General features: G+C 42.3%; 1 long non-coding RNA gene across 1 annotated transcript; it reads right to left on the reverse strand.

Moving 5' to 3' along the window:
- Positions 1-1071: 1071 nt before the first annotated feature.
- LOC142458951 (uncharacterized) lies at positions 1072-43304 on the reverse strand. Its single transcript, XR_012786430.1, has 3 exons — positions 42717-43304; positions 4226-7930; positions 1072-1737 (listed from the first exon to the last, which is right to left on the reverse strand). It is a non-coding gene; the product is annotated as an uncharacterized LOC142458951 (long non-coding RNA).
- Between the last annotated feature and the right edge of the window lie 28785 nt (positions 43305-72089).

A 72089-nucleotide genomic window follows, 5' to 3' on the forward strand; every position in this document is an offset into this window, starting at 1 on the left:
TAAAATATTCATATAGGAATAAAAATATCATCTCCATTATAGTGAAATGAAAAGCTTCACTTTGGTTTTGAGACATGCGTTGATGGGGTGGGAAATCCATTGTGGGGGATGCTCCGTGGTTTTTCCATTTTCTGCTTTTTTTTAAATTGAGTATAGCTAGAAGGGAATGCGCTCAGCACACACACCTGTCGTCTAGTTACTACATATGTAATAATAAACATTAGCATGCTACAAATTAAAACTTTCTGGCCAGGTTTCTATATTTTAATTTTGCTAAAATTTCAATCATTTCAAAAGTAAATCTTTTAAGGGTGAAGATAGGGGTCATGGTATTGGAAAGTATTTTAAATTTTATTTTTATTATTATAAGAGTTTTATTGACATCATACACAACCCAATATATCTATTCACATACAATTCTGTTGTTCAATCCCATTGCATCGAGGAATACAGGCATCAATGCTACCAGTTCCCCATTACCTCAGAAAGTATTTTTAAAGCATGTACAGGGCTATAGGTGCTATAGGTCAGAACAGACTTGATGGCAGTTAACATAAGACTTCTACTTGTATAGCTTCTTATCATTTCAAAGCAATTTCCTATTCCTGATCTGATTGGAATATTATAAGCCAATAAGATATAAAGCACATAGGGGTTCATTAGTGCTTGACCTATAGGCCAATTTCTAGGGTTTAAAGTGGCATAAGAAAACCACAACCTTTTCACAACACACAGTAAGTAAAATATCACATTTCTTCTCTTTTATCAAGAATTAATTAGCAAATAGGTGGTTATGGATGGGTAGATGAGAAAAAGTTATCAGGACTTCTCTCTCTCTCTCTCTCTCTATATATATATATATATATGTGTGTGTGTGTTTTAAATTATTTTATTGGGGGCTCATATAGTTCTTATCACAATCCATCCATCCATCCATTGTATGTCAAGCACATTTGTACATTTGCTACCCTTATCATTCTCAAAACATTGGCCTTCTACTTGAGGCCCTGGTATCAGCTCTTCATTATTACCCCTCCCTCCCAGCTCTCCTCTCCCTCATGTACCCTTGATAGTTTTGTTCTATATTTTTATAGCGCGCACACACACACACGCACACACACTCCTTACTTTATCTAATGTAGGACAACAAATCACTACCTGATAAATCCAGTATGCCATTATGTTTGTAAGAAAACAATATTTCAGACCATGAAATACATAAAAACTAAAAAATGTAAGATGTTTTGGTTAAAAGTTTATTTTTTTAAGTGTACTGATTTCTTGGCAAACTATTTCATTTATAGCGGAGTTTATACTTGAATAGTTAATAGTTTTATCTAGGGCCCAGAAGCTCTGTTTGTAGCATTCTTAGTTGCCGAGCTTCCTTTACTTAAGTCTAACTTCAATTGAGAAGAGGGAAGTTGTGGTTGCTCTATAATCTGTTGTCAATTTGAGGCTTAAGAGTGAAGGGGTGGAGTTTAGCCTGTCGATCAGGTCGCAGCTTGATGAACTTCATTTGGAGGCACTAAGGAGATAAATAGCTTGCTGGAGGTGGGGCACACACTCACTCCCTGAGAGACATTCCAGGTGAAGAGACTGATGGAGCTGCACTGATATAGGGAGCTGTCGGAGCCATGTGGAGACCCCTGCCAGCGCTGAGATGTTTCCACTGCCACTGTGTCCACGACTTTCCATTCACTGGCCTGTGATATGTGTCACTGAATGTGTTGCATGACCCTGCAGAGGAATTCATAGATTGGTGTCAGAAATACGGGCTAATATTGGACTTATGAACTTGATCTGACCTGGGATGGGATGTTTTCTCAATATTCAAATGCGCTAGTACATAAAGCTCTTTCTTGTACACATATGAGTGTCTATGAATTTATTTCTCTAGTCTACCCATAGTAACACAGAAGTCTAAAAAGCTTACGCTATTTAAATTAGCTATCAAATAAGTGGTTTGGTTTGACTAGGATGTTTATATTTTCTCTGATTTAAACTTAAGAGTAGTCATACAAAGCAATACAACATTGACGATATGAAAATAGAATGTACTACAAGGACCAGTGTTCCTGCTGTGTGTAGATCCCTTTCCAAAGGACTGCAGGTTTGGTTTACACAGCTGTACTTTGCTTGCTTCTCTTTTCTTTCCAATAGATCATATGGTCCCTCCTACTGCTTCCTGTAATTTACAAATAAAGAAACTGATGAAATGTCGTCTGAAGTCATCTACAGAGCTAAAATGACAGGTCTGGGACCTGAGCCCAGATCTTTTGTATGTCATGCTGAAGTTCTTTCTACTGCACTGCCTCACTGCCTCACTCATAAGAGTTCTCAATTACTTAAAAAAAAAAAATCTGGAGGCGGGGGCCGGGGAGGAGGAAAACTGAGGAGCTGATGCCAGGGGCTTACGTGGGGGAGCAAATATTTTGCGAATGATGAGGGTAACAAATGTGGTTTATACAATTGATTTATGTAAGGAGTGTGATAAGAGTTGGATGAGCCCCCAGTAAAATGATAAAAAGAAAAAGACAACAGAGAGTACACTGGAAAATCACATGTCTACCAAATGGCTTTAATCCAGCATACATAAAGAACTCTCCAAATTTAAGGGAAAAAATCCACAAGTCTAAATTTAAGAAATATATCAATTAAGATGTAATCCTTCAGTTTACAGAAAGATTTACCACCATAGGAGTCATATAAATCTTGAAAATTCCCCTTCTGTGTAATTGGATCTAGCCTCAAGCAATTCATGTATCATTTACAAGTTGACTGAAATCCTACAGACAGATGAATATTTAGAGGTACAGGATCTGGGTCAATATCAAGTCAATCAGGAAAAAATAAAGCATTTGGAAATTATAACACGAACTAGTGAAGAAAAGAAGGCTGAAGTTAAAAAGCACTCCGCAGCAGCCGATGACAGCCCTGGCAGAGGGCTCTGCTCCTGAGAGTCGCTCTATGGGCTGTTTATGTGGGAAACCTCAGAGCCTAGTGCACAGTTACAAAACACAGCTCCAGTTTTCCAACAGCACAGATGCAGTGGGAAGGCAGGCTGGTTTCAAAGTCATGTCCAAGTTCCATATTGGAAACTGTGACTTTAGCCAAATAGATGGTCACATTGCATCAAAATCAATTGATGTGTTTGTAAAAACAAAAATTCCCAAGTCTCAATCAAGACCTATTAAATCAGAATATCCAGGGGGGTGAAGAATTTGCATTTTCTGCAAAGATGCCTCTTAGTTGAACCAGAGGTATACACACACGATAGATATGTGGATCGATTTTGGGCTTGACCTTATTCCTAACCCCAACCTAAGAACAATTAGTTCTTATGACCTAGCCCTGCTTGATACTCGTCCTCATGAAGAGATGCGTGAGGATAAAGGTGCTATAGAAAATGTGAAGAAATGACGCCTGGCTATCAGAAAGATTAGCGTCCAGGTCTTTAAGGCTTGTTTTCAAAGCAGCAGCCATCTAAGTGAGAAGTCAACTAAGCTCACATGGAAGAAGCACACCAACCTGCGTGATTCGAGGACTGAATAATATAACCCAAATTCAGAGGAGGGACTTGTTTCAGAGCTTATCTTGTGAATACCTGGTTTGCAGAAGGTTATGGATGAGCGGGGAAGCTCAAAAGCCATGTGCACGGTTCCACACAGAGTAAGTCTCTGGTGAATCCCCTGACTAGGTTAAAATGTATTGTTTTTTAATTTGATCTCCCTTTTAACCCATTTAAAAGTTGTTTCAATTAAAAAAACCAAGTGTGGTCAGGCCTCCGGTGAATCCCTTGTGACCATCGACCAGGTATGTGGCCAGCCTGGCTACCACACAGAGTGCACTGGAAAGTGGATTAAAGCAGATGTACTTAGGTTACAATTTAACACCGTACCCAAGAAAGAAAGTGTTCTAAATTTGATTGTAATAATGATTGCATAATTCGTCTCAATATGAGTGAACTATTGAATTGGGTATGTGGACTCTGTGCCAATAAAACCGTTAAAAAGGAAACATTTTTAACCGTCTCCAGGTGATGGAAAATGCACACTTCCGTTGGAAAACCTTTCGAGAAGTTCCTGGGTATTTTAGAACAACAATCTCTTAGTTTCTCACTTTGATGTTTTTATATCCCAAGTCTCCAGCCCCCCGTCCGCCCCGCCCCCCTATCAACAGGGCCGGCTCAGGTATAAATGTAGCAATGACAGGAAAGCACACTCACATGGGAGTGAGGGATGGTCATGGGAAGCTCAGTATTCATGCCCACGCTTAGAATTCAACCCCTGCGATGATGGTGAGGCCGAGAACACAGTGGATAACCGATAAATGATGTCGGTGGGAGTGCATGACACTCTGCAAAAGGAGAAAGAAGCCCCAATAAACCCATGAAGTGCATTTTCAAAAATTAATTATAGTAGTAAAAAATCTGTAACAAATAGTTCTTTCTTTGAAAAAATACTTTTATTGGGGGCTTACATCTCTTATAACAATCCATACACTCTTCCAGTGTGTCAAGCACATTTTCACATATACTGCCATCATCATTTTCAAAGCATTCTCTTCCCACTTGAGCCCCTGATATCAGCTCCCCATTTCTTCCCTCTCCTTCCCCCCTCACAAACCCTTTACAAGTTATAGATTATTTTTTCCATATCTTACATCGTCCTCCGTTGCCCCTCACCCACTTTTCTGTTATTTGCCCCGCTGGGAGGGCGTTCTAGTTGATCCTTGTGATCCATTCCCCCTTTCTCCCCCCACCCTCCCCTAATCCTCCTGGTATCTCTATTGTCCTTCTTGGCCCTGAGGGGTTTATCTATCCTGGATTCCCTGTGTTATGGGCTCTTAGCAGCAGTTCTTTCAATCAGCTGCATGTCCAGGCCTAATCATTCTGCAGTAAATTATTTATATGGGCATGATAAGAGAGCCAGGTCATATAGAGCCCGATTTTTCAGCTATTAAGTGGGCTCTTGACATCTTCACGGGCATTTATCAACTCAGAGAAGGGTCCTGGAAAGGCTACTACTCTGATATGGGCCAATGCATTTATGAATTTAAAGAACAAAACAAGGAAAATATACAAACCACTAAGTTTTAACAAGCAATAATGCAGGCACTTCAAATAAGAGATTAGTATAGTCTTCGAGGCATGAAGTGAAAGATATGATTGACACTTTCTGGGTGTTTAATAAATTATGACAGTACTGAATAGGATCATTATTTTATTTCTTAAAACAGCATCACAATTACAAAGACATTTAGTTTACTAAAAGCAGATATTTTCCATACACATTTCAATATGTAAAAACATGAACATCGAATCACATTTATTAAACATTCTTACTCTGTAGAGCGAGTCTGTGAGAGCTGTTTTTTTAAAAAACTTCTACAGACAACGAGTAACTCTAGAAATAAAGGCGGGTGCAGCGGTGTGAAGTAACCTGGGCAGGAGAACAGATCTCTGACAATCAGTTATTTGGATTTCACATGTCTGCTGTGTCTAAACACAGAATACTACATGTGCTAAAATTCTGCCATAGTAATTCCACGCACTTCCCTTGAGACTAATTATTTCTAATTAGAGAAAAATGGACTTTCTTTTCTTGGTAGTAAAATAATTAATGCTGATTGAATAGCTACCATTATGTGCATGTGTTAGGAATTTCACAAGCACTAACTTTTTAGAGATGAGCTAAGGATCATCTGGCTAAAATGCCTAGTTCTTTTGTTTTTGACTCAGGGACTCTGTGAGGTCAGCATCATTGTTCTCATTTTACAACGGAGAAAACCCTGGCTTGGAAGTTCAATGCCTTGATCAAGGACACCTAGGCAGGAAATGGCCTGGATTTAAATGAAGGGTTATTGTGTTTTATTTTGAAACTCATTGCTGACTTCCGTGAATCTGTGGACCCAGTGAAACATCCACTGTGACTGCTTTAAGAAGTTGGGTTGCACGCTTCCCAATCTGTGTATTTCTTTGCTGTTACCCGTGATTTGGGGGTTGACAAAAGCTATTTGTAATAGGGAAAATACACTTATTTTAGACTCTTCGTGCATGATAAACCAGCACCTCACAGACATTTGGACCCTTGCACCCCCATTGGACTGAGTAGAAGTACCCCTTTCCATTGTAATCTTTCTGGAAGCAGCACTCCCGCTGAGTGACTGGCGGATTGTTACAGTTGACACCTCATAGTTAACAGCCCAGCATGTAACCCACCAAACCACCATGGGTCCTTTGTAGGATAAAAGTCAGGGTAATGATTGTACAACTCTTCTTGATACGATAGAACTATTGAATTGTGTGATATGTGGATGAAGTGTCAATAAAATGTTAACTAAAAAAGCTGCCCTTTCCTCTGAATATACGATTTCTAATCAGTTTTAGAACATCTTTCCCCCTCATGGTTAAGTCGCATTTTAAATGAATTGTGTAATCACCATCAGTTCTAGTGCACCCTCCCCAAAGGCAAGTGTTTTAGTGCTCGTTATAGAAACCCATGTGCAGTGACCGCTGCACCCAACCTAGTGCTCGGTGGCAGCAGCACCGGTGTCCTCACCAACTGGTCCTGGGACATGACGTGGGCCCTGGTGCAGGATGAGTGGCCTTCTAAGCCTGGCTTTCCAACCTCTTGGTGATTTTGAGAGGTGCTCAATATTTATTTTTTTATTAACCTGATCATCTTTTGAAAATTTGCTCATATGAGAATAGCCCAAACCCCTATCATTTGACTATTATGTACATTAATTATGTACACCTTGAGATGCTAAATACTAAATAAAGTGCACGGTGAGTGGAATGGTGGGTCTGACGGCTAAGGTTATGTGCTAACTTGGCTGTGTCATAATTCTCAGAGTTTGACAGTTATGCAATGATGCAATTTGGTAGTTTTGCAATGATGTGCTCATCCTCCATTGTTGGATCCGATGTCGTTATCCTACATAATGTTGATTTATGTGTAATGATTTGGTCTTTGGAACTTAAATGTTGGTGAAAAGTGGGGGGATTGTGATGAGATATTAAGGGGTTTAAAAGTTAACGGATAATTCCATTATCTTTTAATTCTCGTTTTCACAACTTTGTGAAACCCCTTCATATTACAACAGATACTGCTCCAGTAATTGCTACATGAGTAATTCAGTGATGTTGGATAGAGACAAACTGTGTACTTGTTATCACTATATTTTTCTATGTTAATAAACAAAAAATCCAATGCTCTCAAAGCAAAAAAAAGTCAGGGTAAATTAAAACAACAAAAAGTATTGAGGTCCTACTATATGACAACATTGGGGATACAGTGGAAAAACAAGACAAACAGGGGTTCCTTGCTTGCCCTCCAGGAGCTGGAATTCAGTGAGGAAGACAAAACCCTAAAGTGAGCAAACATGTTTCAAGTAATGGCAATTGTTTTGATTAAAGAAAAAAAAGCAGGACAGAGTATGGTACAGACAGCTGGGGGAACATGGCATCCTAGTCCATGGAATGGTCAACGGAGACTTCTCCCAGGAAGTGATATCCTTGCCGAGACCCAAGGAACAAAAAGCCAAGAACTAGCAGGACACTGTGCTCCAGGCAGAAGGAATAGCAAATGGAAAAGCTACGAGACAAGGCAGGAACGGTGTGGCCGAGGAAGATTCAGATAGAGGCCAGTGTGGGCTGGCACGTAGGGAGTGACTCGGAGTGTGGGAGGACAGGAAGTCAGAGAGGTGAGCCAGGCACACGTGAGAAAGGGCACATATCCGTAGCCACACATGGGGGATGGCATGCAGGGGCCACGGCTGCTGTCAGACAAGAAAGATGGCAATATGTTGGCATAGCAGGTTCTCAGGTCAACAGCTATGCCAGCATCTTGCCTCCTCTCCAGTTCCAAGGTACAGGGGCAGTGCCACGCCTCTCCGGAGTTTACAGTTCCCAAATCTTCCCTTCTACCTGTGGGAGGGAAAACACACTCATTAGCTGAGAAGACAAGCCAGTCTCTGAACATTACAACAGTCCTCGCAGACCACCCACATTGTTGAAGCCTTAAGCCCAGGGAGGTTGTGGCGACTTCCTTTTCTCCTTGGACTTGGAAAATGTTTTCTGTTTGTGAAATGACGGGGAACTTCTGACAAAAATCCTAAGTCGATAAAGACTCAGGTTGATGAGAGTTAAGTATAGGTGGCTGTAACCGCATGTACAGCCCACAGCACATCCCAATGAGGCTTGGTGCAATTTTAGTTCATTCTAACAACTCTACTTATTCTATTTCTGCCACTCAGATAGATGTGCTTAAAAAACAACACGCAGTCACCCTGCTGCTGTGTGTGCTCTGAAAAGCAATGCTCTGTCGAGCCAACTATTCCAGTTAGAAGTTTATTCTATGCATGCACTAAGTTACATGTTCAAGGATGTCCACTGCAGTGTTTTAATCCCAAAAGCACTGGAAACAACCCAAGGGCCTAACAATTTAACACGAGCTAAATAAATCATAGCAGTCTTCCATAGCCCTATGTGGTCTTTACAGAACATCAAGGCCAAAGAATAAGGACACTGTGTATATACAAAAGAGCATGTACACACACGTACACACACATAGTATGGAGCAAATATACATTTTTCTCGAAGGAAACAAGTGATTTAGTCTTTCAAAGAATGATTTATTATAAAAATGTGGGAAGGTAGAATTAGAAATTATTTTTATTTTGTTCTTCCTATATTTTGTTACAAACTAATAAGCATGACTTACCAAACACAAATGGGCATAAGGCAGTGGTTCTCAACCTGTGAGGCATGACCCCTTTGGGTGTCGAGCAACCCTTTCCCGGGGGTCGCCTATCATTGCACCAGCCCCATCATATACACCCTGTACAAATACAGATGTATGTGACAGGGTTGGCACCATAATGTACTTAGGAGACCAGGCACACATATGGAGAACATCTACTGTGTTGAAAGCAGCTACTCTGCTGTGGAAGATGATCTTCGGTGTGCTCTTGCAAAGACTTCCCCGAGAATTTCTGATCTGGTGAGAAAGAAGCTAGCTCAACCTTCGCACTGATGTTGGCTTTTTACACAGACTGTCGCAAAATGTAGCGATGCAATTTACTGTTGTTATATTAAGACTGTTACCCATGGCACACCATCCTTCAAGCCAAAATTTCATTTATTTGTCATTAGAAATAAATATTTCACAATATATAATTATACATCATTTTGGGGATTAATTACTGTGCTTTAATTATATTCAATTTGTAACAATGAAAATACATCCTGTATATCAGATATTTACATGACGATTTACAATAGTAGCAAAATTAGAGTTATGAAATAGCAACGAAAATAATTTTCTGGTTGGGGGGTCACTACAACAGAAGGAACTGTATGAAAGGGTCCCAGCATTAGGACGTTTGAGAACCACTGGCATAAGGTCTATCTCTAAAGATGTAACATTTAATTACATAATGCTAGCAAAGTACAAGGGTTCTGATGGTAGAGTGGTTAAGCACTGGGCTCTGCTATTCAAAAATAGGCAGTTTGAACCCAGCAGCTGCTCCATTGGAAAAAGATGAGGCAGTCCACTTTCTTAAAGATTTCAGTCTTGGAAACTATGAGGCAGTTTTAATCTGAGTAAAATGGAATCAGAATAGGCATGAGGGCAACAGGCTTTGTGTGTGTGATGGTGGTGGGTTACTTAGCAAAGAACTAATAAGATAGAAGCACACTCACTTAAAAGTGAGTCTAATAACAATAATGTTTGCCAGCAATAATGGCCCAGAACTGCCTGAGTCTAGGTACACACAGGCATTCATTTACACCCGTGCAGTCTGTGCAGCATTTCTGTGCAGACCTTCTGCTGAAGGTCTGAGAGTTCTGTTGTACATGAGCCTGTAATACCTTATCTTAGGGATAAATCACTTGTTAAGGGCTGTTAAATAGCTCCCTAAAATACCTGGTATTCCTAGAATCTAGAAGCATCCTTGGCTTTTGAAGACCAACCTGTCACTATAATCTAACAATGTCAGAGTATTTGGGAATTTTCGGTTCATTGAGTACAGAACACTGGACCAAGAGCAATAGCAAATGCAATACAGACTAGGTGACAAAATATAAGCAACAACCCCCTTCTCCCCAAATGAAAAAAGCTCTGCTGGGTGGAGCTTTCATACGAAGCATTTTCCCCACAGAAGAGCATCCAGCAACTCGCTCTGAGTCAGTGCACTGAGTGGCATCACCTGGGAAGGCTCTCTCTGGTCACAGTGAGTTTTTTTTTTTCGTAAAAGCAGCTTCGTTCTAACCTCATTTTCTGTGATGACAATTTAAGAGAACAGCATGCGTCTGTGAAATTTTGTTTCCTGCTTGGGAAAAGTGCAGCAGAAACTGTTGTGATGTTGAACACAACTTACAAGACAGCACCATGGGAAAAACTCAAGCGTCTGAGTGGTTTTCTTGTTTCCCAAAAAGTGAAATGTAGCTTAATGACAAGCCTCATTCTGGACATTCCTCAACTTCCCTAACAGACACAGATGTCATCTTGTACTGCATTTAGAGTTTGCGTCACCAGGTCAGACTGTTAATCAAGCTTTCTCTTTAGAGGTTCTGAAAAGATTGCATAACAGTGTGTGACACAAAAGGCCTGATTATTGGCAGATGGGAACTGGTTTTGCCGCCATGACAATGCACCTGCTCACACAGCCATCTCAGTGCACCAGTTTTTGCCAAAAAATTGCATGCCTCTCTTGCCCCACACACCTTACTCACCTGACCTCCCTTACTGTGACATCTTTTTGCTTCTGTGAATGAAGAAGGACATGAAAGGGCAGCAATCTAATGATGTAGAAGAGGTGAAGAAGAAAACAAGGGATTTGGGGGGGTACCCTTTGTGTATCACTGAGCCAAGAAGAATTAATGGAATCAAACTTCTCTTAAAAGTTCAGTCTGTGTTCTTTTGTCCCTGATATATAATATGCATAATCAACAGGCAGGTTGCATCATTTTATAAGGAACAGACTACATATTTTAAAACAATAGTTTCCGATAACCTACCCATATGTATTTTGCTCACTCAAAAGATGAGTGACAGCTAGGAATTTATTATCTTATTTACCGCTGAGGCGGCAGACAGCTGAGAAGTCAGGGGGCGTGATTCCCTAGCAGTTTCAGTGGCAGGGAAATTATATGCTAACAGAACTCCTAGTCTTCCTTCCTGGTCCTCTTCCTCACACATGTAGAAAAGGGAAGCAGTTGGCTTGCTTTTGAACTGATCACATCATGCCTTACCTTAGATTAGGGAGCCCCGAGAAATGCCACTTCACATCTATTGAAGCAGCTGCTATTGAAACCACTTCTTTTTGTTTTGTTTTTACATTTCCAAAATTTTATTTTAATTGATTTGTTAGGGGCTCATGCAACTCATATCACAATCCATATATACATCAATTGTGTAAAGCACATCTGTACATTAATTTACCTCATCATTCTCAAAACACTTGCTCTCCACTTAAGCCCCTGGCATCGGGTCCTCTTTTTTCCCCTCCCTCCCTGCTACCCCCTCCCTTATGAGTCCTTGATAATTTATAAATTATTATTTTGTCATATCTTGGCCTATCCGACGTCTCCCTTCACCCCCTTTTCTCTTGTCCGTCCCCCAGGGAGGAGGTCACATGTAGATCCTTGTAATCAGTTCCCTCTTTCCAACCCACTCTCCCTCCTTCCATCCTCCCAGTATCGCCACTCACACCCCTGGTCCTGAAGGGATCATCCACCCTGGATTCCCTGTGTGAAACCACTTCTTAACCTCTCACATGCATCCAGTGCATCATGGCATCCAACAAATGTCTGGTCAAACGCAGCCCCTTCACCACACACACCGCAAGCAAGTATTTTTTGCAGTGATCCCACCTAGCCATGCTACAATGCATCTGCTGCACGGGAATGAGAACTGTGCAGCAACTGCAGCGGCAGAAACGATTATGGATCCCCGCGTAGCCTTTAGCAGCTAAGGCTAAACCTTTAAAAATACTATTAAATACAATGCCCCAGGGGGAAATTGTGGCATGTTTATATTTTTATGCAAAAGAAAAACTTTAAAATATCTATGTGTATACATGTCTGTACATGCATACATGCATGCATACACACACATTTAAACTTTAGTAGTGTAATTAATTATATTTCAAAGTCTAGGCTTTCTCAAATTATTTTAACTAATTTAACATTCCTTAACTAAATAATCTGATTTCATTTTATTTTACACATAAATGATATAAACACTTGCTTACCCCTTATCTATTAGCTCATTATCAGACATTCTATGTTTACAACAATATAAAATACCTACTCTCTGACTACTTTGTGCATTACTGATGTGCATCCAGCAGTAGTGAACATCCAAGTGTGAGGCAAGAGTATCACTGGCCATGATGCTTAAGCCAATGGGTCTACTCAGTTAGACCATGATTCAACAGTATAACATGGCAGCTAAGTAATGACACCATTTGGCAGTTATGTAATGATGTAGTCATTTCTTATTTTGTGATCTGATATGGCATTTCTCCATTTTCACATAATGCTAATTTTCATTTAACGGACTGAAACCTAACCAAATTGATAAGGACTGGGGACATGCTAGGCAGCACATCTAGGATGTTTCAGTCATGTGGCGGGTGAGAAAGAGTTAATCCAGCCATTTTATATACTTCTATCCATGGGTATAAAAGTGGAAAACAATTCAAACACAACATCAACAAGAAGGATGTACCACATTCAATACATCTTTCTAGAGTGCAATCTAACTTCATTTATTTTTTAAAAATGCCCAAGGGTTGGGGACTGATTACGTATAAAGAACTGGAGTGTCTTACTTTTCAAGTATTATGGAAAAAGTTGTGGTCCAATCAAGAACCTATCTGTGTTTGTGGGGTCGGGGGGGGGGGGGAGCACTCACTGAATGCATTGGCATTGCTTTGACAGGAAGTGCTCACAGCTGATCCCTAACTGATAGAAGCCAGATGTGTGTCTGCCCTACATGTGGGGGCTTGGAAGGAAGCCAAAGGATCTACATATACAGCCATACAAATGTACATATATCATATAAAGCGGCATCGACAAAGGCAATGTTAGAGCTTTAGAAAGGCCCTGAATCTATGGAGAATCCATGCATTAATATCATTTATCACATACACTTTCATTCTCCATATAGATCCAAAAGTACTCCAATGAAAGAAAAAATAATTTCAAGTTATTTTTGCTCGTTCGGGAAGCCATAGCATCACTGAGGAGGAAAATTAGAGAGTAAGCACAGACATTTTAAAAGTAAAAAACGGAACAAAAATAAGCTTAGAGAAACCCAGAATTCACAGTGTTTAGGCTTTTCCCAAATGTCTTTATAACTATATATGCATAGATATAGATGGGGGTGGAAATACAATAACAAGTTTACATAATTCTGTCGATGGAAGCAAAGCAGCATAGACAGACTCTACTAGCTTTTCCATGAAGGATGATAAAGTACAGCAGACTATATCAGGCACCCTGACTGCAAGCACTAAAGCAGAGCTACAGGGAGAAAGGTCAGGATATCATTCCCTGTCCTTCCCACTCGGCCCTCCTTGTCTGGTGGAAGTCCTCATCCTCGCCCTTGGCTTCCAACGATCCCCTGGTACATGTCAGGCATGGTTGGCCTCAGGGTCCCATTTCCCAAAATTTCCACGTGGACCAGGTGATTCGTGCTACAAATCGTGATGGAGCAGAAGTCCTCTGCATCCGTCGGGTTGCCAGGAGTTGGCAAAGACTTGATAGTAACAACAACCAGTTCTACACGCCTCTCCTCCATATTTATGTCCTAAGAATGAGTGAAAGGAAATCTGTCCTCTCAGTTTATAGCAATGCAAGACAAACAGCAAATAGTTAAGAGGCTTAATTCTCCAAGGACACTTGGATATTTTTAGCAGGTAAATATTAAGCAGAATTGGATTTTTTTAATTAGTGAAAAATCATGGAAGATACATTTTATTAGAGGGATCTTTATCTTACAACCTTTGGCCTACAATCGACCACGAGTAACCCATTCTCTACTCCTCCAAATTCACACCAGCCCAATGAAAATGAAAAAGAATGGGGGAAAAGACCATCATTTAAATTAAACTGTATGTCCCTGGCATTTCCAGGTCCTTTGGATGTCCACTCCCCCACTGCCTACATGTCAACCTCAGAAAAATGGCTGCAGTGAGGATTATCATGTTCCTAGATGATCAATCTGAGGTAAAAGAGTTAAATATTATTTATAAATTAGCAGTCCAAGGTCACCAATATACTTATGATCCTGCTGGTTTAACATGTGTTTGCTGAGCACCTACTGTATGCCTGGCACTATGTCAGAGAGGGCTCCCTGAGTGGGATTTGGGGAAAAATCTTGGCAATCAGTATCTGAAAACTCGGGTCCTGGAAACCCTATGGTCCCTTGCCACACACAGGGATGACCAGGAGTCGGAATCGACTCCACTGAAATGGAAAGAAACACTGAAGATCAGGCATCTGCTTATAGTGGATTCCACAAGTGGGGGATGTGGAAAGTGGCAACGCCTTCACATGTAGGCTGTTACTTAATTGGGGAACTTCCATGATCAAGTATTGAGGAGCAAGGCTGTTACTTTGAGGACTAAGGGGCACTTGCCTCAAGCCATGGTATGGGTAAGGTGCACCTGCTTGGTACTTTAACTTGGGCCCACGTTTCCCTAGCCATAAAATGAGGATTGTTGTGATGGTTACATGACTTGATATTTGTAACCCATTTTGAACAACCTTTGGTGCATAATAAATAATATTCAGCTATTAGTATTATTAGAGCCCCAGCGGGCTAGGGGGTTATGAGTCGGGCTGCTAATTGCAAGATCAGTAGTTCGAAACCACCAATGGCTTTGAGGGGGAAAAATGAACGATTCAACTAACGTGAGTTTTGAGCTTGGATTAACATTAGAACAACAAGTGGGCCACATTTGCTCAAGCTACCAAGTCCACCGCGGGCACAACCGAGTCACAGCTAAGTCCATTCTCACACTGTGCTGGTAAATTACAGGGTCTCACGGAGGACTTCAGCAGGAATAGATAAACTTTGACCAAGCACCATTCTGCTACGCTGTGGGCTCCTGGAAGATACAGAGTAGGCCTCACTTGTCTCTGTATTCCCTAGGACACAACTTGACGAAGGCCCTTCCCTAGAAAGGCCCGTCAGTATTTGCTGAATGAGAGAATATTAAGAATTTGGGTTATTTTACTAAGATAAATAGGAAACCATCAAAGGGCTGTAACAAGGAGAGATATGATAGAAGATCTGTGTTTGGACAAAATCACGCTGGCTGTTCTTCGGGGATAAATGCGCAGGATGGGTCAGAGCAGCTGCACAGAGGCCGCGAGGCACTGCTGAGATGCTGAGAACTTGGACTAGAAGGAAAAAAGCTCAGCTACTCAAGATGCTGAGTAAACTGCGAGAGAAGCTGGATTATATGAAGAAGGATGTGGCATCAGGATAGGAGGAAGGCGTATGAACAGCCTACGATACGCAGATGACACAACCTTGCTTGCTGAAAACGCGGAGGACTTGGGAGCACTTGCTGACGAAGATTAAGGATCGCAGGCTTCAACACAGATTACAACTCAATGTAAAGAACACCCAAATCCTCCTAACTGGACCAACAGGTAACGTCCTGATAAACGGAGAAAAAAAATGGAAGCTGTCAAGGATTTCGTCCTGCTTGGATCCACAGCAAATGCTCATGGAAGCAGCTGTTCAGATTTCAAAAGACACATTTCATTGGATGAATCTGCTGCATAAGACCTCCTTAAAGTGTTGAAAAGCAAGGGGGTTACTTTGAGGGCTACGGTGCCCCTGACTGAAGCCGTGGTTCTTTCATCACCTCATGGATAGACCCTGACTAAAGAAGAATCGATGCATTCTAATTATGGTGCTGTTGAAGAACACTGACAATATCACAGACTGCCAAAAGAATAAACAATCTGTTTTGGGAAAAGTTCAGCCAGAATGCTCCTTAGAGGCAAGGACAGAGAGACTTCATCTCATGTACTTTGGACATGTTGTCAGGAGGGACCTGACCCTGGGGAAGGACATCATGCAAGGTAAAGTGGAGGGACAGCACAGAAAAGGAGGAAGACCCCTGATGAGATGGATGGACACAGTGGCTGCAACAAGGGGCTCAAACATAAGAACAATTGTGAGGATGGCCCAGGACCAAGCGATGTTTCAGTCTGTTGTACATGAGTAGGAACTGCAGCAATGGAACCCAGCGGGTCCAGATGCTTGGGAGGTGGGACAATAAAAGCTTGCTCTGGCTTGGGACGAAGGAAATAGATAAACCAAGACGAATTCCTATGTTCTGATCTGTGCCCCTGGACATACAGTGGTAACTTTTCCTGAGATAAGGAATTCTGGAAGAGCACAAACATTTTAAAAATGTGGACTCACGATTGAAAAGGTCGCGAGTTAATCCTGTTGGAACGCCTCCATCTGAAACTTGAACTAGAAGAATCTGTGGTATCAATTTACTTGGACATTGACACTCCTTAAATCACATCCTTTCATGCGGGCAACGCGCATCTGCCTTCTGTGCAGTGAGCTGAAGGAAGGCTGTGTCAGAGCTTTGTTAGGGGCTCACTGTGAAGACGCCTGGAATTATCATAAGCCTTTAAGGGACATTGAGTTTAAGGAGCAAAGAATATACAGGCCACATTTTAAATCAAAAGGAGGATTAACTTAGGTCATTGTGTGCCAAACGCTTTACATCTATTCTAATCCCAGTTCTAAAAGCTGTTTGGGAAAATCCCATCCATTTTACAGGTGAGTAAAGTGATTCACCAAATAGGTGGGTTTGGTTTTCAGTCCAGTGCTTGCTCACCAAGCTCCTCGTTCACCATCACACTACTAGTAAATTTAGTATGTCTTCCCCACCAATGTGAATCTCTTCTGGAGGCTAGACTTACCTCTTCACCATGCACTTAATCATGCCAGACACAACCTGATTCCCAACCCCTTATACACACCTACACACCTTACAAGAGACACTTGAATGTCTATTGAGGACTTTGTACATGTCTGGAAAGGATACAACAAAGGACAATGTCTTGGTGGCTGTTAGGTGCCTTTGGCAGGGCTGACCCCGTGAGTACGCATGCGCCCTCTACTCATCACACCGTCTTCCCATGCCTGAAATATTCCCCGGAGTGGTCATTCTGCTTCAAGATTACAAATGGACTCAACCGAAAAGATGATTTTAAGCTTAAAAAAAGTTATTGCATTGACTCACTATAAAACTATAGATGGATATCTTCCTATTTTTCAGTAAGTCACAGAACACTAACCATTAAAAGATAAAAAGTGAGACAGTTTTATTATCAAGTGAACCAACAACCACCACAGCCAGACAAAAAGGACACAGGGCAAAGGTATTTCTGAAGTCATCCAAAAGTCAAGGGGCCTCCAAATATTTCCATCACCCCTAAGCGGAATCCTAGGGGTAACCTTACAAAGTCCTCTAAATCTATAGCACCTCCTAACATGCCCATGCCACCTAACAAACCAGAATTCCCCTTTAAGACTGGTCAAGTTCTCTCTCCATTCCCATCAGACCCCTTGATGTACCTCCCTCTTTTCCGCTGTGCATCTTTCTAATAACCTCTGCATTCCTGTGGACATGGGCCACGTCTACTCATACAATTTATTCCCAGATCCTCCAGTAAGCATGCACTTGCTCCATAAAGGAACCACTGGCAGGCAGCAAGATCTCTGGATTCAGCAGTGTGTGTGTGTGTGTGTGTGTGTGTGTGTGTGTTCTCTAAATCAAGCGACAGCCAAGTAACATGCCAATCCAGGGACCTAAAGTTAGGCAACAACAGCCCTACCAATGGAGTTAAGCAGCTGAGCACCAACCAAGCTTTCTCCTGTTTCCTGGTATTAAGTCTGAAAGCTCCTTGGGGATTTGTTTTAGGGAGTGTAAAAAAGCGAGGGAGGATCTTTGCCATTCTTGTTGAATGAAATGTACCACTGGGTTGGTACATGCTTATCCCAACAAAGAAAAAGGTTATGTTAACGGAAGTTTGTTTTAATTATTGCTACATTTTTCCCTTGCTGAAGACACTGAGGTAAACTGGGTCCGATCTTGTCTGGGTCTGTCAAAGCTTCTATTCTAGTGAAATCCAACGAATGATGACAAGACAGCTTACAGATCCAAAGACTAGTGGGACTCAAAGCAGAGCTGAGCTGTGGAGGAAGAGCCTGACTGGCGGAAGGAAGGGGCCTGACCACATTAAGGAACCGCAAGAGAAGGTCTTAGAACAGACTAATACCTGAGGGCAAGGGTAGAACGTGGAGGGCCTGCAGGAGGGGTCTCTGCTGATAAGGTCCACCACAGCTGTCTTTGGTTTCTATTCTGTGCAGGCACCATCTCATTAATCTTCTCTCTCTCGCATATATACATACACATATATACATACACACATATGCAGATATATCTCACTTATGCTATATATACAATATACATGCACGTTAGTTCCAATACCCTCAAAAGCCCTGTATATATTCTAATTTCCTGTTTATTCTCTTTATAGAAAAAGTATAGAATTGCTGTTCATCAGTCATATCTTTGAATAAATATTCATGAAAATTCTGCTTTGCTTAAAGCCGAGACGGCACCACGTCTTCCTGTTGTACCTTCCTCAGTTGTGTTGCCCTTTCATTACATTACATGTCTCTTTGAGGTCCTGACTGTCTAGGGCTAAAGTGACTAAATGTTAGAATTTCCCCCAAGGAACCCTCAATGTTAAGACACACTAAACAAGAAAGGGGCAAATGTGTGCGTTTTTAGACATTTCTGTTAAACAACGTGAAGTATTTGGGAAATAAATTTTAAGGGCGCAAATCATGTTCTCCCCCGGTAAATTACCTGGAAGCATCTTCAGCACGAGGCAGAACAAAGGAAACAAAGAGACCAATGGAAAACCTGGAAAAGCAAAGATGCAGTCCCAGCTGCAGCAAAGAGAAGGCAAGTCCAGTCATGAGATTTGGTAGAAACGTTGAAGGAGCGTCTCTCTGGGCCTCAGTAGCATACACAGATGACCATCACTAGCCTTTTATTGCTCACATTTCTATCACTATTTGGTACTCTGAACTAACCACAGGAAAGGGTGCTAACTCCAGATGGCGAGGAAGCCGCTGTGGCCTCGGGGTTCCCCCCATAGGCCTAGGAATGGCATGCCAAATCTGTTTATTGCTTCCTACAGGGAAGAGCCATGCACATACTCTTAATTCAGTTTATGTTTCTACTAATATTGTGAAACAATGTCATTTACTGAAAGCCGTATGCCTCGGTGAGCGATGGCATCTCTGAACTGCAGGAAACACAAAATCCAAGTGACATCCACTCCCCAATGACAACCATTAATGGCTTCAACGAACACACGGCAGTCTGAGAAAATAAGCATGTAGCCCTTTTAAGAAAGGCACACAGAATCTTTTCCTGAGTAGTTTATAGTTCGTTTTCTAGCTAGTATTGGACTTTCAGCCAGGAGAAATATTTTTAAAGGAATAGAGAATATTTTATTAGGTAGTTTCAACTTTGGTTCTATCATGTGTGATATCCAGGAGAGAATGCATATGCTTTCATTTATGATATTATAAAGTATCTACTATATAGCAATGACAAGGATTTAAAAGGACCGGAAATAAAATGTCAGGATGGAGTATCTTAGGAGAGGCAGATATATGGTACGGCATTTAACAAATCGAATGGGATGGTCCACACAGAACGAAGAAGGTAGATGTTTCATAAAAATATCAGTAATTACAAACAATTGTTTAACCATTTAAAACATTAGTAAACAAATTAGGAAAAGGTCTGTCTCTTCCTAAAGTATTAACTCACATGCCAAAATCCAACCAAACCCACAACCACTGAGCCGATTCCAACGCATAGAGACCCTGTTGTCTAGGGTTTCCAAGGGTGTAATTCTCTACAGGTGGTCATAGTCTCCTTTTTCTGCCTTGGACCAGCCGGTGAGTTTGAACAGCTGACCTTATGATATGCAGTCCATCGCTTGGCCAACACCACAACTAGGACCAAATGACAAAATTTTACATTTTCGCCTTCGCAATATTTAATGTAAGGGAGACGTGCATAATTTTGGAAAGCCTATTCTCTTTAAAGGAGCCCTGGTGGTGGAGTGGTTATGATCTGGGGCTGTGATCTGCATGGCTGGCAATTTGGAAACACCAGCAGCTCCTCGGGAGAAAGACTGGGCTTTCTGTCCCATATATAGTTACAGTTTTCTCTTTAATTTTTGCTTATAAATCTTACTAAAACTTAGTCCACAACTTTACATAATTCTACGGAGCCATTTCAGAAACAGTAAAAAATATGAATAAGCCTAAGAAAAATGTGTTTTCCCAGTAAGCCTAAATGTTAATAAATATATTTATTTTTGGTATGTAGTAAAAAAGAGATAGTAACGACTTCAAGTGTGTAATCGGCTATGCGCGGATGAGTCCAGGGACAACACCGCTTTTCTCTGCAGCACATTTGGTGAGCACAGATATTTGCTTCTCATTAGAGTTTTATTACTCTGCTTATGTCTGACTGACAAAATGTCTTAAAACAACAGAATTATGAGCAATTTCAGCCCAATTTCAATGTCACAAAAATCAAACTTCAATCTTCTTCCAGATGAAACACTATCTTGTCATTTCCCCAAAATGTCATGATTAGTCACAAAGGGATAATGAGATGGAACTGCTGAGAGGACAGCTGCTGCCTGATATTGACGCTAAGCCAACTCATCTTCCTGGGGTTTCTAATGCTGGGCCTCCACCAACACAGCGCTGCTTAGCCCTTGCTGTCCCCGAGACGCCTCTGAGCTCCCATAGCGAAGAAACCAGAACTTGTAGAGATAGGGCCTGGGTGGGCCCTGGGGTTTTTACAGAGGCTTCCCACACAATTATAGTTTGCAGTAGGGTGGGGAACCACAGATTTGGGACTCTGGGATAGATGAATGGCTATCGCATGATCGGCTTGTTATTACTGTTGCTGCTGTTAACAAGCTGGTGAACCAAGGGCTTGGAATGGAGAACGAAATGGTGAGACTGCCTCCTTACTTGATGACGCATGCCATCAGGACAGGCTAGGGAAGCGTGGTAGTGACATAATTGAATGTCAACGTGTAGATAGAAGTGTAGGGGTGGCATTCAATCTGTCAATCAGGTCACAGCCTGATGGTGCTCCTCGTGGGCATGGTCTTCTCATAAGGAGGGTCTGGGGAAAGTCCCCTTCTCTCTCTGCCTTCTCCTCCTGCTGGCTGCAGCTGGTTGCTGCCAGAGCCCTGGAGATGTTACCACTGCCATTGGATCTATATGACCTTGCACCCACCAGCCTACGGTCACCTGAATTCTGCATCACTGTATGTGACTGCGAGAGTCTGAAGAGGGACTTATGGATGAGGATCAAACGCATATGGACGTGAGTTGGACTGGGATATTTTCTTGATATATAATTACTCTTTGATATAAAGCTTTCTTACACATATATGAATGTCCCTGAATTTGTTTCTCTAGTCAACTTGGCCTAACACAGAAAGGATCATTTGTTTGGTAGAGACTCAAAAAACATGAGGGGTATGGTATAAATAAGAGCCATGTGGGCTGTAATTGTTAATCAAAGAATGTGTAGCACACTGGCAGAAAAAGTCCATGAAAACACACTGTGCAGAAGATCAACGCAGGATTTTAAAATGCAGGGTGTTCTGAAGTACACAGTTATGGAATTGAGAGGATGTATAATTATTATTATTACTACTACTACTACTAAAAAGAGATAAATTGTTTTAATCAACCCATCATTGATTATTACCTACAGAGTATGTGTACTAGCTTTTACATGGAAAAAATGGTTTATCAGTATTTGTTACACAATTGCTGTGTGTGGGAATAATAGCAGCCAATAATAAAGTTAACTCTCTTTCAGACCAACGATCAATCTCTAGATTACAGCACACACGGACCACTGCATTCTAGTCTCTAACTTTGGAGTCAGAAATGTTTACAGAAATAAATGAGGAATCTGATGAGAAGCTAAAATACGTTACGGCAAATAGCTACGAAACCCTAGTAAAAGGCTCCGTAGTTTCTCATCATCTAAAAACAGCTTCATAAATCATTTGGAAAATCAGCCGAGAGGCAAACAACCACCTGCGTGCCCCAGCCCCCTGTCTGCAGTCCACCACTCCTGAGAAACATCAAGCAGCTCTAGCTGTGGAAGATCACACTGAAGCCTGAAGCTTGCACGCAGCCCTGGTTCTGGCTCACTTTTCTGGCTTGGCCTCCTTCCGAAGCTTCACTAGTGAATGGAAGCGAGTGTGTATGTCTGCAGCGTCTCCTTCAGCGCTGCAGTCGTTTCTGGGAGGGGCACGTTGTGACTCTCCATCTCAGACGCACTTCCTATGGCTTTTGCTTTTAAGAGATGGGGTACAGTCTTGTCACTGGAAAGGCAAACGTGACCTCTCGAGGCAGCAAAAGTCGCATGGGTGGAATAGAGGTGGAAACCAATGGCAACTCCACAGGAGCCGCAGAATGAAAGGTTGCTTACACTCAGTTTCTTAGCATCTGAAAGATTTTAAAAGAAGGTCTCTCCAGCGGTCAGTGTAAGACATGAAAAAAATAATAACATAAATTATCAAGGGTTCATTAGGGAGGGAGATGGGAGAGGGAGGGGTAAAAATGAGGAGCTGATAAAGGCTCAAGTAGAAAGCAAATGTTTGGAAAATGATGATGGCAATATATGTACTCATGTGCTTGACCCAATGGATATATGTATGGATTGTGATAAGAGCTGTTTAGGAGCCCCTAATAAAATTATTAAAAAAAAAGAAAAAAATCTCTCAAAAAGACAAACACCTAGTGGACCAAGGAATGAGAAGGGATGCCTGAACATCCAGAACCCAGTGGTTTTCTTGGGAGAAACTGCAAGGGGAAGAAAGGCTGTGGTTAGATGTCCGTTCACCTACCAGCACCTCTGCACATGGTCAGGTCTCCCAAACAGCACATACTTTTCCTATCTGGCGAGGTCACGGCACATACATGGCATGTAGATGTGAAGGTTAGGGTACTTGCAGTGGACGTGAGATGCACTGGTGAGAGAGCCCATCAGAAAACTTGCTGGGGTGGGGTGGGTTGGGGTGTGGTGGGGTGGGGTGGTGTGATGTGGTGTGGTGTGTGTGTGTGTGTGTGTGTGTGTGTGTGAAATCACTAAGAAGGCTTAGCTTTTTGGAGACAATGGCTTACTACCTTTGGCTTGTCCAATTCTTGACAGCCTTCCAACTGAATAACTTGATTGGTATGAAATGCCTCCTGGCAAAAACAGAAGCTGAATTGTTTAAATTTTCTTTCACTTTGATGAGAAGTGTCTCTTTAAGAGATTTTAAAGGATGAACAAGGTTTAACGCAAATGAAAGCATTTTAAAAGTCCTTAGATCTATCTACAGAATAATTCTGATTTTTGCATATTAGTGTTTATTTAGTCTTTGTCCACAGCTTACAGGCATCTCCTAAGATTACAACCAAGCCATCAAAAACCCATATTGCTTACAAAGATCTGAAAGAAATAATATTAACAATAAAAGGGCAGAGCAGGGCTGGCTAAGCGAATGTAATTTTAAAAAGCACTCACTCCTTCGGGGTTCATATTTGCCATATTTTTGCCATCAAAATGTATCATAACCAAGTACATGTTATGAATCATGCTCCTGAGCCAAACGAGTTCATAAATTCCAATCATTTAAAACACTGCAGATGTCAACTTCATTAATAAAGATAATCTTAAGACCAGAAAGTGTTATAGGAATAACATTGTTCCTCCCCGCCAGCCCCCAGTTAATCATTTCTAAGATTTTAACAATATGTGGCCATTTCAAAGCCTTCCCATAAAATATTTCTATGTCTTTTAAAATCATAACTAACCAAGTAGAAAATTATCCTAAGACAGTGCTAGCAAAGCTGTGAATGGCTGGACATGTGAATGCCAATGTACAGCGGATCCAGAAAACATCGAAATCATTCACAAGTCGACGGCAGAAAACTGACAGGACGGCGATGAGAAGAACGCTGTGTGGCGTGCTCCGCGGAGACCATCAAGGTCAAGTCTGGCCTGCTTTGGCTTCTTGGAAAGCCCAAACAAAAGTAGTCCTGATGCTGGAACGGTAACATGCTTCGCTGCTAATTAAAGTGGTCCGACGCACAGCAGCTCCGCGGGAGAAAGATTACCAGCCTTAGAAACCCGATGGGGCAGCCCTACGGGGATGTTAGGACTTGCAATTGATTGGTCTGCACCGGGTTTGTTGTTGTTGTTTTAATAAGCCAAAATGTCAGATGCTCACCGGTTCAAGCGTCCATTCACCGAGGTGCACTTTCCTGGGAGTTTTTCAGGCGTCCATGCCACACAGGTGTCCGCTTTGACAACGGTAGCATCTTGGGCACTCCATGGGTGGACTGCTCCTAGCAAAGGAGCTCCTGCTGCCCGCAAGGTCAGGAAACACAGATGGGAGTGGGGTGGGGTGGAGACGACTCTCTGACTTGGAAAGGTAGAACTGCAGCACTGGGAACCGAAAAGCTATTTTGACGAACATGGGAAATCAGGAATAGTCACTACCTAGGCCAACCGGAAGCTGGCAAGTCTTCAAAACAATTAAATTCACGGGGACATTGTTGGTCGCAATTCAATGAAAGGAAGAATCAGAATCTCAGGATGTGAAAACTCGGATGGAGCTTTTTCCCAGACTAGATAAGACGGCCTCATGGCTTTGTTTAACCAACTCAGAGACCAAACAAGTATTTTGGGAGACCTTGCAACCCACAAGAAATACCAAATCAGGATGCATGTTGCCTGGAGGAGCGGATGCTGCGGAATGATGCCCGGGGCGGCGTCCAGGCTGGGGGAAGGATGGATGGCTCTGGGGAGCTCTCTTCCTGCTGCCGAGCGAGCGCACACACTGAGTGCACACTACGCACACACTACGTGGGCGGCGGGAGAGCCACGGGGAGGGGGGGGGGACTTGATGTCTGTGGAGCAGAGGGTCCGCTGGCGAGGCTTTATTTTTTGTTCCTAAACTCCGATTTCTGTCTGCCAAGGTTTTCACAGGAGTTCATGTGCAAACTGCCCATCTATAAAAACAGCCCCCAAATTGGGCTTTTTCAGTGGCGTTGGGGGGCAGGAGAACTAGCTTTCCTGGAGAACCAATCGTTTTACATACAAGCCCTGGGAGCTGCGTCCATTTCACAGGTGAGAGCACTGAGGCTGCAGGAGGAGAAGCCATGAGCTGAGAGCCACACAGCTAGGACTCGGTGGAACACAGGCACTCGGTCAGCTTCAGGTACTTTCTATTTACCTTGTTTTGAAAACATGTTTGGGAAGATCTTTCTTACCTCAGGAACCGCCAGGCACAGCAGGATTTTCCCTCATTACCGAGAACTGTTGGGTGACTTATTCAGCGACTGTTTATTTGCTATAACCAGGATTGACCTGGAGGTAAAGCGTGGTTCTTCCTGTCTGTTACTTATCCTTTTGTGCCCCCTCCTCTCTCCTCAGGGTTTCAAATACGCCCCTTCTTCCACGACCACCTCCCACATCCTCTTTATGGAGCTCCATGCCTCTCCCAGCACTCTGGGGAGTAAAGAGGACCAAGAGATGCTGGGTCAAGTAGTGAAATGGTGCCTGTACATCCTTCTGGTTTTTAACCATGGTTCCAACACATTCTTGGCAGTACAAGAGGAGAGTGTCTATCTGAGCTACCTGGGTAGTTACTCAAGAATTCTGAAACAAGAGCTGCTCTTGGGCTGTATTTGTCTGTGCGTGTGTGAAAACAAAAGGATGTGTGACGGTCACATATTCCAAGTTCTGGGTGGTTTCTCCAACTCACAAAACTCTGAAGTTGTGGGGGTCTAATTGGAAGCCAAACCTCATTCTGGGTTTCTAACTATTTGGCTACATTGTCAGCTAGCAGGTAAACAAACTTATTCATTACCCAACACAAAACGCTAGGGGTCTAATGAAGGTTGTCTCCAAGGCAATACATTTCAGGTGCTGAAGAATGTCCACCTTGCTGTAGCAGGTGTGGTATGTTTGCTGTTTCAGGTGTTGTCTGTTCCGGATTCACAGAACCTAAACTATCAAATGCAAGGAGTCCTGGTGGCACTGCAGGGAGTAAGTATTGGGCTGCTAACTGCAAGGTCAGACGTTCAAACACACCAGCCATGCTGAGGGAGAAAGATCAGGCTCTCTGCTCTTTGGATGATTTAGAAAACCGGTTCAAAATCCTGTGTAGGATCACTATGCGTTGGAATTGACTTGCTGACAGTGGATTCTTTTGTTCACACTATCAAATATGTTATGTCAGAACAACAAGAAAAGAAGGACTGAACAGAAAGGAGTCCAATTCCATGTAGTCAGTAGAATTGTACTTTTTAAATGGGTCACGCTGTAGGCTATTTATTTTGCATCCTATCCTGGTACACAACACACAGATAGCTAGAACGGAAGTGTTCCAAAGCAACAGTCCTTACTACTGCATGCAATGGACTCTGAGTATGTCTCCCCTGTCTCCTACTTCGTTTTAAAGCAATGCTGGTGGTGATCCACAAAACCAAATGCACAATACACTGATCGGTCAGCCCACACTGTGAAAAAGAGCACAGCAGGAAGACGGACAAATGCTGTAGCATTGCTGCCACCGACTTTGTGCACGACAGACCGTTTGAATGGATCACAGGAGCCTCCAGATGAGCCCAGCCAAGTCTCAGAGCCCTTTTACATGCATGTTCCAGGCAGCAAATATCCACTGGAATTGGGACAATGACATGACGTGATCATTAAGTTCCAAGGGGACAGAATGTAGGGCTAGAGGAGCCATTTCTACTATTTTGCTCCCTTTTCTATCCCTAGTGAGTGCACAGTAGTAGGCACATAGTAGGCACCTGACTATCTGCAGACTCAGTACATGACCGCTCACAAGATGAGAGAGCAACCTTAAGATGCCAAAGGCCCCGTGTCTCCATTCCCTCCCTCCCTCAGCTACCTTGCTGTCTTTAAACTAAAGCTTTCCAGTTGTGATAGTTTTGAATACTGTGTGGATCCTCCTGTCCTCTGGAATCTACTCTGTAATAAGAGTTATCTGTTAGATACTGTGGTAGTTACATAATCTGGTGTCAATTCGAGGCTTCAGAGTATGGGGGTGGAGTCTAGCCTGTCAACTAGGATACAGCCAATGAGGCCTCTGTGTAGGCATGGCCTTCTCCTGAAGATTCGGGGAACTCCTGTATTTCCTCCTTAGACGTGGAAGACACTCTCTCTCTCTATGCCGACTCTGAGAGACACTCTACTGACAAGACACATGGAACGATGCTAGACCTCTGGAGCCAGAGAAACCATGTGAAGACCCCTCCCAGTGCTGAGATGCTTACAATGCCACCGGATCCACAAGACTTCCCACCCATTTGCCTCTGATCTTCCTGCACTCCGTGTCATTGCATGTGTTTCGTGAGTCTGAAGAGGGCCTTATAGATTAGTATCAGACATATAGGCTAAAGTCAGATTTAGGGACTTGATCTGGACTTGGCTGAATGTTTTCTCACTAGTCAGTTGCCCTTGTATATAAAACTTTTATACACACGAGTCTCCCTGGATTTGTTTCTCTAGTTTACTTGGACTAACACAGATACCATCCACTTGATGGTACCTTGTGCCCCACTCCCCCAAGGTCAACTGATTGAAAGTGAAACAATTACCAAAGAAGGGTTACAGAATTTGAAATCTACTAGTTCCTCGTTAACGTGCCAAGACCTGGGCTGTGTTTTGGTGGAGCCTATATTTCACCATCCCAACCTTCCAGCAATACAGCCAGTTTTATACCATCAGCCATGCTACTGGATAGGGGACAAAAACACTTGGACAAAAGAATCAGACTCACAGACAAATGTGTGGCAAAGCCAGGCATAAACCTAGGTGTCCCACTACTCTCTCTATTACATCTCAGCTGGTCCTAGAAGTGGCATATTAAATTACAAAAAACAATGACCAGAAGCCTCAAACCTGTTGGAAGCAAGTGAACTTAACAGGCTGCCACACTGGAACAATAAAACACAATGCACCGGTACGCAATATACTTCACCACATAGCTTTGCTTTTTTACCCTTACGACTCTGAGTTATTCATTGCTAGGTCTGTTTTTCTTGGCAGCTGCTCTGCTTGGCTCCTGGCTCAGATATAAATTCTTAGTGTAGAATAATTCAATTACGTTCTCTATCACACAGAAGAAAAACAAGACTGTGTGTGTGTATGTATGCATGTATGTGTGCACGTGCATTTGTGTGTGGCTGCGTTCACATAGGCTTATGTGGGTCAAGTCCAAACAAAGTCTAAAATGGAAACAGTATATGAAAATGACATATGGGGAGGAAGAGTAGGGCAGTTTTATGAAGTTGCAGACAGAATGAACAATTCTGACCTGTGGGGTTGCACCAGAAGCAGCGTAAGGAAATAGCAAGAAGAGAGGAGCACAGGTCATGTTTAACCACTAGCCATGCCCCAGTGTACACAACATGACATAGTCACAGACCCTACAACTGTAATTTGCCCAGCTATGACCATGAATCACTGTGAAAGTTACTAAAAGGGTCATTCAACAAAGTAAATTCTGCTATGAATTTAGAGCAGGGACAAGTTAAGGGGACCGTCAGCAATATTTAAGGAACCCTGGTGGAATTGTGGGCTCGGTAATGGGCTGCTGACCACCAAGTCTGTGGTTGAAACTCGCCCACCATTCCATGGGAGGGAAAGAGACTGTCTGCTCTTGGAAGATTCATAGCCTCAGAAATGCTATAAAAAGCTGCTTGGAATCAGCTCGATGGCAGTGGGTTTGGTTTGGGAATATTTGGGGTTGACATAATTGGGAAGAAGAGTACATCTAGCCTATAGAGCAGTGGTTCTCAACCTGAGGGTCACAATCCCTTTGGGGGTTGAATGACCCTTTCACAGGGGTCACCTGATTCATAACAGTAGCAAAATTATGAAGTAGCAATGAAAATAAGTGTATGGTTGGGGGGTCGCACACATGAGGAACTGTATGAAAGGGTCACAGCAGTAGGAAGGCTGAGAGGCACTGATACAGTGGTTAGTGATGCTGCTAAACAGGTACCATGCACAAGACAACACCCACAATGAAGGATGCAGCTGAAACGCCAATCGTGCCAAGACTGAGAAATTTTGGTTACACTGTGATGCTAGTACCCCAATATAATACAACCACTGGACTCCAGCCGCCTCTGTGGCCTCAACCTCCCATCTGAAAATGGAGTTAACACTACCAACTTCACTGGGTGTTGGGAGGGGAAAATAAGTGTTATTATAGAAAGCATTTAAACAGTGCCCAAGATCAACAATGTTTGCTATTGTTGCCATCATCATCATCATCATCATCTCTGTGAAGTGCAGTATTTCTGGCACAGCCTTACTGGAGAAAACAGATTCTTGAAAAATCATAGGTTAAAACCAGACAAATTTCTTGACTGCCAGAGTTCTCAATCTCTAATAAGCAGAAATATGAAGAGGTTTCCCAAAGTTCCTGGGAAAAGGCTGATCAAAGATCATGGTTTTGTTTTGTTCTGTCCACTTTCTGAAGCCCCCTCATATTTCATGAATCTCGAAGGATGACTGCGGCGTGTGGGACGTCCACAACTGACATGACGCAAGAATCCGCAGAGCAACCTTGCAAGGTCAGACACAATCTGTGGAAAGGGCAGTCGCTTGAGAATTGAGGTGCAAGCAGCTTGAGTTTAAAACTTGCCCCTAGGAAGCCTGGGTGAAGTCCCTGGACTTCCATTGGCTTCAGCCATGACCAATGAAAGAGCGGGCTCTGGTTTCTTCAGAAGTGAAGGTCTCTAATTCTCTGACCCTGGTTCCTGTCAGCATGCCTCTAGACCATGCATTAGCAGACAGCAAGAGCATCAAGGCCAAGCAAAATGAAGAACTGTGACAATTCCCAGGACATGTGTATCCCCCAAATTCCTGTTACCGAGGAAGCTCAAATATCCAACACGGAACATCAAGATGAATATTAGCCACCAAATTAATTGTGCTTGTTTGTTGCTATTGCTCTGGCGAATCCAGCCTGATGTTTTCAAGCAGAAAGCTGGGCTCATGGAGAAGAGCATGATGGTAGAAAAACCTATCTCAACTCAAGTGCATGTTAGGATAAGCTACTCACTATCTCCTGCCAGGCAATAAATTGGTCTGCAAAGAATATGAGAGGACAGGACTGCTACTTCAAGGAACTAAAACTCCATTTGCAATTTTTAAACTCTCTTGCCCCTCAAAAATTCTATTTTGGAGGCGAAAGACAGACAAAGTTAAGTGAAAAGTATTGTGACCAGGGTGCCCGTCCATACAATGCATGGGCTTATTTCAAAGAAAATACCGTATATACCCAAGGATAAGCCAGCCAAAATATCAGCCAAGGCACCTAATTTTACCACAAATACTGCATGGAAAATGTGCTGAGAAACTCGGTGTATACACGAGTATATACGGTATGCTTAAGCATGTCTCTTATTAGTAAATGGCTGCTGACAAGTTCTCTCAGCAATAGACTTGTCTCAAGTCACGCACTAGAGGGCCTTCAAAGAAAGTGGTCCAATCCAAACAGTGGCACTCCTGAGGAGCTGTGTGGGGGTGCGGGGCCAGTTACACTCAAAGCCGAGAGGTCTGCTCAGAAAGTTTTGGTAACTGTGTTGGGGCTCCAAAGAGATCGTCTGAGCAGATTTTCTTGGATACAGGACAAGCACTGATGCCTTTCATAGAGACGTTTTAAGAAAATGGAAGACTGCATTGGTGGGGAAATGGCCAGGAAAGTTGTATCAGTGAGGTTTTTTGTGTGTGTTCCCCCCCCCCTTTTCTATCACATTAATGCACCTGCTCATTTGTCAAAAACAGCAAAGAATATCCTGCAGGAATTTCAGACTTCTTTGCATTCCCCAAACTCGAAGAGCACCGAAAACATGCCTGAATTGAGCCCCTGGAGGGTGGCCAAAGTGGTGTTTTGAGGGAGTTTAAACAGAAGAGCACAGAATTCTTCAGGGAAGGCTAGAGATAGACACGCCACTCTCAGGAGTGCAGAGACCTCCATGAGGGCATGTCATGGAGCAGTCGCTTCACACTTGATATTTTTCCGGCGATTTGGCAACAATCCCTTTCATACTCACCTTCGCACGCACCTGGCCTCCATGGAGGTTTAAACAAAGAGCTATGGAAGTAGTAATCTTAGTTTCCACCTTTCAAAAAATAATACACCGTAGCTAAAACACAAAATAAACTTTAAAACGGAAATGCAGCAATCTGTTCTTGCTGGGGTTTCCAGGTGAGCACTCTTAGGATCTGCTGCCAGGGCAGCACCCTGCTGCTCATCATTTCCAGTGTCTTTCAATCCAGTGAGTGTTTATAGTCTGGACTGCATCTACCATGCATGACACCAATCACACTTTTCCCTGGGTACCCCCAAACCATTGTCACCAAGGTGATTCCAATTCATAGCATGTCCCTAGATAGAACAGAGGAGGGCTGCTTCTTTGGGTTTCAAGACTATAAATCTTTATGGGGGCAGCCAGTCTCCTCTTTTCCCCATAGAGTTGCTGGTGGGTTTGAACTGCTGGCCTTGAGGTTAAGAGACAAACACAGCCCACAGTACCACCAGGGCTCATTCTTCAGGGATGCCAGGTGGTAGAATACATGCCTTTAATATATCCAGAGCATGGTTGCATTCTATTACAACTTGAAATAAGTTTCGTTTGTATTACTAGAACCACTCACTTGAGCCCACTATTGGCTATGGCCGTCTTAATAGCCAATACACAGGAAGGCAATCCATTCTTTTAATACCTTTATCTGGTGAAGTCCCTGGACTCCCAGAACAATAATCTCTGAAATACAATACCCCACTTTTTGTGCACCTGAATATCCCTTTTTAGATGACATACATAGAGTGAAACACCTCAGATCCCAAAGGAAAGCAACTATATTGACATATCTAAGTATGCATCAGTGGTACATATCCAGTGATTATCATCTAAATAATGAACAACAAAGTGTGATACAGCAACAGCTTATTTCACGAACCCACTAAAGGGCAAGATCTAGCAGTTGGCCAAATAATGACCATCATTGCCAACGTTGAATCAAACATAAACAATTATTCCCAGGAACAGCAACAACTGTGATGGCTTTGAGTAGTGACAAAAGCATTGCTCCTGGTACATGCTACAGAGTCAGCCTCAGCTCATCGGCACTGTACACACAACAAGCCCAACGCTGCACAGCCCTGCACCATCCACTTCATCTTTGCTATGTGTGAGCCCATTGTTGCAGCCACTGTGTCAGTCCAGACAAAATCACAGACCCTGATTAATTCCACTGTACCTCTTGGTCACCCTTCATAATCAAAGTAAATGCAAAATTTCAATGGAAAACTCAAAAACTCCCTGCCATCAAGTCAATGCTGGCGCAAAGTGACCGCCCACACCCCCTTCACCTCCCGTGGGTTCCCCAACTGTCAGTGTTTGCAAAGTGCCCATGTTTCTCCTCTGGAGCTGCTGGTGGTTTTGAATAGCCAACCATGTGAACAGCAGCCCGGCATGTAACCACTACACCACCAGGTTAGTGGAAATACAAAAATGCATTCTTCTGTTGTTTGCGTCTGTGCGCAGATCCTCCTGAAATCTACCGTGCCCTCCCTTGGGATCAGAAGGTGACAGTTCCGGAAACCCTGCACCATAATGACACCGTAGCAGGCTCCAAAACTTTGGTGATGTTTAAGAGCAAAAATCTAACCCTTTGCCTTGTTTGAATCCTTCTTGTCATTGGAAATGATTCCAGCCTGATCTCTAGTACAGTAAAAAGAGCCAAGTAGACAAAATACTTTGTATACCTGAGCTCATTTGATCCACACAGTGTTCCTGTGAGAGAGGTATTTGATTATCATTACCCAAATTTAACAAGTGCAGAAAGTGAGGCAGGGTTTTTAGTGGCTCTATCCGGAGTCACAGAGCTAGCAGGAGATTGCTGTGCTGGGACTCATCAAGGGCTCTGACTTTGAGGTCCAGACCTAGGCCACAGTTCCTTCACGGTCGTGCAATGCTGGTGTATGTTCAGATTCTTTCATTTCCATCTACTGCATAGATTGAGGATGTCCCCGGTCAGTGATGAGCAACCTTTAGTCATTTCTCTGTTGTTCACTCTCAGACCCAATTGTGAATAAACAAGTGCCATTTTCTAGAATCACAAAGCAGATCCTTCTGCCTCACACAGGGACCAGTATTTTCCAGGATCGCTCCGCAGACTGCCCGTGTGTCTGGTCCTGCTGTACTGCTTTTAGAAGCTCTGTGGCACAGCGGGATGACATATTGGGCTAGCTGCTCCGTGGAGAAAGAAGAGGCTTCCTTTCTCCTTTCATAAAGATGTGCGGCCTCAACCTCACAGGAGCGATTCCGCTCTGCCCTGAGGCCCCTACATAGCAGAATCAAGCCGGTGGCAGTGAGGAGTGCCAGGTGTACTGTTTTTCAAAGGCCTGGAGAACTGCTCCTGTAAAGTGTGTAACCTCCAAATCCTAAGGGCTTGTAACATACAGGGTTGTCGTGATTCGGAATTAGCTGGACAGCAGAGGGTTTTGCGTTGCGTGTTTGTTTTAGGTTGAGTTTCAGAAAGGGCACAACTTACATCTTAAAAGAGGCCTTTGCAATGATCCTGTTCAGGAGTTTGGCGCCGTTCCCTGCTCCATCTGGGTTGGAAAGCCGTTGGTGGTGGTGGTCGTGGTGTGTGTGTGTGTGTGTGTGTGTGTGTGTGTGTGTGTGTGTCTTCCTCCAAGCTCTAGATGCCGTAGTGGTAGGTATGTGCCCATATATGGCAGGTTAATTATATGGAATGTAGTGTCCTGTGGAGAACGCCCATCCATTTTCTAGATAAAATAAGGTGACAGCCGATGCTTGAAACCTAACAAAGTTTCAAAATGGACCATATAGGAGAAACTCTCGGAAGCGCCAATGTAAAGCACCATCAGCTTACACACTGGCAGCCCAGGTAATTCATCCCAAGCCACAAGCAACCAACACTAACTCAGGTCCCATCTACCACCCCAGCAGGGTTCATGTCCCCACTCCAGAAACTGCAAAGCCCTCTTTTTGTTTCATCCCTTCACTTTCACTTTTTGTCTGGTAGGTTCAGGTATATGAACTCTTGCCCAGACTCATACCTTAATTATGGCTGGTTCTGACAGTTCTCCTTCATCCCACACAACTCCTACAGCTTCACACCCACTCAGCAGGCTGATATGACTATGCACAAGGACAGGTTGGTTCATAAAGGGAAAGGAACGAACATATCATTAATCTCCACCACAATTGAGAACAATGTTACTTTTCCCACTTCTAAAAGAGACACAGATTCAAGAAGGTCCAGTAACTAGTCCAAAGCTACATAGTAAGTCGTAACCAACTATATTTGTTACTACATGCCAACAGACATTTTCATATTGAAATTTTCATAGGAAAATAACTATTATCCTTTCTTTGATTCCACATTTGCTCATTCACTGTCTTAAGAAGTACGCATTAAATTTCATGAGTTTAATTCCCCAGGTGCTGTAAGCACATTCTAATTTTCACCACCATGGTTATTAAAAAATATTGATAACCCAAAAGATTGTCAGCATGGTTTTGCTGGCATGATTATCAGAGAAATTGAACAATTTGCCTGAAATGTCAGTCTTGCTTCTTTAAAGACAAATAAGCACTTTAAGAAAAACAACTGAACTACCTATATCTTACCTTTGTCTTTTGCCAGACTTGGGTACAAATGGATTCGAACATGGTCTAAAAGTACAATTAAAGAAAAAGATGGCTATTTCCAAGAGCATTCAAATAATATGCAAATGGTTCCCAAAATAATTTTATAAGCATTCTACAAATATTCCACCTAATTACCAAGGCTACAGCCCTGGTGGCAGAGAGGTTGCACTAAGCTGCTAACTGCAAGGCTTCTACTCCTGTAAAGAGTTACAGTCTTGGAAACTGACAGGCTGTTTCACCTGTCCTGCAGGATCACCGTGAGTCAAGATGGACTCGCTGGCAGTGATTTGGGTTTTGGATAGACACTGGGGGGCAGTTCTACTCTGTCTAAAGAGTCAGAATGATTCAATAACAGCAGGTGGAGTTTTTGGTTGTTTGTTTTATAGTAATTACTAGCAATGGGAATAGAAAAGGGTGAGGTGAGCTCGAGGTTTGATTCTCAGCAAAACTGCTCACTTGCGTGATTTGACCCTTATGGTCAATAGCCCACTTTCCTCCTCTGTAAAATAAGAGCAACTATGGTACCCAGACAGTACAACTATTGTGAAGATTATTGGAGGTTATGAAGGGACTTCACAAGTTGGTGGTAAAATCCCAGTATCTCTCAATTCCATGATTCCATGAGTTTTTTGAAGGCTCTTAGTACATATGAAGCATGTGGAACAAAGACGTGGTACACAGAATATGATTAATAGATGGAGTAAATCTGCTACTATTATTATTGTCCTGGTACTTAGAACAGCTAGATGTCTACTTTAAAAAACTGGCTTTAAATGGGACAGTTTTGGGTTAGCTAGTTAAAATTTGGATACAAGTTCTGAAATAAATATTTTAGTATTTCTTTTTTTGCTCATAAACCTCTCTAACACAGAGTCACTTGCCTATCAGTTGGGTACCTGTAGCCATCTTATCATTTCTACTTTATTAAAATTTTCCCCTAAATCCATCCATATCTATTATGAATATAATAAACACCACCATCAGAAGATTCACTTTTTAAAAATAACAAATCTTTTTGTGCACTTTGAAAAAATGATTATTATTTTTAAAAATAATTTTATTGGGGGCTCATACAACTCTTATCACAATCCATATGTGCATCCATTGTGTCAAGCACATCTGTACATTTGTGGCCATCATCATTCTCAAAACATTTGCTTTCTACTTGAGCCCTTGGTATCAGTTCCTCATTTTTCTACCCCCTCCCTACTCCCCCATGAATCCTTGATACTTTATAAATTATTATTATTTTGTCATGTCTCACACTATCCGACGTAAATGATTCTGAACTGAGCTTTAATTCGCTTTCTATTTTCTTTGGTCTCTTTATGACAATGTGTTCAGTAAAAAATAAATAAGAGCATTAACTCATGACTAAACCAATTTATTGTAAACAGACTAGATCTCTAAAATGTTTTGATCATCTTCACCATCACTTATAACTTACTACTGTCAGTTATCCAGAATTGGAAAACCTCTAGGCACCAAGGATCGTTCATCAGGAAGGTAGTCCTCTTGGCTGGTCGTTTAGCCTTAATACTCTGATGTATACTATAGCTTTCCCCATTATTCTCCCTCTGTCAAAATTTTTTTTCCAGTCACTTATGATCAAAAAACCACCACACATCACTAAAAGAGGAGAGTCTGGCTAATTCGATTTAATGTTTAATAAGATTTATGATGTCTCATTACATTTCCCTCATTCATAACTAGAAATTTGGTTCCAGATGCTAAAAGGCTTTAATAAAATTCCAATTGCTCAATTATTAGAATTGATTGGAATGCTTCTTACCCTATAAGTCTAGGTATTAAACTGTAATTGTTTGACTATGAATTATAATCAAACTACTTTTTTTACAACCAATTATTTTGCAAATATATATTCATTAAGAAGTGAATTGATGCTATCTACTTCATTTATTTTTCTATCACTCTAATCCCAATTCCAAAATCAAAAGCAAGTAATCACTGCACACACAAGAACCCCATAAAACCCAAACTCATTTCAGTTCAGCAGACACTGACTCTCAGTGATGCTGTATGATAGCTCGATAGGGCTTCCCAGGCTGTAAGCCTTTTACAGAAGCAGACGGCTGCATCCATCTCCCTGGTTTGGTTAGTAGCTGAATGCTTTAACCACGGGACCACCAGGGATTCTTCAATAATGACACGACCTAAAATGTTATCATTACAATGGCAAGCATTCGATCCTGTTATAACACTATTAAAGTCAAGCTCCAGGTTGGGTTTTGCTTGCCTGTTGTGTTGTACTTTTTTTTTTTTTTAATGAATCTAGTTTTGTGCTGACCCATAATAAAAGGAACTTGGTTTTGAGTCATGACATGCAATAAGGAAAAAGGAGTTCTGGTGACAATATTACCAGCTGGCTGCTGAGAAAAAGTCCTGTTCTTATTGCTTTCATCGACTGTTTTTTATGGGAAAAGACTTAAGAAACTTAAAAACATTTTTTCCTTTCACGAAGGAAAAATATTACCCAAACGCTACTTATGGTATCATTCAATAACGATGTTATGACTTGAATTTCCACCTCAGCATATACTGTAATTAAGAAAGGAAAACTCTCAGGGAATGTTACTTAGTGAGATTTTATCAGCTTGACTTTTGAGAGAGAATTTCTTTGCTTTCACCCAGCCTTTAGACTCCAGAATGCACCTTCCCCACAAAGCAGAATCCCAAAGACTGCGACTAAGCAGTACACACCACACTGAGAGCAGTTAAACACGCAGACATGATCAGCTTCTGATTCAGGGTTTTCTGACCCGCTTTCTGCACCTCAATGCTCCACCTACCCATTCACTCCCGCAGCCTCCACCAGCCTGAGATTTGTCAGCCATGAACTTAATGCTTCCGGTGTTATAAGCCCGTGGTTTTAGCCAGTTTTTTCCTGCTCCTCTTCTCGGACAGCTGGTTACTTCTGTGCAAAGAACTTGGATTTCAAATACAGGGATGAAAATCTACCAGAGAATTGGCTCAAAAAAAGTGAAAGCATTTTTATGTCACCAGTAAAAGCTACGCCATCTCGGTCCTTTCACATTTCCCATTTGGACTTTTCACCTCTTTCCAGTTAGAGAAGCTTCAGGAAGTTGGGAAAACCCGACAGAGAACGACAATGCCACGTATAAAAGGATTCAAAATAAGTGAGAAACCGAGATGCATTCTTGAGCTATGGTTTTCTACAGGCTCCCCGCCCGGGAGGGCGTCTAATCAAATCATATTCTGTTTTTGTTTTATTCAATTAGGTTGAAAGCAGTTTGAAAAAGGCTACTGCCTAGACACAAACGGCACTAATTTCCCCATTTGAGTTGAAGTCTTTTAACTTCGGCTGTTGTGCCCCTGGCTCGGAAGCGGAGCGGAATTAGACGAGACGAAAGATCCCGTGGGTTTGGTTTTTTTGTGGATCATGAAGTCGGCTCTGCAAATGGCCAAGGCAACTAATTCCTCACTCACTAGGATCAGTGTGAAGGGGGATTTGCTTTCCAGAAAGTTCTCTGGCTCAGAATTCTTGGGCACGCAGGCTTCCGAGGCAGAACTGTGACCAACCGTGCAGGCTGTTGTATTATCTCCTCCCCAGGCTTTCCTCCCTCAGTACCAAATCCTCTGTCAGCCGTACAACAAGCGCAGCAATGGAAACTGGGCCACAAGCGACTCAGCATAAATGGCCCTCGGGCCAATAAAAAGTGCATCCCCACACTCCTGTTGGAAGCATAATTTGCAATTAACACAGCCATTCTTTATTTGTTTTCTCATAAATACAGCCATTCTTTTTTTATTATTGTTGAATCATTTTATTGGGGGCTCGTATAATTCTTATCACAGTCCTCACTTACATCCATTGCGTTAAGTACTTTTGTACATTTGTTTCCCTCATCATCCTCAAAACATTCGCTTTATACTTGAGCCCTTGGTAACAGCTCCTCATTTCCCCCCTCCCTCCCTGCTCTCCCCTTCTTCATGAACCCTTGATCATTTATAAATTATTATTATGTCATATCTTGCACCATCCCATGTCCCCCCTTCACCCGCTTCACTGCTGTCCGTCCCCCAGAGAGGAGGTTATATGTAGATCCTTGTGATCTCTTCCCCCTATGTACCCCTCCTTCCTCCACCCTCCCAGTATCGCCATTCTCACCACTGGTCCTGAGGGGTTCATCTGTCCTGGATTCCCTGTGTCTCCAGTTCCTATCTGTGTCAGTGCACATCCTCCTGTCCAGTTGGATTTAATACAGCCATTCTTATTTAACCCAAAAGGACAGTGGGTTTTTGTGATTTTTTAGGGGGGGCTTGGGGAACGAACCTCAAAAGTAGTATTTTCTGAACATGGAAGTTGCTGATTTAAATTTTATAACACACTTATTTAATTTATAAACTGGCCTGGAATATTGAATGGCGTTGGGAGCTGGTATTGAGGCAATGCAGAGCAAGTTCCACATTTAATCGAGTCGTAATTAAGGATTTATTTTTCTTGTACCAGCAGGATTTCATACACCCAACAGCTACATTAAAAAAAATTTGGAACCCCCAATTAAAAAAAATAAAAACCTAAACCCAAAATCAACCCCACCACGGCTGTGGAGTCTATTCTAATTCAAAGCACCCCTGTAGGACAACCGTGTAGAGTTATCCCGCAGTTTGCAAGGCTGTAAATCTGAAGGAAGCCGACTGCTACATGTTTCACCAGCAGGACAGCTGGTGGGTTCCAACTGCCAATAGGAGCACTTTAACTACTGCACCACCAGAGCCTGCCAGCAACGACACACAGGATAAAAAAGTCACCTACAGGCTAAAGTAAAACGTACTAGGGGAATCTGGTACATGTGGACAGAGAAGGTTCATCTCAAGCCTTTCCATCCCCTCTCTGCTTCGAAGACAACACCAAAATGCTTGGATTTTTACAAATTTCCTTCATTTCACTGTCCCACTTGAATCTTGACAATTTTCTGTATCCCTTCCTTCAGAAGATGTGGAGAACTGCATCCCCACCCCCACCCCAAGTGTCCACTAGCGAAGCAAGCACATCACAACGCTCTTATTGCGCCAGAGAAGTGACTGATTTACTTTCTGAATACTTCTGCAGTTTTTGAAAGTGGGCATAGTTAAAACAGCCTTGGGAAAAGTAATTTTACAATACACAGATTGAGTTTCATCTTTTTTTATTTTTAGGAATAAGTTACTCTAGATTCAACAAAAGTGCCCCCCCTCCACCCGTTTCAAGAGAAATGAAAGTTTCCTGGTCCTATAAAATATTTTTAAATTATTGGCAGATTACTCTTAAGGAATTAGTCTTTTAAATATTTCAAGGAGCCGTCTTAAAATATGATGATCAATTATCTATGAATTCAGATCACTGAAGGGAAAACAAAACTATTAAAAATAATATTCTCTAAATTGAAACCCACTAGCAGCTATGAGAGAAAGATGTGACAGGTGAGGCAGTAAAGATTTACAGCCCTTACCTGTAAAGGTATACCTCAGTGGGCTGTTCTACTGTGTCCTGTAGAGTCACTAAGAGTCAGGATCAACTTCAGGGCAATTGGGTTGCTGAGATTTAAGAATGATACCATTTTATGTATTCTAAAGGCCTTTCCCCCCTCTTTTTGCCCCTAAAATAGGGCAGAGGTTGCATCTACTACCTTTTGATAGTTTACTTTTGTTAATAAATCCCACCATATACACATGCTAAAACTACAGCAGTCCACGGAGGGGTGGGGTATAACAAACCAACAATGTAATTATAGCTACTCCTTGAGGAAACCTCACAAAACTATTACTGGGGGAAAATTTTGTTAAAGTAAATTAATTAAAATAATTTTAATGATCCCAAATAGCTACCAACCAACTTTAACTGTAACTTTAATTCTAAGCAATTTAAAAAATTTTTAACCTGAGAAAGATGTTTCACGTACTCCAACGCTATTCACTTGAGTTGAGATCTATAAATGTGCTTTCTCTTTACAACGCTGACAATAAAATGCACAGCCTTGTGCTACCTTTTTTCTTTTCTTCAAACATTCTTAAGGTTTTTGGAAAGCTAGTCTTCATTTTCCTTTCCACTTGTACTTTATAAAAACACACTGCAGCATAAAGCAACATGCCTTTTAACCACCTATATAAAAGTTCCTTTTAGTCACCTTATAAAATTTTTCATCACCTTTTAAATCACCTATATAAAATTTCCAAAGGAGTCAACAGTCCATGCGATTAATCAAGAACTTCATCTTTGATACACAAATTTGATATACTAATTTAATAGATTTTACAAAGTGGTACAACTTCACCCAGAAGAGAACTGTGTAGGTTTTTTCAGGGAGTGTGCTTATTATCTTCCACATTTATCTATCATGCAAGTACTATCAGAATGTACAATAAAGTCTTAATATAGTATAGATTTAAAAATATATCCGAGGCTGATAACTCTATAAAATCCAATTAATTCTACTAAAGAAAACACAAGTCACCATAATCTATTTGGGAACCCCTGAATTCAACTTCGGGTGTTTTTTAGACACTAAAATTAAGAAAGTTACCCAACTATTATGAAGCTCAGTGTTAAGAGGGAAAAGGGTGGAAAGGGGCGAGGGGGGGGCAACTACAGTTTTTGGTATGGATTTATCTACTCGACTGTTATGTTCACTTTTTTCTTTTTAAACAGTGAAAGCAAAAAGAAGGCGTTCACTTAGGACTAACCCCCCAAGACACTAGAAAATCACCCGTGTTCCACTTGAAAAATAACTAAGTCATTCCTTCCAACACAACACGTGACAACACAGAAACCTAGGCTTGGCTGTCATTTTAAAAACAATACTTACCACCTCGACCAAAATATAAAAATAAGCCAAATATAAAAAGGTAGTTAAGTTTTTGCCTATGAGAGAATTATAATGCAAAAGAATGTGTGTGTGTGTGGGGGGGGGCAGGATCTGTTTACTAAGCTCCTTTGGAGAAGGCAGAGTTTCAATAAAGGAAGCTGGGTGAAAGGCCCTATCCCAGAAACCAGGGGTGCCTGGGGGGTTGAGGGGTGTCGTCCGGGCTACAGTCTCAACCCCATTTCCGGGGTTTGGGTGGTGAGCTGCCATTCTCAAACCTCTCATCACGGTGGTGGGGGGCGGGGGTAGCCACCCAGCAAGGACCTAATTAAGGGTCCAGTGATGGCCACGAGGCTACTGCAAGGATTCTTTGACCTCCCCCCCACTCCACTCTTGAAAGCCGTGCGAAGTGAGTATTTCTAGGGCGGTTCACCGCAGCCGTGGTCTCGCACTACGGTCGGCGGCTCTTGTAGCTGAATTTTTGGGTAAGATGGGATTCTCCAGGGAATCATTTCCCCCAGCTGCACATGGCAGACACGAAATCTAGCCGTGTGTGCGTGTGTGCATTTGAAGCACACGACTAACTTCACTCTGAGAAGGAAGCAGAGTAAGTTTGAGAGTGACGGAATGTTTCCCTGGTAAAGGGGTTCCGATGGAGCCCCGATTCCCGTCCCCCCCACCCCCCGCACGTGTGCCCGCGGGCATACACTCCTCCAAGAGGGGCCAGGGGAAGAGAGTGGATGTGTGCGTCTGGAGACCCCACCAGGGTGCAGCGGGGAGAAAGCAGCGCGGCTTGGCGCGCAGCCCCAGTCCCCGAGCCCTGTGCTGGATGCGCGCGGCCGGCCGCAGCATCCTCGCCCGGGCGCCTGCGAGACCCGCCGGCCCCCGATCGGGACGCCCAGCCCCGGACGCCCTTCTCAACTCCCGCGGGCGCGCCCCGTTCCCCTCCGCTCGCGAGGCCAGCCCCCTTCCCGCTTACCTGCGCGTCCTGCTCCAAGGCTCCATGGATCGGCGAGCCTGGCCTCATCCAGACCCCCAGCCCGGCGGCTCCCCATCCGCGCATCCCGCAGACACGGCGGCCGGGGCCGTGCGCCTTTGTCCACGAGCGCCGGCCGAAAGCCCTGCGCGCGGGGGCCGCGCACCAACTTGTGCGCGGCCCGGAGCCGCTGGCGGAGCTGCGCCCGGGAGGTCGGCGGCCACCGTCTCGGGGCCTTGGAGGGCCGAACTGGAGTGGACCTGCCGCCCCACGGCCCCTCCACACCTGCCGCGGCTCCTCCCTGGCTCCTCCCCTCGGCCGGCCCCCCCTAAGGAGGAGGGCGCTGGGAGAGGCGCCCCGCGGAGAGAGGGCCGCGCCGCAGCCTCGGGCCTCGGGCCAGGGCGGGACGGACCCTCCACTGGAGAGCTGGCTAGGGCCCGGGCAGGCGCAGCCTCTGCAGTCAGGGCGGCCCGTTGAGTGGGAGCGCCTAACCGGCGAGGTACAGCGAGGCCGAGGGCCCCGGGCGCCCACCTGCCCTTGCCGGCGTGCGCTCGGACCCAAACTGCGCGCGCGGAACAGCGGAGGTGCCCGAAGTCCTGCACCTGGAGGGGCCCTGTCCCTATGCAGCTGCCCCTGCGGCTCCGCGGTGGAATTTGCATTCCGACTCGGGGGCGGGGCGGGTGGGGGCTGTCCCTTCCTCCGGAGTGCCCTCCCCAGTCTCCTTAACCCTGGCTGGCTTCGAGGCCTGCTGCCGATGACATCTCCGCCAGGAAGTTTTCTCAGGTGTTCTCCGCCCGCTCCCGGATCTGAGTTTGCCCCCTTTTGTGCCGGGAGATCGCTCTGAAAGCCAGAGCTTTGGAAAGTGTGCTGGTAAATCTCTAGCCACGCTAGTTTTCCTCCCTGTGCATTCGGTGGATTCCTATTCAGTAGGATAGTATACAAAGAGATTTATGCTTTTGTAATACTTTCCACTTCGGTTTAGATTCCTTGACGGCAGAGACAAAAGATATTGCGCATCTCTGGAGGCCGTGGTGGGGTGGGTGGACTAGGTGACCTGGCCGGAGATTCAGGCTGGCTTACGTACGAACGCAGCAATATCCTGGGATGGCGTCTTGTAGGCGGTGAGGGGAAAGAAGAGTGTGCCTCTGGGTGTGAAGATAATTACATTTTGGCGAAGGTCGTCTCTAATTCTCACAGAGGAAAACTTCGTAAGTGAGGCCGGAGAGGGGAGGCAATGCTCATATTTCACTCATGGAGGAATAGGAAAAAATCACCGATTCCACCCAAATGAAATATAAGCACCAGCTGCTACCTGACAAGTTGGCCTTCCCTAAAGATTCCTGTCCTTAACTTTAACCCAACTGTAGAAATGATAAGCCAAATGAATTTTGATGTATTTCATAAATTACCTTTGCAGGAGAACGTGAACTCAAGGACTATATGAAAGAATCGCATTTAAAACGTCTCATATGCTGTGCAGTTGAATAAAAATGTTGATACGCTCTTTGTCAATTCCTATATATGTCTGATTCTTGAATTGAGAAATCGCAAACCATGTTGACTACTTTGCAAAAAGAAAAAAATACCAAGAGGAGGAGGGGAAACTACCTGGATTCTTGCTATTTAAATATTCCTGATCCCCTTGAAAATCTCTCATATTATAAACACTGGTGTAAAGGAAAGGAGGAATCCTGGTTGGCCGTGGTTAATAACTCAGCTGCTAACCGGAAGGTTGGTTGCTTCACACACACACACACACACACACACACACACACACACAACTAAATCTATAATCTATAAAATCCCCCACTCCCCACCCCAAAGGTTCTTATGAGTTGGACTGGGCACTAAGGCAGTGGGAATCTGGGTATAAAGGAAAAAGCAAAGAACAATTTCATTGGCAAAACAAAAGTTGCAAAAAGCAAATCCTTTGCAAAGCTATTAAGAATGTGAAAAAGGAGCATAGTGCTGCCCTGTTCCATTTTGTTCTTTTTTAATCTAGTGAATCAAATGCGGTCAGAGAAATCTCATAATTAAAAGCATTCTTTAAAGTGAAAAAAAGTTACCTTCAGCATCGAACACATGGTACCATCAACCTCAAATAACTGTTTTAAACATAATAATTCAATAAAAAGATGAAGAAACATTTCATTAGAAGTTGAGTTCCACTAGGCTAAACTTTGACCAAAGTCCAACAGGAAAAGATGTTGAATAAACAAGCTCAAGCAATTTATTTGTGGAACATATTTGTCAGCTTTACACAGAAGCCCAGAATAAAAGTTAGATAGAAGATTATATAATTGTTTAACCAAAATTACATACTGCAATATAATGCGTAGAAAAGAGCCAATGGAGGACTAATTCAGCTCAGATTATCAACCTAAACAAAATCTAGCCTAAACCCACTTAAAGCAAATTCTCTTTCAGAGTTCCACTGAGGAAAACAAGCTATTCATTCGGAGACAAAATGTACATGTCACAGTAAACCTAGAGCTAACAGAACATAGCTATAAACCGGGCCTGAATGCTAGCCACGCAGGCATCTGCATCTCCAGCTATCATCAGGGATGGCCCTGGGCCTCCACATACAACTCCTTGTTCACTCCAACTCCTTGAACAATAACGGCGTTGTCGGAAACTGGAGCATTTCCCCTTCAGCCTTTACCTGCAGGGAAAGATAAGCCTTTGCTCACTGCCTACCAGTCTCTAAAAATGAACTGATCGACCCAATTTCCGCCTAGCACAGGAGCCCCAAAGGCATTGCTTACAGATGCTCATGGATTTTTATTAATAATAATTTCTGTTACTTATTACATTGTTCCACACCCACCGGTTATCAAGGACTTTCAGAAGTTTGTGGAATCGAATATTTTACTCAAAGTTCAAATGGTTTCATGAAATAGTGAAGAACTGGAGGAAGAAGAAGGAGAGTGCATTTTAGGAGGAAATATTTACATTAACTATAAAAGAAATCATTCGCAGAAGGCATACAAACTTTGCCTTCTAATTCCATTATTTATTTATTTATCAGGGAGGTCTCTGCCTCCTCATTCCCGATTGGCACAATCTTGGCAGTTACTGTTATCATTACCAGGGACCTGGGGGGAAATGCCAGAATTTATTTAGATGCCTTTCCATCGTCCTTTAATATTCTGGGAAGTTTCTAAAAGGAAGTTAACATCATTTCAGCCTAAGTACTTCACCCTTTTGACAATATCACAAGTATTTTTCAATGTTTTCTTTTTAGCGCAAAATATATCTGGCTTAAAGTACAACACAACAAATGTCTTTGTAAAATGTTGAAATCCTTCCATTCGGTAGATGGAATCTGATTGTGTTTCTAAAATGTTTCATAATCAAGAATGAAAAATTGAAAAAATACAACAATGTGAAAACCCATTCAAATATTATAATTTAAAACATATCCATGAGCTTCCATCTGCCCTTACACAACCTTTAGCACGTACATTATCTTCAGTTTGTATATATTTTCATATAGGGCAGTCTCAGGCCTGCTCCTTTCTGAATAGAGTCCTAAATACAAAGATAGAGAGGGGGCATTTTAGGGGAATGGAGAAAAGGGAAAATTAATTATTTCTTTAAAATAATACAGTCATCATTTTCAAAGTAAATCGTTAAGAAAAGAAAAAGCTGAACATGTCTTATGATATTGTATCATGAATCCCGTACTGAGGTGACGGGTTTTTTAATTGGCATAGTCCTGTTCTTTAAGCAAAGATTCCAAAGCTTATGACATATAACACTAGCACCCGGAAGTGGAAATCACAAAAGACATTTTAGATTCTGAAATAATCTAAATATTAAAAGAATCAACTCTAGTTTTCTCCTTTACAGAGCTTTTATAAGAACATTTAAAGAAAATCTCGGCATTTGCTCCTTTGAGAATGAAGTAACATTCTTGTATTGTGCAGTTAGTTACCTTTTTACGCCTCTTTCTGTTTTCCCTTGAATGACTGCCCAGTGCCTTTGTTTTGCAGTTTGCACCTCAGTGAACATAGTACAAGTACTGCGGCGCCTACGTCATATTAGTGTTGTAAAAATTAAACAATGTCGGGGAGGGCCACAAAAGAGGAGCTACCTACCAAGAGCTCCAGCAGAAAGAAAATGTTTGGAAATGATGATGGCAACATATGTACAAATGAGTTTGATGCAATGGATGCATGGTACAAATTGAGTTTGATACAAATGATGTTCGAAGAGCTGTGAGAGCCCCCAATAAAATGATTAATAATAAAAAACACCATATATTGATAAATGGAGCAATTAAAATGAAAACAATGCACAAAGTTGGTCAGCAGGGTGGAGAATTCTGTGTAAAAAAGGAAGGGCAAGATTGGGAGTAGAGAGGGAAAGAGAAATATCAGTTCCATTTCCATTCTTTATAATGGTGCTACTGCACACCTAGTGTGCTTGGCCTTGAATACAACCCAAAACCAAACCTGCTGCCGTTTTGTTGAATACGATTCATAGTGACCCCGCAGAGCTGCCTTACGGAGGAGTGTCTAAGCCTGTACATCTTTGAAACTGACTCAACATCTGGTGGATTTGAACCACAGGCCCTTTGGGTAGCAGGCAAGTGCCTAACCACTGCACCTCCAGTTCCCCTAGGTACCGAATGAAACACATCAAAGACCTTCACATGTCTTTGGGCTGTTGGTTTTTAAGACTGCAAAAGCCAGCAGTGCTTGGAACCACATCAAGGATTCCAATCCATCCCCACTCCCCATCCAGGGAATGACTAGTTAAAAGGCTATGCATGCTGGCTGCAAGAAAAAACAAGTTCACAGGCAGGGGAACCTGCCACAGTCCTTAAATCTCTGTCCAGCTGGGGGAAGAGAGCTAGGCTCTAAGCAGATGTCCAATTCACACCCACATTGCCAGTGTTCATAGGACAACACAGATGATCCTGGTGGCCACTGCTCGCCCTCCACGAAGCTCTCTGAAAATCAGAGCCATCTTAAGGGACACATGTTGGCAAACCCCAAATCCTGATGGCAGAGGCATTTGTGTTGCTAGTCTTTGTTGTGTGTGGTTTTGGAAGATGTGTGAGAGGTCCACTCCTACTAGGAGCCTCCCTGCCTTTCTGGCTGTTAGGTAAAGCCCTAACGCCTCCTCCTACAGGAATAGGGTTGTACAGCAAAAGGGTTTGTCACTGGGGAAACTGCCAGACAAGGTCCTACCTTTCTCCTTGCCCAGGTGCTGTCTCCCCACAATGAAAATGAAAACCAAACATCTCTTTAATAGCGTTTTCAGCGCTTTTCCTCAGCTAGTCTTTTAGGGACAAGCTCTCTGCCTTGTTGGCCTTTGTTTCAGCAGGTTCACAATGAATTCAACAGTTAATACTCTGAGCCAGAGAGTGGGAGAGATATTTGGGGTTTTAATAAATTAATATTCCAATGTGTGTTATATTTCTCATAATGTTTGGGAGTTTTTCAAAACCAGTTTGCAAACCTAAACCCTAATCAAACAAAACCAACCCTCACATTCAGCAATGGCTCTTTAATGCTCTCTGTGTTACAGTGTGTTAGCTCCTCGTCCAACCAAGCACAAAACAACAAAGATCTCCTGGTAACCCAAAGATTCACAAGCACCAGCCACTCAACAGTATTTAATACAATGGCATTCCAACACAATGAACTAATTTGGACGCCCTCTTTGGAGTACATTGTCACCGGATTTCACCCAGGTTGGATAGGGAACTGACTAATGCTGTCTTATCCAAAGCAAGCCAGCACAAAGAGCAAAAGAAGGAAACTGTTTGGCACAACATTTTGTCAGACAATGGTGTCAGCAGAGCGAACACAGTAATTACAGGCCTGGTTCTGGCCACATACCATGTACCTTTCACTAGCCAACCTGGGCACACAGTGTGAACCAATGGAGACCAAGTGGAAAGGTGCTTGTCTGAAACAAACCCTTCAAGTACTGATCTTTAATGCTGCTTGGTTGGTTTTGGTCCAGCTTCGTTTGCACTTCCCTTTCCCTGCCTCTCACACCTTTTGTTTGTTTAACTCACTTCCAGAACTTTTCAGAACACTCTCTCTTCCCCTCTCCCCTTTTTGTTGCATTAAGGAACTCAGGTGGTGCAGTGGGTTAAGGGACCCCTAAGTGAAGGTTGGTGATTTAATCCCATCAACCACTCTGCAGGAGAACAAGGTGAGGGCATCTGCTCCTATAAAGATTTGCCATCTCATAAGCCCTACATGGGGTCACTTTGAATCAGAATTGACTAGATGGCAGTGGGTACATGGGTGGGTGTCCCTGGTAAATAATTTAATTTCAGTGGATCTTTATTTTCTCATTTTGGAAACGATATAATTTCTTTCCATTCTATGCAAGCACCAAATTCACTAGCAAATACTTGAATGCCATAGAATATTTTTGTACCCAGAGCATTCCTCTTTGTGTGTGTGTTTCTAAAGCTAGTTTTCTTTTATAGTGACTATAGAAGAAAAAGAGTAGTGAAATAGAGGAAGATCCTTGACAAGATGGACTGACACTGTGGCTGCAACACTGGGCTCAAACATAAGAACAATTGTGAGGATGGGGCAGGACCAGGCAATAGGGTCGCTGTAGTTGGAACCAAACAATGGTACCTAACAACAACAACAACAAAACAGAAACAAAGTTAGAAAGGGAATTGCATAACAACTACCTTGAGCCACTCCCCCCCCCCCCCCCCCCCCGTCTCTGAAATGACTTACTAAAATCTGAATTATTCTAAGAGAATCACGTCTTATGTTCTTGTTCTTGGCTATGATGATAAAGGCAAACTGACAAATGGGCATTCTCACTGGTGATGAAAGTGTCTGGAGGCCAAGCATGTGGGCACCTCACCTGCTCCCAGAGGTTGCTAGCCTTCGTTGCTTGCTCCCTCGACCAGACTCCAATGCTTAAACGTTTGTGATCAAAGAGAACATTGCTCATCACTGTTTGCCTAGGTTAACCCTGTCTATGGCCGCATTCCTAACCATTGTCTAGTGCAGAATAAAATCCCTATTCCTTGGTCATTGAGTAATGAATTACTAATGACTTGTTCTTATCTCTGGGGCTCCCGCTGGGTCTACCAAAGGGACATTCCTTCTTCCCCCACCCCATTCCACTTAGCAAGATGTTGCATTCTGTGACCTTCCCCTTCTCCTTTTATCAGCACACATGCCTGTGAACAAAGGTCCTCTCTCTAGTCCTGGTCCCCTCTCTCTGAGTCCTTGGAAAGAGTCACATCCTTTTTCAATGGCAGCACTATGCTTTTTCCTGCCTTTTTATTCTGGTTCGGATGAACCACGTTTTGTCTTCTAGACTGGGGTGAGGCAGTGGTGGCTGAGTGTTGTGGATGGCAAGAGATAAATATTGAATGCCATAATGTGAAATCCCACACTGGCTAAATAGATTTCCTTTCATTCCATTTCCCCATCCACTACTTGAATTCTCCCCTTCTTTTTGTCATTGAAACTCTGGGGAATCCCCTTATTTCATATCAGCAGCAGGTTTATATCTCATTAAAAATTACAGTATGCAAAGGATCTATGCATGCAGTCCAAATATGAGGAAATAATTTTATTAATGTGTGATAACAATTATACCTGAATAGCAGAAAAGAAAGTGGAAAAACATCCCAACTAGCAGAGCTATGAGAACCTGGAGAAGAGGCCAATGACATTGTTCCCTACAGAGAAATCCTATTTTGGCAGGAGTTTGACTTCTAGATAGTCTAGTTGGGCCCATTCCATCTTCAATTTTCCATGATTATGTGATTTGAAGTCTGAATGTGCCTTAAAAGATTTTATTTAAAATAAGCTGACAAGGCAATGTGAGAAGAATATATTTCTGAGAAGTCATTTGTGAAACCAGAGATTATACACCAAAGAATGATGTCATATTGACTTGGCAAGCCATAGTTTGCCTTCATGCCCCAAACAACAATAGCTTAACAGGAAATCGTATATGAAAAGGCTTCAAAATGTTTATGAGAAAAAATTCATTGTCTTTAATTCAAGTTTTTTACACGAACTTTTTGATGCTCGTCCTAAAGGTAGGGGGTTCTGGCACACAGTGGTTATTTGTTGGGCTGCTTATCTTAAGTCCAGCTGTTGGAAAACACCAGCCACTCCACATGCTACTCACAGAAAGAGTGACCGTGTCGGAAACCCACAGGGACAGTTCTACTCTGTCCTCTAGGGTTGCTCTGAGTCAGAATTGACCCGATGGCAGTGAGCTTTGTTTTGTACTAAGCGCTAGTTGGCTAATAGCATATCAATGATTTCTTCCCAACTGAGCAAAGTGTTAACCAAATCAAACTCAAACTCACCGCCATCAAGTAAATTCCTATTCCCAGTGACCCAAGAAACCAAAGAACCAACTCACTGTCATGGAGAAGGTGCTAACTCATCGTGAACCTGTGGGTTTCTGAGACTTAACTGCTTCCAGGAGTAGAAAGCCTGGTCTTTCTCCAGTGGAGCTGCTGGTGTTTCCACCTGCCGACCATGCAGAGACATTCCAATGCATGACCACTACACCACCAGGGCTCCTAGTTGACAGTGTACAACGGCACCTGTGAGTTTCTGAGACTGGTCTTTATGGGAGTAGAAAGCCCCGTCTTTCTCCCCAGGAGAGGCTGGTGGTTTCGAAATGCTGACCGTGAGATTAGCCGCCCAATGGGTAACTACCATGCCACCACGGTTCCTTACAATGTTAACATGGTACTTAAAAGATATTCAAAACACTAATATTTATTTTTAATCAATAATTACTCTTTATTTTTACTGCTTAGATGCATTTAGACAAAATATGAGAATTTGAGCTGATTTGGTTAGGATTTCAGAAATGATTTTTCCTCCTATTTGTAAATTTGAAGGACCCCTGGAGGGGCAGTGGTCACCAGGTGGACTGCGATCTGTATGGGGAGCAGTACGAAACCACCAGCAGCTCCTCGGGAGAAAGACTGGACTTTCTACTCCGGTAAGCAGTTGCAGTCTTGGAAGCCCACAGCGGGGTCGCTTTGAGTCAGCATTGCCTTGAGAGCGGCGAGTGGGAGTGATTCATAAACTGAAACCCACAGGGGCCATTCTGTTCTGTCTTTCAGCCTTGCAATGAGTCAAAATCAACTCAATGGCATTGCGTTTGTTTTTGTTTATTTTTTAGTAGCCAATGCAATAAGAAAACCAAGACCCTCTGCCTTCGAGTCAGTTCTGTGTGTTTCTCCATCCTTCAGAGTTGACATACACTCATAACAACACTCTGATGAAGGTGCAGCTATTATGTCCATTTTCAGATGTGGGAATTGAGGCTTTTTATTTTTTAAGTACCTTTTTAAAGCTGTCATCTAGAAGACACAAACTGTCTGTTCCACAGTGAATGCCCCTAAGCTGACATTCTGCATGACTTGAGTTTTAAAATTACTTAAGAAAAGGCTTATGCTATCCCTAAAGTTGGTTTTAAAATATATGGGCATTTAAATGAGTTTTTTAAATCATTCTGAGCATTACAAAGGGCAGAGTTTTTACACACAACTTCAGCCAGACAATTCTCAGGACTCTAAACCTTTGATCCATGCTGTTTTCCACCATGTAGGCTATCTCCAGTGCTGGTGTATCTCCTGTCTCCCGGCATCTCCTGCCTACCTCACTCTAGCACTCTTCACTCTCTTTACTTCTGGGTGGTGGGCGTGTGTGTTGGGGGGGGGGGGCTGTTTGTTTGTTTTGTAGCTGTGCTGGACTCTAGTTCCATATATCTGAATCATCTTCCTACTTTTTGGCCAATGCTGGGACCAGGAGTTGGATCAACTTCCTTAGATTCAACATCAATGTGTCTTCTATTTCATTCTCAAAGAGAAAAGGTTCATGGAGCCAACTTCCTGATCTGTAAGGCAATAAAGCTGAACCTTCACATCCCTAACTCTCCAGTAAAGGCATCTGGGGATGGAGGGAACCAGTTACCTTATATACAAAGAGTTGGGAGTCTCTATGTTCAGGATATCTTCTTTGAGGCTTGCACAACAGGTTTATATTCTCTGGTCGCCCTCCCCCTTCATGGAATTTCATTCTGAATTGTCTTCAATTTTGCAATGATTGAAAATGTGGTCAGTAGTCCAGTTTGGCAAAGGAATTCAGCAACATCACAACTAATAAACCTTCAGAAGTGGGTATTAGGAAGAAAGAGAAAGAATTGATTCTAAAAGGAATTCTCAAGAACGGGTGGCCATATCTGTAATCACAATGCTTCTCTTACTTTATGATTGAGAGCTGGCAATAGTTCCTCTTCTACTTAAACCTAAAATCTACAAGACTGAGTTTACTGTTCCTCATTACAAATATATATATAAAATAAAGAATGCACTTACATACATATATACAAAACATAATGAAGAATATATTTATATATGTAGTATTTTATGATAGTCTTGAGTAGGAAACAACTAAGGGTGATATTTATAAAAATAGATGACCCAATATATAGTTCAATACACTAGAACCGATGATCAACAACACACTAATCTCTCATCATCTGTGACACATCTGTGGACACACACCCAGGTCCTGGAGGACTTCTCTGAGATCCATTTGACTCTAAGCTCCTTGGAATTTAAGACTCCATTTCTATAGCCCCAGTGCTGGATCATAAAGCCGGCCAGATAGACACTATGACGAAATGGGTTGCCTCTGCTTAGCCACAGTGAGGAAGGGAGGCAATAGGAGAGTGATCCAAGTTCAAAGTAGAACATGTGATTGATGGATCGATTAATGTCAGGGTTAGGACATCCTGACCTTATGAGTCTTAACTTGTGTGGACCAGCAGAGTTGGGAGAGCTGATTGAGCAAGGTGGGAGTGTGGAGGGCCTAACAGCCTTGGTTTAGAAAGATGCTCAATGGTCCTCCTTTGCAGAACGTGCTGGAAACAGTTCGGTGGAGGGTGTTCGTCCGTAGCTAGATCTTAGTTCAAAACTGTAGGTTGTTTGATTGAGTGTCTTCAATAACCCTAAATAGTTAGCAAAATTGTTGTGGAAAGCATCCTATGACAAAATAAGAGGATATGTTTGGGGGAAAGCAATTGTTTCAAGTCACTGTTATCCAACCGTCATCATAATTCTCAATTGCCATTTCTCTATATCCTGCTCAGCTGCAGTATTCCTCTTTAACCTGGAGCCAGTTCCATAAGGATAATGATGATTATGATGAGGACAACTAACATTTATTGAGTACTTATTATAAGCCTGGCACCTTTCAGTGTCATCTAATTCTCATATTATTTATTTTAGTTCTTTGAACAGTTCGGTAAAGTAAATAATATGTGTACTCCTATTGTATAGATAATGAAACTTGGGTACAGCGATATCTACTTGCCCGAGTTTGCACGGCCAGTAATACTCTCATGAATTCACACAGTCTAATTTCAGAGCCTGTGCTCTTAACCCTTTTGCTACACTTCTCTCCTTAAACTCAAATCCATGTGAGCCTGGAAGTAGTGTTGATGACTTAGGCTGAATTCCCAGAATCCTGGGGTAAACCCTGGGCCATCAGGAACCCATCCAACTTCACTGTGCATCTGAATGTCACCCACATAAAATTTGTTTCAGCTCTAGCACTAATTTTTTAAAATCTTTTTCATTACTACCATCTAACCATGAAATTCACCTAACAGTTATGAAAAAAACAGTAATAAAATTACAGATGACACGGGAATCTGAATATGAACTAAGTATGACATGATGAGAGATTATTGTTACTTTCTTTAGCAGTGTTACTACTGTTACTTTCCTCAGATGCCTTTAATTGTGAGAAATGCATGCTGAATTATTTAGGGTATCAGCATCATCATGTCTGAGGTGTGCCTTCAATAATTGAATAAAAGGAACATAGAGAAAGAAAATATGGTAAATGATTTAAAAACTCAGCTAGGTGCTACATATGTATCAGGGAGCTTCAAAAAGTTCATGGAAAATTTAAATTCCCCTCTAATTCCATTTTTCCACGGACTTTTCAAAGCTCCTTCACATACACACATATAAACTTGATTGTGATAGTCTCTCTATTTTGAAGTCTATCTGAAATGTTTCAGACTCAATTAAATGTAGTACAGTGCTTCAGAATTCTAGTAGTGGCATGCTTTCTCAATTCTGACAGTAATGGAGAGCTTACAACTTTCTGACACAAACTGTGTCTGAATGTTGGTTTCTTTGCTGGACCCTCCTCTGTCCACCATAAATGAGAAGTACAAGGGGGATTTGTCAAACCATAAGGCTTTCATTATGATGGACATACTTTGGACGTACCAGGAAAGACATGGAGAGGGACATCATGCTTCGCACAATAGAGGGGCAATGAAAAAGAAGACTCTCTGCAAGATGGATTGATATTGTGACTCCAACAATGGGCTCAAGCATTGGAACAATTGTGAGGATGGTCCACAACTGGGTAGTGTTTCATTCTGTTGTGCATCGGGTTGCTATGGGTTGTGCCTGGGGTTGCTATGTGTTGTGTATCAGGTTGCTGTGTGTTGTGCATTGGGTTTCCCTGGGTTGTGCATTGGGTTGCCATGGGTTGGGCATCAGGTTGCTATTGTTCGAGCATAGGGTTGCTATGAGTTGTGCACCAGGTTGCTATGGGTTGGGAATAAGATTAGTATGGGTTGGAACTGACTCGATGGAACCCAGAAACAACTGCAGATCATAAGCTTTGTGTGATGAGCATTACCTGACTGGTGATGTCCAGGTGTGTGATACTCTCTCAGGTTCCGCCTCTTCTAAGTCTGAGGTCTTGTAGCAAATAGCCTACCTTTTCTGGAACTAGGTACCTGAACTTTACTCAAGTGGTGATCATTGCTGGGATTTAGGAGACAATGCATACAAATCACTCAGAACATTGTCTGACACACAATGAGCCTCTGAACAATATCAAGTTTATGTGTCAATGGTCAACACAACAAATTGTATTCCAGTTCACCAGGAGTCTCCCTCCAACACTGTAGTTGGACAATATCTATATCTCAACACTTAACAACTCAGCTGTCCCCTTTGCACACCTTATCACAGGAACATGCTGAGGGGCTTCCTCTCAAACCAATGGGAAGTTTGTTTTTCTCTCCACAACAAAATCAAGCCCTTTGATCAGAGAATGAGGAGGCCATTGGGCAACTTCAGAACTGTGAACCAGCAAATACAAAGGGAATGATCAAGACAGGGCTGGTTAAAGCAGCAGGCTCGGCTCATTCCAGGCTGAGGACCCAAAGTTGCATGAAGGATTGGGAAGATAGAGAAAGTTGTTGATTGACATTTCAACACAACCCTTTAGCCGTGTTCATCAACACTCCAGAACTTTGGGTTCAGTGAAGAAACTATTCTCTTCTGAGGATGCCCCCCCCCCCATTTAGGGCCTTTCCAAGACTTGAAAAGGCCTCTGAAGGGAAAAGCCCTGCTTTCTCTCCCTCCCCCTCCCCCTAACCCCCACAATGGGTCTGAGACTGGACTTCCATCTCCTCATCTCCCACCTTAGGTGCCCTTTGGTTTTCAGGGTGCCCTGTCAGGTCGCTTTGTTTTGGATTCTCTGGGAGGCCTGCCTATTTGGTCCTCTGAGAAGGCTTGGAATGATTGACATCACAGTGCTTGAGACAGCCTTACATTTCCTTCCCTCCTTCAAGCTTCTCTTTGTTTAGCTCTATGCCTCTGTTTGGTCTTCCATAGTTTCTCCCTTGTTCGGTAACTCCACGGGACAAGGATTGTTAAATCATAGAATCATCTACTTTGAAGTGACTCTCTCAACAAAACAAAACAAAACACCAAAAAATAAGCAAACTCATTGCCATCGAGTCGATTCCAACTCATAGCGACCTGATAAGACAGAACTGCCCCTGTGGGTTTTCCAGACTATAACTTTTTTCAGGAGTAGAAAGCCTAGCTTTGACCCCTGGGAACAACTGATGGTTTTGAACTGCTGACCTTGTGGTGAGCAGCCTAACATGTACCCACTACACTACTACAAATCCAACCATCAAGCACACAGCAATCTCCTTTACGACAACCCCAGTTTAGGCTGATTCAAATATGATGTACACACTTCAGAACAGAGAGCTCGTTGCCATAGAGGGGGCCCATTTCATTATTTGAAGTTTTTTGTTCCTATTGTATATAAAGATTTTAATCCATATGCAGTCATAGCTCTGGTAAGTATTTATCTCAGTCTATTTCAGTCTCTTCCTTCTGTTTGTGATTTTTTTTAAAGGCAAAAGAAATCCATTACATTCTGAAAACATAGCTCTGTTTGCAGCCACACCATCTGATTGCTTCGGTGTCAAAATCTACAGGCAGCTCCTCTCCTGGCTGCTCTTTCTTTCACTTTTACAGGAGCTTTAAAAAAATAGAGCAGAAAATCTAACACTTCACTCTAAATCAATCTTCTATAAAAATCCTTTAAAATGAGCTTAAAAATAAGAGGAGTCTCATTTCTCTAATAAAACGAGGGATTTACAAATATAATGGAAGGTATGGGTTGGAGCCTGCCAAAGCTAAATTCCAACACTTGCCTTAATGTTTTACTGTGTGGGAGGCGGGGAGAGGAGAGGGAGACATAGACTGATTATAAATAGGGTTCTCAAGCTAAAACAAAACAAAACAGAAACTCATAGCCATTGAGTTTCTTCCAACTCCACGTGGCCCTATAAGGCAGAGTGGAACCGCCCCTGTGTTTGGCTGGGAGTAAAAAGCCTCTTCTTTCTCTTATTGAGCAGTTGGTGGTTTCAAGTTGCTGACCTTGAGGTTAACAGCCCAATTCATATCCTAGTACACCACCAGGGCTCCCTAGAACTAGAACTCTAAGGGGACGCAGTGTTAATATTTTCTCTACTTCTCGGTTACAAGTGACTTTTCAGCATCATCAAATGTACCATGTTAACTTATTTGTTACAACTTTTGTACATACAAAGTTCCAAGCTTTGCCCCAATCCTCCTAGAAAGGACTTAGGGATCAAAGTCCTTTCTCATCTGGAAAATGGCGCTAATGATACCTTTCCAGCAGTGTGTCTGACAAGTTAATCACAATACCCCAAACCAAACTCACCACCATCAAGTTGATTCTGAGTTACGGCGACCCCATAAGGACAGGGTGGAATTGCCCTTCTTGGTTTTTGAGACTGTAATTCATTACGGGGATAGTAGCCTCCCTTGGTATGGCTACTGGTTTCAAACTCCTGACCTTGTGGTTATCAGCCCAATGCATAACCGCTTCACCTGTAAAGCACTGAGCCTACCTCCAGTACCAGAAAGTACAATGTTAATGCCAATCTCCAGTCCCTCTCTCACTGGTGTCTAAGGCTACAAAAGACCCACAAGTCCTGAGAACACACATATGTGCATCTGAATAGAAGCATCTTACTTTGGTATTAACCCAACACCATGCCAGTGGCTGTGTGCATGGGGAAAAATTGATGGGTGGATTTTGCATATCTTTCCTTCATTCAACAAACCTTCTGGAGATAGAAAGTGTGACTCTGTACACGCTGCATCAGTTGGACAGAGAAGGAGAAAACTCGGTGGGGAAGCAATCCATTTCGGAACCTCGTTAGGAGACACCGAGAAATAGTCTGTCAAGCTACGAAGCTGCTATTCATATTTTATCTTATTACAATCATATCCTATGAACCTTCATATGTTCCTCTCTCGTAGGTCACCAGCATTGTGTGTTACATCGCTTCAATCCTAAAAATCCCTGGAAATTCAAAGAATAATCACATTGGCTATTTAGCAGGAAACGTGTGAGGTCAGCTTTGTAAACAGGGTTAGTGATTACCGGGACAAGTCAGAGAAAAAGATGTCTTCTTTGAGTTCCCCAAGTATAGAGACTAAGTAGAGGTTTTTACAGCACACAATCATACCGTTGAATTCCAGGAGGCACGGGGTCCCTGTGATGTAGAAGACATTTAAAGAGAATGTTAAGATAATATGTGTAAGCCACTTGCTTCCCTGGAGGAACTGCTGATTCATCTGACTCACACAGGGCGTACTACCAACAACTTAACTCTCTGTGGAATATTCAAGTAACAATGCTGTTAATAGTAAGTAAAATGAAATTTAATGAACTCCTTTTAATTAAAGTATACATTTAATTTAGATTTTTTTGTCCATTTTTCCCCCCTTCAAGATGCATGTTCTTAAAGCTTGGCCAGAAGTCTCAAGAGAAATTTAGTTTTAGAGAATGGCAAAAGAGGAGATTGCCTACCATCTACCTGGTTTGTTTTACTTACTAGAATAGGGATTTATGTTCTATAACCTACAAATGTCACTGACCAACATTGAAATTTGCTGTCTTTTCAAAAAAAATAATAAAGGCAAAGTCTAATTTGAGGAGCACCTGTAAGAGAAACCGGTAGTTTTCCTTTCTCAAAATGTGTGCCTTTTAAAATTTTCCTCTAGCACTCCCTCCAGAAGGTTTTAGATCACTTTTATTCATTCTTCTCCAAAGCAAAATTGATTCTATCACATTCATTTCAACTAGAGGGGCTCTTCCTAAAGAAAGAAGCTCCTCCCAGAAGCAAGTTTCTAGCTTCCCACTGAAATCAGCTTCCTGTGATGAAAGAAGAACTACATCTTGAATGAACTGTGGACTATTTCTTGTGTAATCTGGACGGTTTTCGCTCTGAGATCCTCTCTCTCCTAGCCCCGGCTGTGTACGTGACTGTCTGGAAGCTGCTTGCACAATCTGATAAGTAGATAGATCATCACTGGTAGAGCTCACCTTTTGGACTAACAGGTCCTGGATATTTAAGAGGGGAGACAGAGAAGGGAAACTGGAAAGATGAGGAAGCAAAGCAAACAAAAAATAGAAGGGATGATCCAAAAGGAAAGGGGTAAAAAAGGTTAGGGCATTAGAGATATGTTTTAATTAATTTTGGAATTTCGGGTCTGTTGCAGTGTACTCTGTCCCTGCCCCAGATGTGAAATGTGAGGTGGGTTTGTATCATAATGTAGTCTGGTTGTAATTGAATTCACATAAATTCCTTTGCTTGCTACACTTTTATCAAAATACTTCTCATGATTATCTTTCTCTCTATGGTCCCTCATTTTCAACTTCTTCAGGAAAATACAAAGGAGAGCCCCCTCCCTGGAATTCACACTTCCCTCTGGCATTGTGGAATTCCAGACACAAAGAGGAGAATGGAAAAGCCAGACAACTAACCAAAAGAAGGAAATCAGTGTACCTCCTTTATCCAATTATCACTATTGTGCTGGAAACATGGACTGATTGTGTATGTGTGTATCCAGGAGGTTATAAAAAGACATATCTAAGAATATCATCAAACTAATGAATTATAATTTTGTTTTTGATGATCCTATTATGATACTTCTGAAATTCACGGAATCAGCCAGGAGTGTATCCGGAGTGCGGGTAGGGTGGCGAGAGGAGAGGAGGGTGTGTGCCCTTGGCAGCAGAGAAGTCTGCCTTTGTGAGTAGAGTGGAAAGACACTGCGTTTGAACAGTTTTGGTGTTAAGCCGCTGAGCCAGTGTTTTGGGCACAGAGTATCTGTAACAATTTATGAGAAACTAGAAAAGCAGCCAGGGAAAGAAAAGCAGGGTCTTCCCTGTGGTAGCATCATCCTGGAATTCCAGTGTGTTGAACATTTTCCTTGGCCACCACCGTGTAATATTACATTTCCCCATTCATTGATTTCTACCATATTTGTCATGGATTGGACCATATTTTCAACTGGAAATGCAGTGATAGGTTCACGGAGCCATCCGTCTCTCTTCTCCAGATTCTGAAGCACAGCGCTAAGTTTACATTGGCTTTCTACTACTTTGTCTGCAGCCATGTTTCTATGTGGATTCACGTGTGTCTGTGGTTCAGCTGCTCACTCACTGCCATCGAGGCGATGCTGACTCTGGGTGGCCCCTGGTAGGACCGAGTGGAGCTGCCGCTGGCAGCATCCTGCAGCTAGTGCTGGTCCTGACCGACAGAAGCGGGGAAAGGAGGAATCCCCGCCAGGACAGGCAAAGAATGCTAGCTGAGCTATTGAGCGGCCTTTACCTGGCTCTGTTCTAAAGTCATGTCATCACCTCATAGCCAGTCCCCAGGGGACTCAAGGAATCAACCACACTCACTGCCCTTGAGTCCACTCAAGCAGTTACCAAAAATTGTCAGTGCATTTGGCAAAGCGAGGCAGCACCAGAGAGCGCATTGCCTGTGCACATCCTGGAATGCTACATCGGAACAAAAAGAAAAGAGGATCCGTACATTAAAAACAACAATGTCATTAAAATATAATAAAAGCTCGAAGAAATGTTCTTTTTAAAAGTTCAGTCTTAAGTAGCACCATTTTCTTTTATAATCATAAGGCTTTAAAAAAAAAAAACTCAATTTGTCCTTTTTAAAAAATTCCTCCTCCTGTGTGGTTGGCTGCCTTGGAGCCTACGGCAGGCAGGTGAATGTTTCACCTGGGAGATAAAAGGCACCCCTTTTTCAGTGAACGTGAGCAAATACCTTTTGTGCATGATGGTATCTCTGAATTAAAGACTGTAGCTTAACCTAGGACCCCAATATTTACATCTAATTTTTCTTCCATGAGAGAAGCCTGAAGGCATAGTGGTTGTGCCTTGAGCTGCAAGCTGCAATTCAGCAGTTTGCAGTCACCAGCCAGCCATGCTGAGGGAGAAAGACACACATCTCTACCTACCCAAAACGGGTTCCGGTCTTGGAAATTCACGGGGGCAGTTGTACCCTGTCCTCTCGGTCATTATGAGCTGGACTGGACTGGACTTGAAGACAGTGAGTTTGGTTTGGTTTTCTTCCATAAACTTTATTGGTTTAGGTTTTATATTTAAGTCTTTGATACATCTTGAGCTAATTTTCATATATGGTATAAAATCTGGCTCTGCATAAATACATTTTAAAAAATGTTTGAACAAGTTCATGAAATCTAAGCCCATAAAGAATATAGCAACAAAAAAAGAAAGAAAAGAAAATTATAGAAGTCAGTTCTATAGAACCAAACACACACGTATAGAGTTGGATTTCTTAAGGTTCTGTCTTAGGCGGAAAATTGTTACTATTGTGTGTGTGTGTGTGTGTGTGTGTGTGTGTGTGTGTGAAAAATGACATCATTGATAAGACATTCATGATGTCAAATATTAGAGCTTGTACAGAGGACATTGTGTGTTTGTTAACCATCAACGGTATGGGATGTTGTGCAGAGGATGTCTAAGTTCTGTGCTCATTTTTTAGAGAATGCAAAAGCAACAACAAGTCTTATCGGTTCATTGTAACTGGGAATTGATTTCTCTGTGTAAAACACAGAGAAATACCTACTAGGCTGCCAAGAGTTTTTTTTAAATGGTGAAGAATTCAGGCTTTACCCTTGGAAGCTCGAAGCAAGGTGCTTAACCAGCTTTTACTTCAGTTTTCTCATCTGTAGAATGGCCGTATTAATAGCACCTATGTCACAGGGTTGTTGTGCAGTTGAAATGTGTTCTGACACGAAATAGCATTAAAACCGCCTGGCACACAGAGGCTCCCAGAAAGTGCTAACTATTACTATTATTTGAGAAATCCCTGAAGTGATTACGAATCTCAGTAAATGCTGTTTCTAGGGAGAGAAATAAGGCTTCCCATTCTTGCTTACGCATAACTTTCTGCTTCAGCCATATTGCAATTGTCTGCAAATCTCAGGCTAGTGTAGTTTGGAAATGCAGCTCCTGTTATTACAGAAAACTCTTAAGGGTTATTGGTCGAGGTGAAAGTTCGCCTAATTTATTTGGACCCTGCTCGCTAGAACCAGCCCAGATCTGGTCTCCTCCTCCCGTCTCATCTTATCCTCTCCAAGTTTTCCCCGATCCAGCTTCTGATTTTTAACTTGGAGTTTTAACAGTCTGTATTAATGAGACTTTTGGCAAATGTGCCTCCTCTTTGGAAATCAGCATTGTCTCTCTGCCAAAATCATGATTTCACACTTGTTCTGTCCCCGGCATTTCGCTTCCCAAGAAGACTCCAACACCTCCACCCCTGGGAGCATTCAAAGCCTGCTCCTTTCAGCCCGTCAGTGCTTCCTTTTTCCCCCAATCCAGGATCAAGGAGAGAAGCCTTAGAAACATGGATTTGGTAGCTCAGTCTCCAAAATGTAAGTCTCTCCTTGGTTCAGAAAGGCTGCAGAATGCAGCAGTGGTTCTCAAATTTTAGTGTATACCCAATCACCTAGGGTACAGGCTTTTGAACCCCCTTTCCAGAGATTCTGATGAAGTTTTGAATGTGGCTGATGGAGCTGCACTTTATTTTTTAAAGTTAATTCTGATGCAGGCAATCCTTGCTTTAAGAGGCATTTAGTTACCTTCATTAAATGAGCTCTGCTGACATAGTGGATTACACTCCAGGGTGCTCTCCACAAGGTCAGCAGTTAGAACCATGGGACAAAGATGAGACTATTTGCTCCAATAGAGAGCTGGAGCTTCAGAAACCCAAAGAGGTAGTTGTACTCTGTCCTATAACTCCATTAGAATCAGAATGGGCTTGCTGGCATTGGGCTTGGTTATAACTGTATTAATTCCCTGCCCTTAAATGTACAGTAATACCATAAAAAACCTTGGTAATATAGTGGTTAAAATGTTCAGCTGGCAACCAAAAGGTTAGCAGTTCAAACCCCCTGGCTGTTGGCTTTTATAAAGATTACAGCATTTTAAATCCCGTAGAACAGTTCTTGTTTCCTTTCTAAGGAGCTCTGGTGGTGTAGTGGGTTATTTGTTGAGCTGCTGATCATGAGGTCATCAGTTTGAAACCACTAGGCAACCCATGGGGAATAGATGAAGCTTTTTACTCCTATAAAGATACATAGTCTTGAAAATCCACAAGGGCATTTTACTCTGCTATAGAGTTACATTGAGTCAGAAGTGATTCAAAGGCAGTGATTTTGGGGGGTTTAGTGAATTGCCATACATGGGACAGAATTGATTTGATGACAATGAATTTTGGGATATTGGTTTCTTTTATGAACATCATTAGAAATTTTGAAATCATGGTTTATTGGCCAAGTTATTGTGCCTCAAAATAAACATATACTATTGTGTGAAGATAGCATTTTCCATGGGGTTAGCAAGATTTCAGGAGTCTGAATTCTTTTAAAAAATCATTTTATTAAGGGCTCATACAACTCATCACTTTCCATATATCCATTCATTGTGTCAAGCACATTTATATGTTTGTGGCCATCGTCATTTAAAAAATATTTTCTTTCTACTTGCACCCTTGGTACATGATTCTGAATTCTTATAGCAAAGAGTTAGATGTCCATTTTTATCAATATCTTACTCTTCAGAGGACAAAAAACAACAATAAACCGAAAACAAAAAGGCACCAGACTTCCCCCAAACTGCTATTCTGAATTATCTGCAACCTCTTTAAAAGTATATGCAAACAGAAACTTTTGGAGAAAAATAAACTCACCCTAGAAGCTTTTACTGCTGTCAGTTCTTGTCTCCAGTGGGGTTTCCCCTTCCTTTGCTCATGTAGGCATCTGTACACCCACATGCCTGAAGTCAAGCTACTTGTCACCACCAGGAACCTTGTGCCAGAGGCAAGGAAAGAATAATAGAGCTTTCTTCATGAGCAAAGCTGAGTAAGGCTACGGTTCCACCTAGCTTGGCCAACCCTGGTCTGTTTTGGAAGCAATTCAGCCACCACTCGCCTGCCTGCATGACTTGGGTGAATTACTCTTTCCAGACTCCAAAACTTCTTTCTGGGAAGGGCTTAAACTACCAGGACAACATTGAAACTCATTCTTGTGTCCTGGTTTTTCTGGTTTCCTGGTTATTCTAGTCCATTACACAGCTATTTGTCATAACTCCTGCCGACCACCCCTAAGTCGATGCGAATACACAGTGACCCTGTAACAAGCCTATAGGACAAAGTAGAACTGTCCCTTCTCATTTCTGAGATGGTAAACCTTTACAGGAGCAGATGGCCCAAGTTTTCTCTTGAGGAATGCCTTAGTGGGTGCAAACCAGTGGCCTTTACTCTAGCAACTCAATGCTCTAACACAGGACCTCCTTACAATAGACCTTGCTTCCACTGGGGTTTGAACCCAATGTCTTCTTTGTGTAAGATGTGCTAACCACTACACACGTTGCTGGGTGTCTATAATGGGCAAGAAATGAGTTAAATGCTAGAACAAGGAAGATAGGGTCTGTATCTTCTAGGAGTTACCAGTTAGTCAAGAAGTCAGAACAATCATATACAGCGTGGATTACCCAATAGGCAAGGTGAGCACAGGCTTACTGGTGCTTACTTATTAATCTGTAGTGAACAGCTTCACATGTTTTTCACTACATATGTTAAAAAAAATTCAAACCCCCCAAAATGTACTAGGTACTTTGTCCCATCGAGATTATAAACCTGATCATGGGTTTTGATTGGTAGGAAGGCACTGTGAAGTTGGGAGAGGGCCAGATGGCAGCCATATCTGGATGCAGAATTTTTTATGTGAAAATATGTGAAATTGTTCACTGCAGATTACTAAGTAAGCATAAGTAAGCCTGTGTTTACCTTGCTTATTGGCTAATCCACCATTGATAATTGACAACAACAATGCAACGTGACAATGCATAAGTAGGATGCACCAAGTGTTCAGAAACGTTCTCCCACACAGACTCGGGATAGAGAGTGTGTTGGAGCCTTTTCAGCCCCCAGAGTTGATGAACCAGTCACCTAAACCTCAAGTTTCCAGTTGGCTCTGTTCTTCCATCTCGCTCAGACTTTTGATGGGTTCCCAGGTCCAACATCATAGTGACAGTTCCTGAAGTCTTCTTTTGCTACTCATCAAATATTAAAAAGCTCTTCAAAGTCTTCCACTTTCTTCAATGGACAATGGCTTCCCCTTCCTTTGAAATTCTGAATATTTGCCCCTCGACAGCCCCCTCAAGTTTCTCTTGAGTCCCATTTCAGTACACAGCTGCTTGCCCGTCCAGATTCACCATCTATCGAGGGTGTGGACTCTGTCCACCTCCATGCCTCATACAGCACAACACACAGAATTGTTGCTTAAAAAATATTTGGACAAATAAATCAAGAAGGGAAATGCCTTCTAACAACAAGTCCTGAACCTGAGTTATCAGGGATTGGTTTTATCTGAATTGTTTCCGGTTAATTTTAACTCATGTAATTCTTCTCTGTCTCTGGTCTCGAGGAAATATCTTTCTGAATCCTGGAATGATTTTAGATCTCTGGATGTTTTTAGAGGAGTACTGGCAATTTCATGGACTATGACTTGGGCCACTAACCGCAAAGTCAGCAGTTCAAAACCACCAGTTACGTGGTGAAGGTGAGGCGGTCTTAGAAAGCCACAGGGTTGTTCTGAGCCAGAATTGACGTGATGACAGTTTTTGGGTTTTCGGTTTTTAACAGATTTTAAAATCTAGATGTAACATATTAAAAGACAAACATCATAGCTTGCAAGTACTTCTTGGTTGTATTTTAGTAAATATGCTATTCCCTAAAATTTGATATGTAATCCCGAAAGATTAAATTTTATGTTTACTGAGAAAAAGGCACAATAAAAACAGTGGCAGTGAAACAGTCTCCAAAGCTGTTAAACTAAAGTGCTCAATCTTCATCTAGTAGACCAAATGATGAATAGAATATTAACCACTAAGGCAGCAGGTGAAATAACGACAGGGAAGAACATTGCGCATTTGCACACAACATGCTATGTGCTAGACACCTTCACATGTGCCTAATCTGTTTAATCCTACAGAGACTGGATAATGTTGGCATTAAGTACTGTAAGATGAGAACAAGGCCTCAAAGCACTTAACTAAGCTGGACAAGATCCCCTAGTTAACATGTAGAGAAGCCAAGCTACAAACCCCATTCAATTTCGCCCCAAGTTCCACCTTCTTCAATAATGTCGACTATGCATCCGAGATGTAGCTGAGTCAACAAAATGGTGCATCAGGGCCATCTCATTTGAATATATTTTTAATTCAGTATGAGTAAAATTAATAATTTATTTACTCTGTGAATGTAGTCTTTCTGTGGTTGCATTATTGTTCAAAGTCCTTTCCTGTTATAGTATAATGGGCAGGTATGGAGGTTCATAATTGCACTCAATGGCCTTGGAAATGCAACATCAGACATATGAGATTCAGGACCTGGGAAAATCCCCAAATAAGCGATCATCCAATTTTTCAAAAGGTTGTGGTTTGGCAACCCTCAGGAAGGGATGTGCCATCAGAGGGTGGAGTTGCGGGTGGGGGGATTGGAGGAGGCATTTCAATTTTTTACTTAGTAACTTATAAGTTTTGATTCTTCTTCGTTTTTCTTTCGTAAAATGAAAAAATAATAGTATCCACTTCAGTTGAAAAAATGTATATAGGTAGGTGAACAAATGTGAGCCATTTAAATGATTATTCTTAAGTCATAAATATTCATTTATGCAACATACATTCAACAGGTATTTCCTGAACATCTCAAAGGGCCAGACACTCCTATAGACACAATACAAATAATCAGGAAATGAGACAGAATGGCTGACCAATGAAAAAGTAAGCAGCAACCTTAACAACAATTTTCCAAAAGGGAAATCACATTGCCACTAACAAACAGTACGATCTGCTGAGTCCACATTGTGGCCACATGCCTTGCCTGTCAGTCCCCATGCTGAATTCATTATCTGCACTTACGGATGAAGAAACTAAGGCACAGAAACAATAAATGATTTGGCCAAGGCCTAAGTAAGAGCTACTGATGGAAAGCACAAGCTTTTCCCTCGTGACTGTTGATGGCAAGCCTATGTTCTTGTAATTGGATTCCAGACAGTTTTCTCACCAGGTTCTGAGCTCAAGCATTTCCAGTTGTTATTCTTTGTATTTACAAGATGAGGGCTTTGTGCTGGTTTGTTTGTCTTTTAGGATGATTTTGATTTTTACACAGTAAGAGTTTTAAAGAGCAGTGGGTTCGGTCAGCTGATACAATGAATTGGAGTAAAGGCAGAAATAGAATACGTATGCGCCTCTTTCTAACTCATTCATCAATTCACTTACTTAATAACTATTGACAGCTTTTCTTTCATGTTTCCGACTCGAGTCTAAACTCTAACTATAATGCCTACTACCCTTGTGAAATTTACATTCTAATGAAAACAGTAGGTGAAAAAGACTGAACAGAAAATAATTTTAAATGGCTATAAATAGAACAACAGACCCCAATAATGAGGGACTATATAGAATGACGAAGAGGGGGTAACCAACCCGATGTAGCACAGTCAGAGGAGGCCCACTGAGGAGGTGATATAAAAGCCCAGGTCTGAAGGTGGGAAAGAAGTTTGCCCTCAGGAGGATTGAGGAGAGGGGGCTTTGTTCAGGCTGAGGAAGTGCCTGCGCAATGAGCCTGGCTGGGTTCCAGGTATCCCAGGAACCGAAAGAAGATGACTACTATGATGGTAATATCCCGAGAGGTTTCTGGGTCTTAGTTATTAGTTCAAGCTCATATGTTTCTTCTCTTGCCCTGCGTCAGGGATGGGCCATCCACGCTCACCAGATGTTGCCTTGCATCTCAGGGTCACATCTCACCAACCTCCACAGTGATAGATGGAGTCTGTTGGTGTTGGGGATCTCTTAATTTCCCAGATGTTTCATTCAGGAAAGATAATTCCTCCCACACGCTTTAATAAAAAAATGGTTTTAATGAAAAGACCAATTACAGAGGGACACACATTGTGAAGGCATCCAGTAAGCAACAATAGGAAGCCAATTTATTCTCCTGGACCTTCAGGGGCAAGGGAGAACATCGTGTCATTGTATTGAAATGAGAACTGATGCCGTGAGGGAGGGTTACCTGACAGGAGAGGTCATCAGTATAGGAAGGCTGCCAGAATTGCAGCACCACAGTGAGAGAACAGGGAAGCACTACTATCCTCCCTTTACTCTCCTTCTAGTGCAGTGGTTCTCAGCCTTCCTCAGGCCATGATCCTTTAATACAGTTCCTCATGTTGTGGTAACCCCCCCAACCATAAAATTATTTCCGTTGTTACTTCATAACTGTAATTTTACTACTTTTATGAATCGGGTGACCCCTGTGAAAGGGTCGTTTGACCCCAAAGGGGTCACAACCCACAGGTTGAGAACTGCTATTTTAGTGCCACCCATTGGCTGCTCTCAACCAAAAGCCAAAAAAATAAGTGAACTGAAATGAAAGGCCATACAGATCAGTCTTCTAAGTCACATGGAGGGCCGAGAAGAGTAGAAAATAGATTTGAGAAAGTGGAAAACAGACTTGAGAGGAAAGAGGAGGCAATGCCCTAGCCTGTCTTCACCCTCCAATGGACAGCCAGCAGCTGCCATTGGATAAATCCAACAGTAAACCAACCTAGAGGGAGGCCCGATTTAGAAATCAAATCAACTAAAACATCTGAAAAGAATTCAGTCTCCTGCTAGGTTGCTGACTGGCACCGAAGAACTAAAAAGATAACCAAATGCCAACAAGGAGGGTAAGTGAAAATGTATTGTACCTACGGCTCTAGTTCATACGTGCATGGGTTTACTGCAAGCAACGTGTGTTTAAGCATGCCTTTGTGATTAGCGGACAGCTGCCGACAAGTTCTCTTATTCATATACTTGTCTTATGAGGGTGGGTTCAAAGAAAAAGTTCAATCCAAACAGTGGCTTCTGAGGACATCTGCTGGGCCAGTTAACTCCTTTTGGGAATTCCAAAGAGGTCATCATCTTGGTAGGTTTCTCAAAGGATACAAAGGCTTATTATGAACAAGCTTTATGAAAATGAAAAGCACAAGAAAGGTGGTGAAAAAAATCCAAGAAAGTGGCATCCAGGATTTGTGGCTCCCATCATGACAATGCTCCTGCTCATCCTTTGAGAGTAGCGAGTGTTGTCCTAAGAGAATCTACCATTCTTACCTTCACCCAACAGCCTTGATCTTATCCCTCCAGACTTCTTTTTGTCCCCAAACAATGCATACTTAAAAGGAACACAATTTTGATTCTCTTGAAGATGCTCCAAACTGTCAACGGGATCATCTCTAAATCCAAGAGTGAAGAATGCTTTGGGAAAGGCTCAGCAATGTCCAGACCTAGGTGGAAGATATACTGAGAAAAAATAGCTTGACATTCTTATACTTTTCCTTAATAAAAGTTTATATATTTTTGTGATAATTTTTTTGCTTACTCTATAGTTCACCCTAGCCTATAGGATATTTGGGAAAAGAAATCCTCAGATGCAAGACTTGGAGGGAGCATCTGGAGGGAAGAGAATGGTCAGGCTCTGGCACAGAGTGAGAGATGAGATGAGCTTGAATTAATAAATCCATTAAGACCCTAACATACCTCTCAGGATATTGCACTGGCAGGTGCTTCAAGGCACAGAGTGGGGCAGAGAAGAGGGGAGAATAACTAGGAGGGAAAGGAGAAGCAACACTCAGGTAGCAGAACGCTCAGACTTGCTACACATGTCCATTGATAGGAGGGCCATATAGGTAACGAAGGGAAAATCCGAACATTCGGGATGTAGCAATCTTAAATAGTAATGATGATGGGTATTTGTTAGAATGAAAAAAAATCTAATTTCCTTTATCTTAATTTATTGCTAGAAATACTCATGCTTGATCCCTCTACTTTCCCCTCTTTACAAAAGATGAGGTATTTAATCCCTTTGTTAGCTCAGTGCCCAGAATCATAATAATTGCTATTTAGTGTGAGATGGAGACTAATTAAGTTTACTTGGCATCTCAGTGGAAATTAGAGAAGGTCATTACTGGCTCCACTCATTGCTCCTCTAATAAATATCTTTTAAAAAATGGTAGAGACCCAGGAGGGAGGAGGCTCTATGGCAAAGATTGTTTTAAAGGATCTTTTGTGGAAGCTACTTGGTGTTCCCTGATGTTCCCATTCTCCTCCTTCATCCATCCATTCAATAAAACTTACTGTACTAAGTCTCAAGGTAACACCTAGTCAATGATACACAATTTCAATAATTAGTAACTGCACAATTCAGTGATCTTTATTACACTCTTCTAGATGTGCTACTGTTCTCAATATCATTTTCCAGGTGACTCCACCGCCATTATTGTAAACTTGCTACTCCCTACCATTCCCATGCAACCTTTTGAGTTGCCTTTGCCAATTTAATCTCACACAGATCATTGTTTAAAAGAGAACAGCTCTTTCAAGGTAGATGTGCTTCAATAATTAAGATAAAGGTATAGATAGATATATTTGTTATTGTTGTTATTCAAAGATGATTTCAGGGAACAGCTTTTGTTTAAGATTAAAGTTTAAAGATTATCTCAGGACAATAGATTCAGTGATTCTAGTGAGAATTTGAAATTCTGTTTTGCATTTGGAACATTCTGACCCCCACCCCACCCCCATTGATTAGGACTGCTACATAGGATCGTTAATCAAATGTTCAGTAATGTTAGACAGGTGCACCATCCAATTCTGGTTTCATGATAAAGGGGGTAACCGAACACACATTCGATTTGTTGTATTTCCTATTCACCTTGCAAAGAGAAATTTTTCTCATATCCCATTTTTGCCTTAGATTTTGTTGGATTTATTATTAGGCACCAATGAGTTGGTTCCAACTCATAGCAACACCACGTGTAACGAAGGAAACACAGCCCAGTTCTGTACCATCCTCACCATTGCCCTTGTGTTTGAGCCCTTTGTTGTAGCCACTGTGTCAATCCATCTTGTCAAGGGTCTTCCTCTTTTATCTGCCTCTCCACCTTACCAAGCATGATGTCTTTTTCTAGAGACTGATCTCTCCTGATAACACATCCGAAATATGTGAAATAAAGTCTCACTATCCTTGCTCCTAAGGAGCATTCTAGCTGTACTTCTTCCAAGACAGATCTATTTATTCCTTTGGCAGCATGTGGTACTTTTAATATTCTTCAGCAGAATCATACTCATATTTCATGCCCAACATATCACATGCATATAAGGTGATTGCAAATACCATGACTTGTATCAGGCGCACCCTTGTCCTCAAAGTGATGTTCTTGCTCTTCAACCCTTTGAAGAGATCTTGTGCGATATATTTACCCAATGGAATATGTCATTTGATCTCTTCAGGGCTGCTTTCATGAGAATTGACTGTGGATACATGCAAGATAAAATCTTCAACAACTTCAATCTTTTCTCCATTTATCATGATGTTAACTATTGGTCCAGTTGTGAGGGTTTTATTTTCTTTACATTGAGTTGCAATCACTTACTAAATGTTGGAATCCTTGACCTTCATCATAGGGTTTTAGAAGTCACAAATACTCCGTGTGCACTAACGATGGTCTTTAGAGTTCTTTCTTGATGTCCAAGGACAGTTATTAAATGCGAAATCACTGATTACAAGGTAGTTTAATGAAGTTACTCATGT

This window comes from Tenrec ecaudatus, chromosome 10 (genome assembly GCF_050624435.1).
Source record: "Tenrec ecaudatus isolate mTenEca1 chromosome 10, mTenEca1.hap1, whole genome shotgun sequence".
Taxonomy (NCBI): domain Eukaryota; kingdom Metazoa; phylum Chordata; class Mammalia; order Afrosoricida; family Tenrecidae; genus Tenrec; species Tenrec ecaudatus.